At 43.8% G+C, this 60,905-nt stretch overlaps 2 protein-coding genes and 1 long non-coding RNA gene across 6 annotated transcripts; 2 read left to right on the top strand and 1 right to left on the bottom strand.

The window, feature by feature from the left end:
* Positions 1-8,653: 8,653 nt before the first annotated feature.
* LOC147916367 (uncharacterized) lies at positions 8,654-9,548 on the top strand. Its single transcript, XR_015553127.1, has 3 exons — positions 8,654-8,816; positions 9,057-9,134; positions 9,384-9,548. It is a non-coding gene; the product is annotated as an uncharacterized LOC147916367 (long non-coding RNA).
* Positions 9,549-14,011: 4,463 nt separating this feature from the next.
* Positions 14,012-16,013, top strand: FZD5 (frizzled class receptor 5). The gene has a single exon (XM_004426848.3). It carries the CDS (start codon positions 14,155-14,157, stop codon positions 15,889-15,891), a length of 1,737 nt encoding a protein of 578 aa, XP_004426905.1. The 5' UTR covers positions 14,012-14,154; the 3' UTR covers positions 15,892-16,013.
* Positions 16,014-24,822: 8,809 nt separating this feature from the next.
* On the bottom strand, positions 24,823-60,669 carry CCNYL1 (cyclin Y like 1). Of its 4 annotated transcripts, XR_015553271.1 has the most exons (11): positions 60,266-60,668; positions 50,921-50,995; positions 49,192-49,226; positions 43,541-43,641; positions 40,414-40,449; positions 37,879-37,930; positions 36,379-36,498; positions 32,455-32,621; positions 28,505-28,667; positions 26,427-26,837; positions 24,823-25,449 (listed from the first exon to the last, which is right to left on the bottom strand). XR_015553271.1 is itself a non-coding variant. In XM_087435710.1 (10 exons), the coding sequence occupies exons 1-10, from the start codon at positions 60,501-60,503 to the stop codon at positions 26,721-26,723; spliced, it is 1,104 nt and encodes a 367-aa protein (XP_087291836.1). In that variant the 5' UTR covers positions 60,504-60,668; the 3' UTR covers positions 24,823-26,720. The 4 variants fall into 4 exon arrangements, 3 of the variants coding, with proteins under 3 accessions (XP_087291836.1, XP_087291837.1, XP_087291838.1); XM_087435710.1 differs by having other exon boundaries at positions 24,823-26,837; XM_087435711.1 differs by lacking the exon at positions 60,266-60,668 and adding an exon at positions 52,862-59,876 and having other exon boundaries at positions 24,823-26,837.
* Positions 60,670-60,905: the final 236 nt, after the last annotated feature.

Below are 60,905 nucleotides of genomic sequence, written 5' to 3'. Positions count from 1 at the left end.
CACATTAACTTGCAAACACAAAGATCAAGGGCATGTGCTGGGAAACTGGCCACCACGTGCTGCCCCGTCCTCTGCATCTGAGCACTCCCTTTGGCGGGGCTAAGTCAACCCAGCTTTGCATGCCTTAAGACAAGACCATAATCTTCTCTGCACTTTCTGCTTACCTCCATCAAGATTCCAAGAATCCTAGACTCAAAAAAATCCTCCCTTACATGCTTCCTGAATCTTTGTTTTATTTCTACAATTGTACCTACCTTTCCTTATTCTCTTAATCTTTGGGGAAATGGAAAACAATCCTGCTCAACATAACTCCTTCATACACCTGAACATCAACAATATGCTCTTTCTTCTTTTCTCCTCCATTCTATATTTCAGCATTTCAGGAATCTTGGATGATTTCCCTGAACCCTGCTCATCTCCCTATATTCTTTTTATAAATTTGGCTCCTCAAAACTATAGTTCTCTTGGGCCAGCCCCGTGGCTTAGCAGTTAAGTGTGCGCGCTCCGCTGCTGGCGGCCCGGGTTTGGATCCCGGGCGCGCACCGGCGCACTGCTTCTCCGGCCATGCTGAGGCCGCGTCCCACATACAGCAACTAGAAGGCTGTGCAGCTATGACATACAACTATCTACTGGGGCTTTGGGGGAAAAAATAAATAAATAAAATTTTAAAAAATACTATAGTTCTCTTGAGCACTCAGTAAGTATTATTGGATAAAGACTTAACAAATTAACTCAACAAGCACTTACTGGGGCTTGCTTCACAGAAGATTTGTGCTGGGTCATGAACACACTGATTCCTGCCTTAAAGGAGCCCACGTCAAGGTAGATTTAAAAATAACATTAGCACAAGATGGGCTATCAGACGGTCTACAGTACAGTTACAAACAAACTAACCATGGCAGCGTGAGGTCGAGAAGATAAATTCTGTGAGTGACAATGACCAAACTTGCTTTATATAAAAGAGCTGGGTCTATAGTTGAACACAGGTGCCTGGGAAATTGCTGACCACCTAAATGTCCAAAAACTGTTCTAACTTGTTTTTGTATTATTCTTCCTTCAAAGGGAGAATAATTGACATCCTTACAAATGTCATTGCAATTTGAAGTTTCTTGCTTATGTTCAAGTCAAAGAACTTTTCTTAAAAAAACAACTTACCATCTTTCAAAAATAAACCAGAGTTGTTTGTCTCTGCTTCTGTGTTAGAAAGACTAGACTGGTTGAATAATTTTATTAGAAAGACATGAATACTTTGCTAGCCTCAGAAAAATCACTTATTTAATAAATCATCAAGGACTGACGAACATACAGTCACACGTTGATTAATGGTGGGATACGTTCCGAGAAATGTGTCATTAGGCGATTTCAGCATTGTGCGAACATCATAGAATATACGTACACATACCTAGATGGTGTAGTCTACTATACACCGGGGCTATGTGGTGCTCATCTATGGGACCACCATTGCGTATGCGGTCCATCGTGACTGAAACGTCGCCATGCAGCAAGTGCATGACTACATCCAAAAACTAAACCTAAATCTTTCCTTCTAGTAACATTCAAGCGTGCTACAGAAAGAGGTAGGTGTGGAGTCAGTACACGGCACTGCAGGAGAGTGGGCAGGGGGCTGGAGACGTTGGTGCTCCGGTTTGGACGGATGCAGAGCCAGCAGTCACCTTGAAAAGCTGGAAGGTCTGCTCATGATGTCTCTCCAAGATTTTCCAAGCTGCTTCCTGGGGTCCAATGATCTCTTCAGGGCTTGTTTCCTAGACATTTAACACTTTTTTGGATACAACACCAAAAGCATGATCCCTGAAAGAAAAATTGATAAGTTGTACTTCATTAAAATTAAAAAATTCTGCTCTGTGAAAGACACTGTTAAGAGAATGAAAAGACAAGCCATAGGCTGAGAGGAAATACTTGTGAAACACGCATGATAAAGGACTGGTATCCAAATATAAAAAGAATTCTTATAACTCAGCAATAAAAAAACAAACAACCCAATTAAAAAATGGTCAAGAAACCTAGACAGATACCTCACCAAAGAAGATATACAGATGGCAAATAAGCATATGAGAAGATGCTCCACATCGTATGTCATCAGGGAAATGCCAATTAAAACAACAATGAGATATCACTACGTACCTATTAGGATAGTCAAAATCCAGAACACTGACACCACCAAATGCTGGAAGGATGTGGAGCAACAGGAACTCTCATGCATGGCTGGTGGGAATGCAAACTGGTGCAGCCACTTTGGAAGATGGTCTGGCGGTTTCTTACAAAACTAAACATACTCTTACCATATGATCAGCTATCGTGCTTCTTGGTGTTTATCCAAAGGAGCTGAAAATTTATGTCTACACAAAAACCTCCATATGAATGTTTATAGCAGCTTTATTTATAACTGCCAAAGCTTGGAAGCAACCAAGATGTCCTTCAGTAAGTGAATGGATAACTAAACTGTGGTACATCTAGACAATAGAATACTATTGAGCGCCAAAAAAAATGATCTACCAAGCCATTAAAAGACATGGAGGAATCATAAAATGTATATTACTAAGTGAAAGAAGCCAACCTGAAAAGGCTGCATACCACATGACTCCAGCTACATGGCATTCTGGAAAAGGCAAAACTATGGAGACAGTAAAAGGACAAGTGGTTGCCAGGGATTATGGGGAAGGAAGAGATGAACAGGTGGGGCACAGAGGACTTTTAGGACAGTGAAACTACTCTGTATGATACTGTGATGGTGAATACATGTCATTACACATTTGTCAAAACCCATAGAATGTACAAGACCAAGAGTGAGCCCTAATGTAAACTGTGGACTTTGGGTGATGATGAGGTGTAGTGTAGGTTCACTTATAGTAACAAATGAACCATCTGGCGTGGGATGTTGATCATGGGGGACGCTGTGCGTGTGTGGGGGCAGGGAGTATGTGGGAACTCGCTGTACTTTCTACTAATTTTTACTGTAAGCCTAAAACTGTTCCAAAAAAATAAAGTATGTTAAAACAAAAAAGAAAAGAAATGAGCTATCAAGCCACAAAAAGACATGAAGAAACCTTAATTCCATATTGCTGAGTGAAAGAAGCCAGTCTGAAAGGCTACATACTGTATGATTCCAACCCTATGACGTTCTGGAAAAGGCACAACTATGGAGACAGTAAAAAGATCAGTGGTTGCCAGGGGGTGGGGTGGGGGGCGGGGAAGGGATGATTAGGTGATGCACAGGAGATTTTTAGGACAATAAAACTATTCTGCGTGATATTGTAATTGTGGATACACGACATTATTTGTCAAACCCATAGAATGTAAAACACAAAGAGTGAATCCTAATATAAACTATGGACTTTAGTTAATAATAACATATGAGTGTTAGTTCATCAATTATAACAAATGTACCACATTAATGCCAGATGTTAACAACAGGGGAAACTGGACGTGGGAGGAGGGCTATACGGGAACAGTCTGTACTATCTGCTCAATTTTCTGTAAACCTAAAACTGCTCTACAAAATAAAGTCTATTAATTTAAAAAAATGCAACTCATTGCTTGACCAGTTTTATGTATACCAGTTTTAAATATATATATTTAAACAGTAAATTATCTTAGCAGAGTGCCTTTGGGTACCAAGCAATAAGGCAGCCATAGCCCAGGTGGGCAGAACCTCCAGTCACCCCTGCTACAGAGTGAGTAGGGATGGAGGAAGGGGACAGAATGTGCTGTTTGGTACAGGGGCCCCACTTTTAGCTACAACCAAGGAGTCACTGAGCACATGAAGGCAGCCTAGCAGGGTAGCACCGCTCTGAGAAGCAAGCCACACTTGCGACTTGTTTTAACCAAATAACCTAAATAAGCAAATAATAACCAAGTAATTCGTCCTACATGATCTTCAGTTTTCCCATGGGTACATCTGAGAGTATTATTTGTTATAGATTTTGTGTGATGTTTTCCAGCCTTCCTTGAAAGCCTGAGCAAAAACATAAAAAAATTCCTGCATATTATGATGAGGATAAGGCAGTGGGTACGTGTGATCATACAGCACCTAGATAGGTGATTAAGGAAGGCGGGTGAGAATTCTTCTTGAAAAGTCATATTTTCAAAAAGCTCTTCTAGGTGCCAGAAGAACTGCTATTCCGTTACTACTTTCACTTCTGTTTCTCTCCTACCTCTTGACTGAAATGTTCTCTAGAACCTCAGGGGTTTTATTAACCTGCAAATAGGTTTCTGTCGAGCAGGACCTTGTTGTGCCACTTGCTGCTATTGGTCAAGTTTGTTAACCCGCCAGTGAAAAGCACTCCATCTTCCCCTGGTAGCCCTTCATTGCTGGTGATTCTGTAATGAGTTTTAAAATCAGAGACGAGAAGTATTTATTTCCCCCACTTGAGACTGGAAAGTGAAAATTCAGTAGGAGAAAATGGGATGCAGAGCTTAAGAAGAGGGTTACAGTCCACGATGTTCTAAGGATCACAACTGTTGAAGAAATATTTAGCAAACCAGAAAACAAGTGAAATGCATCCAGGCTGAGTGAGACTGAACGCTGCCCCTCGGCCCTGTGGAAGTGGCCAGTGGCAGTGGAAGAAATTTCAGATTGTTTGAGACTCACTTGAGTAGTCCCTCCCGCTCTGCTCACTGGGACAATATGCTCTCTCCTCCCCAAGTGGCCACATAGCAGGCGCCCCAGCCATTCATCCTCATCACTTGGCAGGAAGTGGTCCCAGCACCAACGCCCAGGTTGCAGCTGTGACAACCGAGGCTCATGGAAGCAGCCTGAAGGGGGCTCCAGGGTGCACCCCCAAACCAAAGGGCGTCATGCTCAAGGAGTGTCACATAGCCACACAAGAATGTATTTTTGGCCATTGAAGCCCAGTTTGGATTCTGTTTTTGGAAAAAGATAACATTTGTTTTCTAAAAACAAGAGGATTTTTTAGGGGAAGGGGTTGTCTCCAGCCCCACCTTTGGCTAAAAAGGCAAATGCTTTACAGCTTTTTCTTCCCATGAATTCACGTAGTAGATGTTTCAAAATGACTGGCAAATACATGGAATCACAGAATGTTAGAGTCAAAAGGTCACTACAAGACCCTGTGATTGAATCTCCTCATTCCGTAGTTGGGGAAAATGAGGCCCAGAGAGGTTAAGTGTTATGCCCGTGGGCACACAGCTGGCTCACAGGATCAAACTTGAATCCAGACTGTACCAGCCAATGCTCTTCCCACTATACCAGACTCCACTCACCAGCACCACAAGAAGATATCCACTGCCTCTTGCAGAATTTAGAGACTATTTTTTAAAAGCTTGGAACTAAACTTGTGACTAATTAGAATAGAGTGCTCCACCACCTTAGTCACCAGCTCAAACCCACTGCTCCATGTCACAGTGTGCCCGAGGCCTTCTGGGCAACCAGCTCAAAGAAAGATTATTGTCTCAACTCAGCTCTCTGTGTCGAGGTACCCACAAAATGGACATCATGTCACTTGGGGAAGAACAAGAGGACGAGATGAGATGAAAAGGAAGCATGTTTAAAATGGATAAAAGGAGGTACTTTTCTCCCCACTACACACAATTGACCCGAGGAACTCACTGCAGCGGGATATTAAGATCAATGGTGAAGATTTGTGTTTTAAGAGATGAGACATTTCCCATGCGCGTCATCAACAGCGAGACTCAACAGGATGAAAGCAATAGGGATGAAAGTTCTCCAGCTTCAGCGCATAAATTGATCACCAGCTGGGTCAGATAAAAAAAGTTGTCTACGCAGTCATCTAAGATTTCACAGGCAGGCAGATTTGGGGGTATTCCAGTCATCGCCACTCTGTGACAAACCACTCCAACTAGTGGTGTAAACTAACAGGCATTTTATGATGCTCATGGACACCGTGGGTCAGGAATCTGGAGAGAGCACACAGGGATGGCTGGTCTCTGCCTCACGAAATCTGGGGCCTCAGTTGGGAAGGCTTGAACAGCTGGGGGTGACTTGAGGCTGGGGGCTGGAATTATCTGGAAGCTTCTTTACTCATATGTCAGACACCTGGTCTGGGATGCCTTGAAGGCCTACTCAGCTGGGACTGTCGACTGGGGCACCTACACGTAGGTCCCAAGAAGAGCATCTCAAAAACATAGTGTCCCAAGGGAGCCGGGTGGAAGCTGCACGGCCCTTTATAGCCTGTCTGTGGAAGTCCTACAGCATCACTTCCACATATTCTATTGGTCAAAAACATCGTGCCACCGAGATTCAAGGGGAGGGGACTCAAGACCTCCTACTTCTCTCCCCCATGGGAAGGGCAAGGTCACATTGCAGAAGAACTATGGGATGGGAGAAGTTTCTGCAGCCACCTTTGGAAAATATAGTCTCCCAGGGAAGGGCTGGGGGACGTAAGATCGCAAGAACACACAATCTAGGGGGAAAAAGTTGATATATGAACAGATTATCACAGTACAATAAAATAATCTCAAGATAGTTATTTCCCCCGCTTTGAAATGCTGCCATAAGAATTCTTTTTTTCCCTTTGATAAGAGTCATCATGTTAAAGTCTTCATTCATCTTCTGTCTTGCCACTAGATTGGCACCTCCCTGCTATATCCCCTGTGGCTGAAGGATGACCACGCCCACCACAGGCACTCAGTTCATACTTGCTGAGAGAGTGGGTGGGTAAGGCTGTAATAGCGGAGTGGCAGAAGGGCAGTAGCAAGTAACTCAGCCTTGGCAAAAGTGAGATTTGAGTGGGTCTTGAATGCTTTTGAAGCAGGAATAATAGTTTTTCTGGTGAAAAAAGGAGAATAAGTTTTTGTCCTTAAATCTCCTCCAGAGACTTTCATTAGCCAAGTTTAAGTGGGCATATCCTCGCCTAAGTGTACAGACGGCAGGTAGTAGTTATGATGTTTTTGGCTGAAAACACTGACTCGGCTGGCTTAAAAAAGAAGCAACATGTTGTATCACATAAGAAGAGGTGTGGAGGCAGCAGACCGTCCATGCCATCCCTCCTCACAGCCTCGGCCTAGCTCTTTCGAGGTAGCAAGATGGCGCCCACAGAGGGAAGCATCACATGCAGACAGAACAATACCCAGCAGGAGAGGAGACTGTTTCTCCTTTGGGGTAGAATCTCTCCCATAAGCCCTGACAGACTTACCTCACACTGGCCCACACCCCTATGGGCCAGAACTGTGCCCCATGCACATGAGTCACCTGAATACTGAAGAGAAGGGAGAAGGGGAGCCGTTGGACCAACTACGTGTCACTGCCTGGGCCTTGCACAGGAGCTCTCTCGTCTCCTGACGCACGTGGCTGTGCAGACAAGGGCAGGTTCCCACACAAAACAAAACAAAACATGGGGATTCTGTTAGGAAGGAGAAAGGGGAGGAGACTGGGGAGGGAATCAACAGTGTTCACAGCACTGAACTTGAAGAAGGTTAAGGTGCTTTTTCTTTGTGAACGAACATCCCCCAGCACTTCTGTTTATTCTCCCTTCTGCTTTTTGCTCATTTCTTTCCTCTTTCTGTGTTAGTGGTCAGTTGAATAAATCAAGCACCAACTCAAGAGTGTTACACGTAGAGTGTTACACGTAGAGTGTTACACGTAGAGTGCACGTACGAATCTAACCAACTAAAGAAGACGTGGATTAGATACGAGTGCACTTGCAGATTCTCATGCTTCTGCTGCTCCCTGACAGCCTGCGCGTGCCCAGCTGTCCATGACTAGTCCCACGCTCTTTCATGCCTTATGCCATTCACCCATGCAGATTCCTCCGTCTGGGGAGTCCGTCTCAGTTCTCACCTGTAGTGGATGCTGAGGGTTGCCTCTCAGGGCCTCCCTTCAATCCTTTTTCTAGTAACCCAGTTGGAGAGACTGGAAACCTCGAACTACATTTCCCAGACTCCCTTGCAGCTAGAGTCTGGATCTGAACTAAGTTCAGTCAACCAGGTGGGCTCCTGTGAGGTTCGGCAGCAGACACAAGGAGGAGGCATCATTCTGCTGCTATTGCTGCTGGCGAGTAGGGTTGAGAGGTGATGTTAGGAGGCATTCAATGCTGTTGGACTCAGTGTCCTGTCTCAGTGTCTAGTTACCAGTTTCATGGGTGTGAGGAGCAGTTGCTGCAGCAGCACCATCCTGACTTCTGGAACATACCACCGTGGGGGGCCCTTGAACTCAATAGTCCAGGGGTAGCCCCCTGACCTCTGCCCCTCCAGGCCTTCCAACAATTTTGTAAGCCCCTGCTTGATTCTCAGTATTAAGTCTTTCTTTGCTTGGAATACCTAGAGTGGTTCCTATTTCCTGTACTAAACCCTGACTCACAGGTCGCCTAACTCATATTCAGCCTTCCAGACACTGCCTGGGTCTTCCGGAGCTGCCAGTGTGGGCTCCTCTGCGCTCCACCACGCCTGGCCTGGGAAGTCCATGCCTCACTGTCTTTGCACCCCGGGGCACCAGTGCTTGGCTCACAGCAGGCACAGTGTCAGTATTTACTGAACTGAAGCTTCCTTTGCCCAGACACCAGGAAGGTTCTGAAATCTCATCTAAGGTGCACCCCACCAGGCACCTGGTCTGCAAAGCCTGAAGAACAAGTTGGCTCTAGACTTGTACTGGATTCTAGACGAATCTAGAGCCCTGAGTTTTTCCACACTTTAGCCCCCACACAAGAGGCTCCACCAGAATTGAAGATTCGGCCTGGACCCCAGGAAAGGGATGCTAAGGAACAAGGGAAGTTGCTTATCCAGAGATTTACCATCTGGTTGTTCTCGGGACCCTCCACTGCCAGGCCAACAACAAGGCTGCAGTCGACTGCAGGCTTTGGAGTCGGGAAAACTCCAGCTGGAAGGTGTGTAACCTTGTGTAACAAGTTACTTGTCTGAGCCTTAGTTCTTCATCTATAAAATGGGGATAATAATATCAACCTTACAGGATTCCCGGGAGTAACAGATTATAGTGTAAAATGCTTGCACAGTATACGCACTGCAAATGCTCAGTACGCATCAGGTGCTGTCACTGTGGCCACCGCTGAGGTTTACTGTACCATCACTGAACCACAATTCTGTTATTTCCATAACGTTTCCTTTAGTGCAAACAGTCACATGCGGTTAGACGAGAATGCACTTCTCTCCACCTTCCCCAGAGGTGCTCCGTTTTACATACCGAGGTGAGTAACCCTTTCTGCAGAAGGTCCAGCTGGGGCCAAGCTTGCGGTTTACTAAGGAAATAAAAGAGACTAGTATTTCCATCGCCTCCGGGGGGAAAGAAAGAAGCTTCCACTTTTCTATAATTTCCACCACGCTGGGGGAGGGGAGAGGACTAAAGATTATAGCTGGATTATTCTACCTGTAATGTGAACCTGGGTAAATCACTCATCGTGTTAATCCTCTGGTTCCTGTCTTGGTTTCTTATCTAGAGGTGTCTGACCTGATGAAAAGGAGTGATCAGAAGTGCTCTAAGACAAGGAGCTGGTCTGGAAAGACCTGTGACACATCCACCTTGGCTTGCGGGTGTCTGTGCCAGCACTGCGCATGCTCACACGCTCACGGGCTGGCTGCTGATGTCAGCGCATGCACTTTGATTCGGGCGAGTGGAATGATCCCTCCTTCGGCATGAAACTGCTATCCAAATGCTAGAGATGGCTGGTGTCAGCCGGGAGTGTGCTCAAACATAAACCACATCTAAAAGATGTAACTATTTTTTTTCAGTTATTAAGGTAATATACAAAAGAAAATATAGAAGACTGGGAAAACTGAAAAATAGAATGAACCATAGTAGAAATGAATAATAACTAAGACCTATATAGACTTACCAGGTGTTAGACATGGTTCTAAGCCCTTTACCTTATAAATTCATTTATCCCTCACCACGACTCAACTCTTTGTAACTCCATCTTACAGATGAGGAAGGAGGACCTGGGGCTGTCAGGGGACTTGCCCGGGATGGCACAGCTGGTAGGGGCAGAGCCGAGGTCTGGACGTACACTGCACTTAACAGGCTGTGGTCAACCTCGGGATGGCGCTCACAAGGTTGCTAAGGTTTAAAAGTTCATCTCAGTTGCCATTCATTGGTCCATTTATTTCACAAATATGTATTGAACGTGTCTATTGTGCAGCATACTGTTCCAGGCTTGATTATCAAGGGATTGTAGAGTTTACGAAGGCTACCTGGCCATTCGTCCCTACAGCATTGAACAGTCACGTGTCTCAACAGAATAATGCATGTATAACCAACGCGATTTACACTTCACAACAATAGTATGATTCAAATGCTGCAGCTATTGCCTTATGACAAAATCCAAAACTAATATTTCAGGACTTTTGAATGTCACACACGTACTAGATGGAATGTTTAGCATTATCCTCTGTATTTCTATCAATTAATAAACACACCTTGGACAATAATTTAAGTTGGATTTCATGAATTTGGCTTTCAGAAATGTCTAATATGGCAGTAGTGTCTTCAGCTGAGAAATTTGATGTTTGTTGGACGGATGGATGGATGATGGAAGGATAGAGGAGTGAATTAATAGATGAGAATGCTTGGCAATGTTTCAGGTTCTTAAAAATTGCATCCTAAAAAAAATAACTTAGTGTTTTCTAGTTTGTTGAATACCAAGTTATGACTCAGGAGAAAATTGTGATTTCTGTCCTTTCCATGAACTAAATAAGTAACTTCAAGCAAGTCATTATGGTACCAGTTTCATCTGATTGTTGTGAGGATTAAATGAGCTAACGCAACAGAATTATTGAGCACCTTGCTTAATACGTGTTAAATAGCCAGCATATTTTAAACTGCCTTTAAATTGAAGTACTATATGTTAAAAAGCGAAAATTCAAATGATACAAAAAGCTATACAATACAAAATACGTCTCTTTTGGCAAAGTTTTCTGTTGTTATTACTACTATTATTCGAGATCTCCAAGCAAAAATAACATTTCACTGTTGATTAAGAAGAGAGAAGTTTACAAACCAGTAGATAAGATCGTTTGATTCAGAACCAAGTAAAATAACACAAGTATTCTGGCTAAATTCCAGCGTGAGTGATTAACATTCTCCAACTTCAAATACTTTTTATTATTAGCCAACACTTGTCCATCCCCGATAATACACATGTTGCATAAAGGGCACTGAAGGAGACAGCCCTCCCTTGGCATGCTGGCCACCACATTCTTTCCACTGCGGGCTTCCCTATCTTTTTTATTGCTATTCCATAGCTCTTCAACTCCCACGACTTTCAACCCAGAGTGCCAAGTATTTCCAAAAAATGAAAGGGATAAAATGTGAACACCTGTAGAATTCCAGCGAACGAAAGACCTAATGTACATTTGAAACATACTTATTAATAGTTCTGTTGTTGGCGAAGCTATCGATATTCTCTTTAACTTTGAGGCTGGGATTAATACACATATTCTTCATTATTTCCCACAAGCCTTATTTTTTTTTTTTTTTTTAAAGATTTTATTTATTTTATTTTTTCCCCCCAAAGCCCCAGTAGATAGTTGTATGTCATAGCTGCACATCCTTCTAGTTGTTGTATGTGGGACTCGGCCTCAGGATGGACGGAGAAGTGGTGCCTCGATGCGCACCCGGGATCCGAACCCAGGCCACCAGCATTGCAGCACGCGCACTTAACCACCAAGCCACAGGGCCGGCCCCCCACAAGCCTTATTGATGAGCAGAAGGGAGAGGGCTTTTCTGCCCTTTAGTCTCCCAGTCTGTGCGCATGGGATCCAGGACACAAATCGACAATACCGCGGGCTACCTCAGCCCTTTTCAAGTCCTCAGGCCCTCCTGCCTTTTTGCGCCTTCTTCCCAGTGGAAGGAACGGGTGGGGGAGCGGGAAACAATTCAAACCCTCTTTGTAAGCGTGTGAATGAATTTCAAGTATGCTAAAAACCTCGGTCTTCCAACCTAATTAGAACACGTAGAAAAGAGGCATTTTAGGACATTGGAAACCTGCAGCATAACAACCCATCTGGAGAGCGCCACAGCGCGCCCAGCCGTCGGGGCGCCCGGCAGGTCTTGCCGCTGGCCCGGTCCACGAGTACGGGTGCAGGTGCGCAGGTGTGCAGGTGCATGGGTGCGCGGGGGACACCCCGGGCGGGTGCGCGGTGCGCGAGTGCGCGGGTGCGCGGATGCATGGGTGCGCTGTGCACGGGTGTGAGGGGTACACCCCGGGGCGGGTGCGCGGTGCACGGGTGCGCGGGGGACACCCCGGGGCGGGTGCGCGGTGCACGGGTGTTCGGGGGCACCCCGGGGTGGGTGCATGGGTGCGCGGGGGCGGCTGGGCGGGGGACACCCCGGGGAGGGTGCACGGGTGTGCTGGGGACACCCCGGGGCGGGTGCGCGGGTTCACGGGTGCGCTGTGCACGGGTGTGTGGGGGACACCCCGGGGAGGGTTCACGGGTGCGCTGTGCACGGGTGTGTGGGGGACACCCCGGGGCGGGTGCGCGGGTTCACGGGTGCGCTGTGCACGGGTGTGTGGGGGACACCCCGGGGCGGGTGCGCGGGTTCATGGGTGCGCGGTGCACGGGTGTGCGGGGGACGCCCCGGGGGGCGCCCGGCCCACAGCAGAGCCGAGCGGCGTGGCTCCTCTCCGCGTGCGACTTAGGACCCTGGGTTGAAACCTCTCGGATAATGAACAGCTCTCGAGTCTTCCAAAGACAGAAAGCACTTTCTTGTCACCACAGTCTAATTTTGTTCACGAGATGCGAAAGCGAAGGTGAAGCTCGGGCGGTGCCGCTGGTGGGTGGGGGGTGGTTACAACTGGGGATGCGCGGCCCGACTCCCGGGGTCGAATCCTGCTTCGCCGCGGAGCGCCCACCACGCGGGGGCCCCGGACGCCGCGGGAGCCGACAGTCGGGCCGCGGCCGCCGGGAACGTGTCTGAGCTCGGCTGGCCAGGTGTCCTCGCCTGCGCTCACCCGTGCAGCCGCGTCGGATCGCGGACCGAGGGGCGGGGGTGGGCGGCGAGCGGCTGTCCGGATCAGCGCGCGGCCCGGGGGCCCCGCTCCTCCCACCGGGCTGACCCGGCAAGGGCGGCGCGGAGGGGACGGACGCCCGGGCTCACGGCTCGCCCACCGGCCGGGACCCCGCGGGAGTGACCGCCCCACCGCGGCGCCGCCCAGGACCCGCAGGGCGCCGGCAGCGCGGCCGGCGGGCTGGAGGCCTGATTAGCAGTCGCCCCGCCCCCCGCGTCCCGGCCCGCGATTGGCCCACGCTCCCGGCGGCGCGGGGCGGGCGGGGCCGCAGGGCGCGGGGGCGGGGCCGCAGGGCGCGGGGGCGGGGCCGCGCGGAGAGCGGGCGGGCCGGGCGGGGGCAGGGCCTCAGGGTGGGGGCGGGGCTCGGCCCGGAGGCAGGTGACCCGGCGGGCGGGCGCGAGAGGCCGGTCAGCCGGGCCCGGACGCCGCCGCCGCCGCCGCTCGGGCCGGAGGCGGGCGAGGAGGCGCGCGCGGGAGGAGCCGAGCGCGTGCGGAGGCCGCCCCGCCGGGACGCCGGGCGGCGGAGCCCTGGCGGGAGCGGGAGGGCCGGGCGGCTCATGCGGGGCCCTCGCCGGCCGTGACCGGCCCGCCGCCCTCAGCGCGCCCCTCCGCCCAGGTGCTGCCGGCGCGGCCGCGCGGTCATGCGGGCGGACCCGGAGGAGGCGACGGCGTGCGACCGGCCGGCGGCCCGCGCGCTCGGGGCGCGGCCCCCCGCCTGAGACGCCCACCTGCCGCCCGGGACCCGCGTCTCCAACTTCCCGGCCGGCCCGGCCCGCGGGCGTCCCGAGCGGAGCGTCCGCGACCCGGAGGTGAGAGCCGCGCCGCCCTCCGCTCGCGCCGGCCCCGCGCGGACCCGGCCGAGCGCGCGGACCGGGGCCAGGGGTCCGGATTTGGCTCCGGGAGGTGGCGGGAGGGGGGAGCTCGGGGTTTGGAGGCCGGGGGTCGGGGCCGCGGACGCCCCGCTAACGGCGTTGGGCGCACTTTGTCCCCCTCTTTGAAGGCGCCTCCCCGGAGCCGGAGCCCCGCCGCCCCGCGAGAGCGAGCGCCCGAGGCAGCGCCTCCCCGACACGCCGCGTCCCGCGCCGGAGTCTTGGAGATTTCAGAGAAAAGGAAACCAACAGGTTGCGGGCCCGGCGCCGCGCGCTCGGGGCGGAGGGCAGCCGGGGCCCCGCTTCCCCCGGGGCCCGCGCTCGGGGCGGGGGCCATGGCTCGGCCAGACCCGTCCGCGCCCCCGCTGTTGCTGCTGCTCCTGGCGCAGCTGGCCGGCCGGGCGGCGGCCGCCTCCAAGGCCCCGGTGTGCCAGGAGATCACGGTGCCCATGTGCCGCGGCATCGGCTACAACCTGACACACATGCCCAACCAGTTCAACCACGACACGCAGGACGAGGCGGGCCTGGAGGTGCACCAGTTCTGGCCGCTGGTGGAGATCCACTGCTCGCCGGACCTGCGCTTCTTCCTGTGCTCCATGTACACGCCCATCTGCCTGCCCGACTACCACAAGCCGCTGCCGCCCTGCCGCTCAGTGTGCGAGCGCGCCAAGGCCGGCTGCTCGCCGCTCATGCGCCAGTACGGCTTCGCCTGGCCCGAGCGCATGAGCTGCGACCGCCTCCCGGTGCTGGGCCGCGACGCCGAGGTCCTGTGCATGGATTACAACCGCAGCGAGGCCACCACGGCGCCCCCCAGGCCCTTCCCGGCCAAACCCACGCTCCCGGGCCCGCCGGGGGCGCCGTCCTTGGGGGCCGAGTGCGCCGCGGGCGGCCCGTCGGTGTGCAAGTGCCGCGAGCCCTTCGTGCCCATCGTGAAGGAGTCGCACCCGCTCTTCAACAAGGTGCGGACGGGCCAGGTCCCCAACTGCGCGGTGCCCTGCTACCAGCCGTCCTTCAGCCCCGACGAGCGCACGTTCGCCACCTTCTGGATCGGCCTGTGGTCTGTGCTGTGCTTCATCTCCACCTCCACCACCGTGGCCACCTTCCTCATCGACATGGAGCGCTTCCGCTACCCCGAGCGCCCCATCATCTTCCTGTCGGCCTGCTACCTGTGCGTGTCGCTGGGCTTCCTGGTGCGCCTGGTCGTGGGCCACGCCAGCGTTGCCTGCAGCCGCGAGCACAGCCACATTCACTACGAGACCACGGGCCCGGCGCTGTGCACCGTCGTCTTCCTGCTCGTCTACTTCTTCGGCATGGCCAGCTCCATCTGGTGGGTCATCCTGTCGCTCACCTGGTTCCTGGCGGCCGGCATGAAGTGGGGCAACGAGGCCATCGCGGGCTACGCGCAGTACTTCCACCTGGCCGCGTGGCTCATCCCCAGCGTCAAGTCCATCACGGCGCTGGCCCTGAGCTCCGTGGACGGGGACCCGGTGGCCGGCATCTGCTACGTGGGCAACCAGAACCTGAACTCGCTGCGTGGCTTCGTGCTGGGCCCGCTGGTGCTCTACCTGCTGGTGGGCACGCTCTTCCTGCTGGCGGGCTTCGTGTCCCTGTTCCGCATCCGCAGCGTCATCAAGCAGGGCGGCACCAAGACGGACAAGCTGGAGAAGCTCATGCTGCGCATCGGCGTCTTCACGCTGCTCTACACCGTGCCGGCCGGCGTGCTGGTGGCCTGCTACCTGTACGAGCAGCACCACCGCGAGAGCTGGGAGGCCGCGCTCACCTGCGCGTGTCCGGGCGCCGAGGCGGGCGCGCCGCGCGCCAAGCCCGAGTACTGGGTGCTCATGCTCAAGTACTTCATGTGCCTGGTGGTGGGCATCACGTCGGGCGTCTGGATCTGGTCCGGCAAGACGGTGGAGTCATGGCGGCGCTTCTCCGGCCGCTGCTGCCGCGCGCGGGGCCCCAAGGACGCGGGGGCGGCCGGGGAGCAGACGGAGGCGAGCGCGGCGCTCACGGGCAGGACCGGGCCGGGCCCCGCCGCCCACCACAAGCAGGTGTCCCTGTCGCACGTGTAGGGGGCGAGGCCGCGGAGGCCGGGGCTGAGGGAGGGCCGGGTGTGTGCGGCGGCTCTGCCGAGGTCACTTCCGTTTGCCTTCCTGGTGCTGCTGCCCTCCTGGGGCGACGTGGAGCGGGAAGGGGGCTGACAGGGAGCCCCTGGCCCAGGACCTCGGAGGGGCGCCGCCTGCGAGTACGACGCTGTTTGGCATTTCTTACTGCCTTCTTTAGGGGAACCCTGTTTTTAATTTATATGTGTTTGTCTCAATTTTTAACTTTGTTGCATTTTGGCAACAAAGTTTACCTTTGCTTTGAGGACTTTATAGTCCGAAGGTTGGCATTATAGTGAAGTTCCCCTGGGTCAGGGTTCTTTGAACTGTGTGCTTTAAATTGGGAAAATAGATTTCCTATAACTTGGGTTTTTTAAAAAGACGTGAGCAGTGGAAGTTCGGGTTGCTGTGGCCGGCACGCTGTGCTTTGTCAGAGTGTTTCTCTGTGCACTGCTGCCTCAAGTGTCCAAGACGCTCTCAGATGAGGTGCTTGTCCCTGTTCACGGAAACCCCCGGTCACACGGCGGGGGGAAGCAGAATAGGTTAGAGCCTCCCCAAAGCTACTTTGTGTTGTCCCAGCTTTGCGTAGCAAGCTTCCCTCTCTTCTCTGTAGTGCTTGTAATCATTCTGGTTCTCACCTGCAACAGCGTTGACACTGTTAGAGGTGGCACATCACAGAGCGTCTGGTGTGAATATTTGGAACCTAAGGGATGGGCATTGGGTGAGCTTGAATTCTAGACTGGTCAGAGAGCAGCTTTGTGCCAGAGAAGGAGTGAGTGGTTCTTCAGTGGTCCCAATTTTTAAAAAAAAAAAACTTGGGTTGCAATTTTAGTAAAAGTAAACTCACTTCCGTCTTCTGCAAGTACTTAGGGATAGTTGTTAAAGGGAGCTTCTTTTTAGATTTAAGGACTAAAACGGAAGTATCTCCAGTAATTTAGTAAATTTCCAACACTTGTCTTACCGGCTCCACCCCATCCCACCTCCTTTATCATGTTAAACAGTCTTTTTGCTTTTCTTATTCCTCCTCTCCTGGAGAGCAGTGATTAGAAACCACACCCGCCCCTGAATGAGGTGCATGAACCGGGAGGGAGGCTGGCTACCTGTGAACAAACACTGGCAGCAATGAGGGAAAATAAGTGTCCCTGGACTTTGGACTAGTTTATAGCCAGATATTCCAAAAGCAGCAAGACATTGCTCTCTGCAGTCTCTGGAAACAAGTGAGACCCAGGACACACTGGCGTGAGCTTGTAAAGGGGGTCAGTGCACTGCCACAGCAGGAGGAGAGCTGGCCCCCACCCCCACCTCCATCTATTTTCCTTTTCCTCCTCTTCTGAGAAAGCCTGTATATTGACGAGCACACGCTCGCGCACACACACACTCGCACACTTTGCTGTTAGAATTCTGTTTGCTTTCCTAATCTGTTTCACCATTCCTTCTTTCATAGAGGAAAGCCTATGTATTGATGAATACACACACACACTCACGCACGCACACACACACACGTTTCTTTACAATTAGAAAATTCTGTTTGCTTTCCTAATCTGTTTAACCGTTCATTCATGAAGAGTGTGAGGCCATTACTGGGGAAGGGGGTGACTGCATTGTCCAGCAAAATACCAATGACCAGGACTGAGTGGGGACTACATTTAAGAAGCCAAAATGGCAAAAGCAATTAAAATTTGAGAATGCCTCCCCAGGAAAACAAGAAGTCTAGGCCATTGTGCTTCATTTATACCAAAGTTGGAAAAGTAAGGTTTAAGCCCAGGTCAATTTTTACTTCATGGATATTAAGTAAAGAAACGCATAGTTCCCATAGAGAATTTAAACACGTTGCTGGTGGGGAGAAGCCTGGTTAATATTAGAGTTTTAAGGACTCTCAAAAGCTGTTCACATTAAAAAAAAGAATGCACTGCTCTTACACACTCACCCTCTGAATCATAGGTAAAATTTCAGTGGATTTGACAAAACCTAGTACACATAGCTACAGAACTTCTTGCACATCTTATTCCTCTACTTACTCAGAATCTGCTTCTTAGAACCTTGAAACAGATCCCTGAGGGATGATTCCTCTCCTGTTTTCAAATGAGGATCTTGCCCGATGCCCTTGACCTCTTCCCTCATTTACTGTGTCTCCCAGAAAGTCTGTAGATCGTTCTGCTGCCGCCAGTCATTGCGCCTAATTTGGGTTGTCCCCCTTCCTTCTTTTCTTTGTGGAGGAATCTGGAAATGATGCACAGTGTATCTAAAAGTTGTGGGATGAAAGTGATTTAATTCTTCATTTTAAAAAATTATTTTTTTCATTTTGGCAATGTGCCAAACCTAAAAAAGGTCAACCAATTTACTTTGAGAACTAAGACAGTTAAGACAAAGGTTACCAAGCCAAGGAGAGGCAATGTAGGTGATGCTTTTGGGGGTCTAGTTCCAGACCCACCTTCAGAGCCGCCTCTGTTTCAGTCTCTGTTCTCACCCCTGCTCTGCCTCTCTCTTCCCTCAAAGATAAAGGACATCTGCTTCCCTGTCTTACTAATATCAGCCACCCCACCCAGGGGAGAGGAGCCAGGTCTGTTTACGGCCACCCCCATTTCCAGCCCACGAACTATTTTCCCCTGATTTGCATTTTTATTGTGCAAACAACCCAAACTTCTGATAACAGTTATAAAGTGAGAGGTTGTGGGATGGTCTAGCAGCTTCCTTACAGCCGGCTTTGTGAAGTTGGAGAGGACCTAGGGCCCACTTTGGTCTCACCTGTGCAGCCTCCGGGCAGCAGTGTCTCACTTCATAGGCTCAGGGTGAAGATTTAGAAGGTTGTCTAAAGGAACTAACGTGACCTCTCAGTGAACCAGTTCACCAGACTTAAGAGAAGTCTTTTTAATTTATATTATTTCCCTCCTCACATTTTGAAGTTGTCTAAATTGGCTGAAAATAATTTTTCTTGGTGCCTTATTGGTTTATCCTTGCAAACCTTTGTCATATTTTCACATGACCGTTTCCAGTGACAGGTCTGTGTGTGTGTGTGGTGTGTAATTGTGCACATGTACCAGCTTAAATAATGTGCCGACAGCACTGTTTCCAAGTCGGTATTCATTAGGCTGTTTCCTCCTGGGCTGGGGCTGCGCTAATCCTGACACTGGCCGTCAGGAGAAAGCCTCGTGGATCCCACATGGAACCTTGATGACAGCATCTGTGACCTGCACTCTCAAGTACAGAATGGGAACCCCGGAGCTAGGAAATGTATTTTAATGAACTGCTACCCTGCTAGAGAGGCTTCTTTCCCTTTTGTGTTCTGCAGAAAGACCAAGGGGGGTAGGAGGGACAAAGCTTTGAATACCTGCTTTCTGTCACCGAATGTGGCAAACAGGACGGAGAACATCACAAATCTAGGCAGGTGTGAGGTACAGTGGCTGAGAATTGCCTGCTCCCTCTGTGTGCCCTTTCTTGCCTCCACAGTCCAATCAAGTGATCCTGGGAAAGAAAGATGCCTGGGTTGGGGAGAGTGGTTCTGAAAGAAAAAGCCACCAAGACATTAAGCAGGGCAATGTAAGTAACTAAGTAACCTGACTCGGAATCCTCAAATCTTCTAGCAGCTTGATGACAGTTACAGGATTTATTTCAGCCAGGATAATGTCTGTGGTACACCATTTTAATACAATATTACATCATGTTGTTACAAACTGTATGTATAGTGTGTCTGTGTTGTGGGTGTGTATATACATAATATATATTATATATCTGAGAGATTTAGTGACTTTTGATACGGGTTTGGTGCAGGTGAATTTATTACTGAGCCAAATGAGGCACATACCGAGTCAGTAGTTAGAGTCCAGGGCATTCAATATGTTTTATGATTTCCATTTGCGTATAGTGCCTACCCCACGCAGTATCGTCACTGTCATGTCAAATCCAGAACTTGCAAATCAGAGCCAGCAATATTTTATTTGTAGACAATCAACTTGAATCTATAAATTATTACTGGCAGATGATTATAATTCTGAATCCAAGACTAACAAAAGGAAACTCAGAGCATCTTGGTAAGAAATTTTTGTTTTGCTCCTGGAAGTCAGTAGAACAGCTATGTGTGTAGTTGTTAGTCTCGAGATACTTAATTTGCTGACCTTTTTATTTCAGGAAAATTTTGTATGTATTATATTTGTGGGAAGGTAAAATAATGGTTTGAGATTTTTATCAAATATGGAGAGTAGTTATTTATGAAAAACAAAAATGTCTATTTTTGTTTCTTTGTTCCTAATTCATGTAGATAAATTTTAAAGTACATTAAAGCAATGATGAAGAAAAGGCAAAGATGCTGTACGCTTCTTTTTCTCCTCACACATTTATGGAGAGATCCTGCTTTCTCAGAGTATCTGAGGAGATATGTGGATTCTAACTTCATAATCAAATTTCTCAGAGGTACTTAAAATATCAGTGGCAGTGTTTTTATTAATAAGAAAATCAAGCGAATTCCAGTCACCAGAAGCAGAACTAATGGAAACATTTTACTTGAGTAGACTTCATAGGCTTCTCCTTCCGATCCTGTGATTGTTTCATGACTCACCTGAAGAAATGAAGGGAAGCATGTAAGAGAGAGACACTGCCTGAGGCACGGTACCCCCCGTCTTTGCTCCGTACTGAACCTCCCTGAATGGAGGGGGTTCTGTTGATCTGTGTGTCTGTTTGGGGAGCAGGAACTCCCAAAACTGTTTCTCTTTCAGCAATTAGATCAACTTGGTGCTAAGCTGTAAATACAAGTCAGGGAGCCCAGATAAGAGAATATAAATGGATTGAGTTGGCACCTCCCTGATAATCTGGACAGATGCTCAGTAAACCTGAGATGTGTTGTCAGAGTCCTCTCTACTGGCTGCTGCTTTGGCAAAATGCAGATGGGCCACCAATCTACCAGTGTCACCTCATGGTGATGCCTGGTGTGTCATGCTCCAGCTATGTTCTGAGGCGTAAGTATGTGGGAGAAGTTGGGTAATTAGGAGCTTAAAATGTTGTTTGGGGAGGTGAGACAAACCCAGCAAGAGGTGAATAACAATGTGTAATTCAGTGTCAGAGTGAGTGCTATGGCCATGACGAGGCTGGTGCCTGAGTTAGGGCAGCTGCGAGAAGCAGCATAGGAAACCCAGCAGTGGAGCTGGATCCTGCCAGAAGAGCAGTGTGCCTCACACAGACTGGACTCTCGTCAGCACGCCTCCCTGATGGCTCACCCCAGTGGAACAGCTGGAGCAAAGGGACAGGAGCTGGAGACAGAGGTGGGCAGTGTCACTGCTGACAATGCATGCTTTAGAGATTTAGGGACAGAGCTCTTCCTTGTCCTGCGTGAAAACAGCACGGAGAGGCTGCAGAATGGTTATGCACGTAGACTTGGGAGCCAGACTGACTAGGGTTCAAACCCCAGCTTTACTGTTCATGGCTGTGTGATCCTGGACATGTCCCTTAATCTGTTAGTACTGCAGCTTTCTCATCTGTGAAAGGAGGGAAATAGCAGTTCCTGTATCTTACAGTTCAGAGGACCTAAAAGATTAAATCAGGGTAAGGCCAGGTTAAGGTGCAGAAAGTGAAGAGGAAGCAGCTGTTCAGGCATCCAATGCAAAGGGAATTGAAGAACTAGGTTTTCAAATTTGAGTCTGCATAAGAATCATTGGCAGTTCCTAATAAAAATGTAGATTCCCGGGCTTCTGCTTCAGGAATTGAGGTTCAGTAGGTCTGTAGCCCAAGAAGCTGCTACTTTTTAATTTTTTTGTAAACTTTATTCTAGAATTTTTAGGTTTATAGAAAAGTTGCAAAGATAATTCAGAATTCCTGAAGGCCCCTTACCCATTTTGCCGTAATGTTAACATAGTATCATAGTACGCTTGTTAAAATTAATGAGTCAACATTGGCACATTACTATTAACTCCAGACTTCATTTGGATCTCACTCAATTTTTCACTACTGTTCTTTGCTCCAGGATCCGATCCAGGATTCTGTTGCATTTAGACAAGCTTCCTTTTTCATAGGCACTTTCAGCTAATGAGAGGCAAGTGGTCTGGGGACCACATCTTGAGAAACACTAGGACAGTAAAGGACTGAGCAAAGTTGAATGTCGCTGTCCCCATGTTGGGGAGATGAATGCAGTTTTGAAACAGAAGTGAATAAATTGGTGGAGGGGGTGGAGCTAGGTGATTGACTTGAGAGATGGGATAGAATCCCCTCCAGCCTTAAGAAGCGAGGCTTCTATTCCTACTGCCAGATGAAATGAGTTTTGGAGTTTGGAATGTAGGGATGCTGCCTAGACTGAGGAGATACATTTAGGGTTGTGGGCAGGTCAGGGGGCCACCGAGCGCAGTAAGTTGGGAACAGCTGCTTTGGGGCACACAGGAGGGCTCAAATAGGTGATTAAAGGGGCTGACAAGGGGCCAGTTACCCTGGGAGCCATGTAAAACCTGTATTTCCTAGAACCTGGAGCTAATGTTTTGGAAATCAGGCACTGCCCCATTGGACACAAGCAGACGGTCAAGGGCGAAGGCTGAGACGATCTTGTTGAGGGAGGGCCCTCAACAGTAGCAGGAGGTAGACAAAACACTGAAGCTCTGCCTTTGGAAGAGTCAGTTCCCACAGGGGGGAGATAAAGGGGACACCATCTGGGGGCTAAAAGTAAAGCTGAGTGGAATTGAGAAGGTAAGATGAAGGACTAGATGTTTTAAGAAAAAGCTACCAGAATCACTTGTCTGAAGACTCCTGGTGTTTGCTTGCGGACCTTAGGTTCTGATACTATCCCTGAATCTCTAATCAGCTCCCTTCACAGCAGTTACAATAATCACCTAACCTATTCCTTTTTTAAAGAATGTTAACCTTTTTTCATTTGACTCTGGATTCCTCTTAATTTCTATACTATTTCACTTTCCCAGTTCTTGCTGCACCCTAGCGATCCTAACTACAAACTGGTGCTCTTAAAATTTATTTCACATTAAGTGCATGTTCTCCCATCTGCCAAACCCATTTAAAATAGTTCAGTAGAAATGCCTCAGAAACCAAGCAGGTTGTGCCTGTGTGCCAGGGGAGCAGGCTTTGCTGAGGGCTCCTAAGTCTTTGGTGTTGCTTCCTGGCACAGTCAGGCAGACCAGGTTGGTAAGTGGCTAACAGTTAAGACTTTAGGTAATCTAATCCTTAACTTGTTGATTGATAGATACTGGGTGTAATCTACAGATTCTGCATAGAAACTAGCACTTACCTGGGAGATTTCTCTGCTATCAAGTGGTTTTCCAAGTAGCTCCATACTCAAGAATGCAGCTTGTGGGTGAGGGAAGAGTGTAGTCACTTGAGACCTGGTCGGGGAAGGCTTGGGTGATTTTAGCTAACCTACACACTGTAGCTAAATGTTTCCAAAAACCCTGCATAACCTGAATACAGAGTGAATTGAAAAGTAGATATTGGCATGAGCATTTTTTTTTAAATCAAGGAATAGTGTATTTATAGACATAGTTTGAAAACTAAACCAAGAAATAAATGAACCTTGATTCAGTGCTGTTGAGTTTCAATAATGTATGGGCATACGGGCTACACGACAAGTAAAGGTGAGAGAAAGGGCCATGATGGAACTTGATACAGCATGGAGGAAATTTCTCTTTAACCAGAAATGTTGGGCCCTAAGCTGTCGTCTTAGGATGAGCCATAGGAAACTGCTGACAGCAACCATTTTTGACCTACAAAAATTGCAGTTGTTTCATTTGGTTCAAATATTTCAGACCTTTGTCTTTTCCTTGCGATGAAAACTTAGAAGTTCAGTTCACAACATACCAGAGTAAAAATTTCATTGAGGTCAGTATTCCAATAGAGGAAGGACTCACAATGAAGATAAATCTGAGTCGAGGCAGATAGTCTTTTATAGTATAACTATAGGGAGCAAGCCCTTCCCAGGTGTAACCCCCAGACAACTGCCATGCTTACCACCCTACTGGTAACCAGTTTCCAGGCCCCTTAACATTTGTCAGAGAACTTGCTTCCCATGTTTATAATCTTACCCTACAGTGACTCAACTTCCCAAATATCAAGATGGCTGTACTGCCTCCTAGAATTAAAGCCATTTTTAGTGATTCTACTTATTCCACCAACTTGTTCTTGAAACCAGTCATGTCCCATGTCCCTCCCCCAAACTTCAACATGTGACACCCCCCCATGTCAGCATGCTGCTTAGTAACTGGCAGATTAGGGTACAAACTATCAACAGTGATTTGTGATTGTTTCTTCTTCTAAACTAAAATCAGATCATTTATCCTAATCAGCAATTTATCAAAAAAAGTGATCATTAAAGAGCTGACCTCAATTAGTGAAAGAAGTGGCTGAAATACAGCAGTACTGTCAGGATTTACTGAGCATTACTCAAGCATGTGGCTAGGGTCTTAGTTTTAAAGAAACCTTAGAGATTTAGTATATTTCTAACTGAAATGTAAGTCTGAAAATAGCATTTTAAACTCAAATTATGTGGCTTGTTTAAAGTCACCCTCTTTACAGCAACAACCCTAGTTGCTGTTCCGTTTTCTTTCCTGACTGCCGGAGATCCTCAGGTGACACATTCTGAGTCTATAGTATTCCTGTCATTCCTTTCTCTCTGGTGTCTTTTACCTTCCAAAGTGCTTTTCTGTCTTGACACAATAATGAACTATTCAAAGATGCCATCTGATGCACCAAGCCACTGACTACTGTGGCCAGTGATTAAGTGTAATAAATTATCTTCAGGTTGAAAAGAGCATACCCAAAGAAATAAATGACCATCACAACTAGCAGCAGGGGTCAAACCAACCTATGAATGGTCAGTCTGGAATGCTTTAAGACACCACTAGCAGAGCTGACTGAAAACATTTAAGTTAGGCAGAGATGTAATGCTATGTGAATAGAGACAAATGTTACAAACACGCTAGCCATATTTTAATTAAAATAGAGTTTATTAGCTTTTAATATAAACATGAGAAGGAAAACCCACATTAAGTTGTAGCCTTCTTTTCAAAATAAAACTGCAATCAATACTTGAATCTCCAAGCTCCAAACTCCATAAACAATGTTTTTGAGGTGGTAGATTGTAGTATTTTATATTCCATTATTTACCATTTATCTCTCTGTCCTTTAAAAATGATGGAACCTGCAGAACTCAATATAATGTGAAGCCTTGCTATATTGAGAGAGGGTGTTCCTGGCCCAGAAGTGCTTTGTTTATAGGCAGTTCCTAGGATTACATTTGAGAAGGTAGGAGAAAGATTTCACAGGTTGAGAACACTAATCTTTTTTCAGTATTTCAAGTTTAGGTGACATTTTACCAATCTCCTAAAAGATTGATTACTTCACTCCCTGCCCTTTAAAGCCTGAGGTAAGGGTTCCTATGGTTTGTAAGTTTCCTCTTAAATAGCAGGACTTGAGATGGGACAGCTACAGCCAGGTTAACATGGAAAATGGAAAAGCCGTTTCCCATCATCTACTTTCATATCACTACTATTAAGGTCCAGTTCTGTCCAACTTATTACATGTGCTCTTCATAATCTTCCTTTCCCAAATCTAGAAAGAAGAAATTTAGGTGATCAAAGCAGGAAAACAGCACAAGCCCTGTTTAAAAGAGGAGGGCACATGAAGACACTAGGTATCTCTACAGTCTTAGTGCAGTTTTGAGCTTTGATACTTGCAGAGGTATAAATGCTACAAACTTACGAAACATCATTTGAAAGTTTAATTGAATTTCTTTTAAACCTATTTGGTTTTGTACATTTTAAATATTAAACCTTGAATTTTAATTTTGTTTCAGGCAATGTTTGCCAACTTCAAGAGACTGAAACAAAAACTTAAAAGCTTAATATTTAAAATTTACAAAACTAAGTTGAAAAGAAATTCAATTAAACTTTCATATGATGTTTTGTAAGTCTGTAGCATTTATACCTCTGCAGCAGTGCGCTGGAGGGCCCAAGCACGCTATAGTAAAGCTTAAAATTGCACTCAGACTTTTGGGACATCTTCTATTTCACTACCTGCTTGTTATCACTGGACCACCATGTTGGTTGGAATTATGAAAAGATCTTTTAATATATTTATTTAACAAAGAGGAAAATCATCAGAAAATGAGAAGCACCATTATAGTTCACAAGAAATGCAGCATGGCCCCAATAGAAGTAGATAATAACTGATACTTTCTCTGTTTATGATCCCAAACATGCTAAAATGCTAATAAGTAGTGCTTGCAAAGAATTTGACAAGTGTTATTCAGCAGCTTTTGGTTTAAATTGATTGCCAATAATGACTAGCAGCTTCAACGACACAGTAGGGAGGAAGAACCTTCAATACCTAACAAGGCCATCCCGTCTGTTCCTAAGTGGCTTTACGAGGTGTTAGGAGTCCCATGTTTCAATGGTAATACTGCATTGATTCTAAAAGGAATATGCAGCAATATGGGGGGGGGGGCAAGAAAAATAGAAAAACATAAAAGTTATATAGTTAGTGTCTTTAAAGTCTAAAAATTTAAACTATTAATTAAAAAACCTCACCTGGTTCACAGCCATCAGCCTACACAGTAAGCACATGTCTGTGTGTGGGCTGGTAGCTTTTGCTTTGGAGTGGTTTTTGTAACTGTTTACATTAAAAAGGACAGAAGAGTGTGTTGCACTGACACGGTCCCATTCTTTCCTATGAGCGTAATCCTTGCCGTCCACAAGTCTTGAATTTGATGTCTTTCTTTTAGGTGAAGATACTAACTTTGCTGGTTTTTGCGCAGGAGAGATGATATTTCTCCAGTCCTTGTAGATGAGGGGTTCATGATGTTACAAACTCTAGTTCCTCCCTTAAGAGAGGACGGCATTAGAGCGCTGAATACCAACAAAATTATCAGCGCTGAAAGACCTTCTCATAGCAGCTCTACACAAGTCTTTGTATTTGTCTTCACACAATCTGGAAATGGCCTAGGAAAGTCAGTCAAAGAGAATACAGGGACAGTTAAAAAGGGTTCTAACCTTAACAAAAAACCATCACCAATAAGCCACACATCCACACTCCTTTAGATAGTTCATGGTTACTGCTACTTTGCATAGCTGAGGTCTGTATTGCCAGGTTCTGGGGATGCTACTTCCTGCCAACTCACTAAGGTAAGATCCTTTAAGGGCTATGATGAGATTTCCAGAGTTATTTAAAAATTGAGTTCCCTAGGCCAGCCCGGTGGCGCAAGCAGTTAAATGCACGTGCTCCACTGCGGCGGCCCGGGGTTCACTGGTTCAGATCCCAGGCAAGCACTGACGCACCGCTTGGCAAGCCATGCTGTGGCGCGTCCCATATGAAGTGGAGGAAGATGAGGGCCGGCCCCGTGGCTTAGCAGTTAAGTGCACACGCTCTGCTGCTGGTGGCCCAGGTTCGGATCCCGGGTGCGCAGCAACGCACCACTTCCCTGGCCATGCTGAGGCCGTGTCCCACATACAGCAACTAGAAGGATGTGCAACTATGACACACAACTCTCTACTGGGGCTTTGGGGGAAAAATAAATAAATTAATTAAAAAAAAAATTTTTAAAGTGGAGGCAGATGGGCACAGATGTTAGCCCAGGGCCAGTCCTCCTCAGCAAAAAAAGAGGATGATTGGCAGATGTTAGCACAGGGCTGATCTTCCTCACAACAACAACAACAAAAAAAATTGAGTTCCCAAAGATGTCAAAGGTATCGTGACAGGCTCTTAACAGCAATATCATCTGTTACCTGTACACCTGGTTCCTTCATGAACATACACTTGGGCAAAATCAGTGTTTGCTCAGCTATTCAAATTCTATCCAATCTTCATTAGTTGTTATAAACTCTGAGCAAATTTTAACGAGGTAGGCTTATGCTGGACTTGATTAAAAGGTAGCAGAAGTCTATGACTGCAGCACCAAAAGGTGCTATTTCACTTGCACATTACAGGAGAAAAATGTCTTATTCTAAAGCATCACCAAGATGCCACAGAAAGTGTCAATTTTAAATGTGTCCACCTCAGTTGTGAATAAGTTTGTTGCATACTCACCAAAAGTCATCAGCCATAAATATTACTTTGTCCAATGTACGTTACCATTTCCACTAAAAAGCCATGTGCTTTCTACATCCAGTATTTGAAACACACATTATACATTCTAAGTATAGGTCTCTCCGGTTAGCCACTAATGCTTTGTCTAATAAACTCATGGGACTGAACACTGATATATATGGAAAACACGGACATGAATTTGCAAACTGAGTACAAGACAGTTAATAATGGTAAATAGATTGTATGTAGATATAATTAGGGATATAATTCTAAGAAATTATTCATGTATGGTTATCAGGAAGGGTAGAGGTTCAAATGGAAAACCATTAAGAACAGATTAAATTTGATTTAAGATATTGTGAATTATGATCACAGAAGAGATAATATCTATAATTTTTTTTAATGTGGGATCTGTGTATAAGCCATAAAAGACAGGAAATATGATGCCAAAGGGTTAATAAACTCCTCAATGTGTTAATTTAAAAATTTTCCATTTTCCTAATCACTGCTTAATATGACTTAGCCACTGACGTTGGCTTTGGTGGCTGACAGAAAACCGTGCTCAGTGATTTCATTGCCTTACCTCCAGGTTCCGTGCTCTTTCTGTGCTCAGAGGAGCAAACAGAAAATTCAGGTTGTTTTCATCTGCTAAGGAGCGAAGGTCAAAGTAGTATTTGGCATAAACACTGGTAGGAACATTAATATTAAACTGAAGTAGCTCCAAAAAATGCCTTTCCATCTCATTCCTGGGAGAGGAGACAACAAAACCAACACAGGACAATTTTAGTCAACTGGGCTATCTTCAAAAATATTCTGAGCTACTAGGAGGGCTCTAAATTCTGTTTTGAAATGAATAAAGGCTACCCAGCTGGAGTAATACACTAACATTCAAATAAGGTGCAGCTATTTGTGGTCCTTTCTGCACCCCAGCACTCTGAGCTGGGACAAGGGGAAGAGATTGCAGCCTTCTCACACACTCGTGCTGCCAACTGGGGGACTCACTCTTCAGAGCTCCATTAGTGCAGCTGGCGATTCACGCACCATGCTCACTCACAAGGCCCCACTACAGTGGTCAGATGAAAGACACGATGTCTGCTGTTGATGAGCTCTGAAGAACCTACAGACATTTTCACCAGGCCGATAGCAGGAAGGGGCTTATTGAAGTGGAGACGCGCCAACAAAAGGAGGAGGCGCGTCACCACGGCAACAAATGGATCCATGGAGAGCCACCGCTATTACCTCTGAGGGGAAAGGCGGGAGGCAACAAGGCTTCATCTCAAATAAATAAATAAGCTACATTTGATGGGCAAGGGAACCCCCTCCCCCGCCCCAGTGCATGGGGCTATGTCAAAGGGCATAACGCAGGTTTCTGCTCACCTTAATCTTACTAGGGTGAGCAACTGTCATTATGACAAGATGCACTTTTTCAACTCTGGAAGGCAGAAAGATTAAAGATCGATGTCTTGGCTCGACTAAACCCACTTTATGATACAACCTCTGTCTCATAGAGCACTGGACTCACTCAGACAGTGTCTCTCCCATGTGGGGGATGCGACCCCTAGAGGCTTGGCCTCCACCACTCCTGCCACAACAGAATGTGAACACACCTGCAGGGGCCTGTTCAATGAAGTGGAGGAGGAAAATGCTGGGAGCAGTCTTTTGCCACATGACCATATAGCCATCGCTTGCCAAATGTTTAATAAATATAAAATTAGAGTAAATCTTACCCTTTCACAGTAATCCATTTAGACAGTTAATTATATAAAAATGATAAATACCTGAACAAACACGAGGCTTATAATGTATTTGGTTTCTTGGTTTTAAAAGATTAATAATAACATTGACCACTGGATAGGTCAACATAGGCTTGATGCGCTCCTGTATGGATAGCAGTCAGAATACGAGCAGAGATGAGGTTTTCTCATTTGTTGAACTTGAAACCCAAGTGAACCTACTTCCATAATTAATTTTGTGTTCACAGGGCCATAAGTCTATAGAAATGTAAATCAGATAATGTTTTGATAATCAGCTAATCAGGACTTAATTTACTACAGAAGTAAATGCACTTCACTATCCTTTTTATATTTCCTCCACTAATACATTTTAATTGTGTAGAAATACAGTACTTCATAGGATTAACATGTCTATTAATAGAGGTTTAATCATTGAAGAAAAGCCTTATGCCTACAGAATATGCATCTTCGGGGGTTTTTGTTGTTTAAATGGCTGGATGGCTGAATAGCATACCATTTACAGGCACAGGAAATTTTCTGAGTAGCAGGTGCTCAGTTTAACTTTTTTGGAGGGAAATATATTCTAACAAGACACACAGATATTGGGAAGTTTTAAGAAAAACCTGATAGACACCAATTTTTCAATTTAGACTCAAAATGAGACCATTACAAATTGTAGTCAACAGCAGGGGACAAAACAAATGTATATGAAACACTTTACTGTAAGGCTTTCCAATTTCTAGAGGTCAAAACAAGAGCAGCCCCTGGTGTTTCTCTGTTCACACACACGAAGCACTGTCTCCAACAGTCTTCCTGCAGCTGGACACTGCACCACTGCTCCTGGAGCTCACAGCCAGGAAAACCCACACATTTCCCATGTTATGACTAGAACCAGAGCCCCAGTCAGCACAGTGGCAGGTTTTGAGAAAATTTCAGCTGCCATCATGGCAGGGCTGGTGTTCACGATGACAGATTTTCTTTCCTTCAAGGGACCAGTTTGAAGACTGATGACAGTGGTGATCAAAGTCACTTTAGCTTCTGCAACTTCCAAAAGTACTTCCATTCATTTCAAATTCGTTATTTGCCATCAGACTGCTTGCTAAGATGCTACCAGCAATATCACCATGACCACTCAGTTTACACATTATCGAAGTGGGCATTTTCACCAAAAGCCACTTTGACAGCTACCCACCATCACTGGTCCCTCCTCTTAGTCACAAGGACCCTCACTGCAGTTGTAAATAGGGACTCTGGGGACTCTGAACAACAGTCTTATCTACAGTGACAAATAAATGACAAGCAGTAGGATATACTGGAGAATATGAGGAAGCCATTTGGGTTAAAGCTACTTTGGCCTGACTCTGTTTGTCTAAGGGCCTGATGTGGCCTGCTGAGCATGCATTGTACATCTGCTTTAAACATTTACCATGTCCCAAAGACAAGAATCATGCCCCTAAAGATAGGGACGTATCTTCCCCCATATCAGGATTTCCTTTAGAATAAGCATCTCTCCCTAAACTAAGGATTAATTACTGACCTGCTGTGCTCACCTTGTGACCATCTACCTGCTGTGCCAGCAATCTCGTGGCTATTGTAAAAGGGATATTCCTATCACAAGTGATGTATGCTCTTTGTTCCAAGACAGTATATAACCACTCTGTGCACCCCAGTTCTTCCACGTCCTTCCTTCCTGGGGGAAGGCAGGCCCCAGGCTAGTCCTCAGATCTGGCTCATAATAAACTCACCCCAATTTTGACTTACAGATTGATTATGGATTATTTGCGTCGACAATCGTAATGGTCAGAGGAAACAAAACAAACTCTTACACTGCCTGCCATGATCTTGATCCTCCTGTGCTGTTCAGTATTTTCCTAAATGTCACCCACAAAGACATTTTCACCATTAAGTGGGGACTTTGAGATTCTGCTGGAAACACCTCTTTGGCTCATGCTGCCTACTGCCCTCAGGGCCGTTCGCAGTAGCCAGGGTGGCCAGAATGAAAGCCCTCAGGAGACGTCGTGTTTCACTCCCGTGTCAGCACGCCCTCTGTGAGGAGCACCCTCACAGCTGACCTACGGCCCCACAAAGTGCTGCTGCGGTTGCTGAGCGCCCCGGGAAACTCTCGAATGCAAGGGGCACTGGTGATGCCCAGCCATGCTTCTCAGACTGCCTAAGAGGCAGGAGCTTCCTAACTCATCAGACCTATTTTTAAACAAGTGCAATACTCCTAGTAGGGGAGGAGACAGGAGCACAGGGGCCTGAAACCTTTCTGTGTGGTACTTTTGTATCATCATTTCTCTAACAACAAAACTTGAGATAAAAAGGAGGGAAAGACCAGCAAAAGCAAATATACAATGTGTGACTCAGATTGAAGCTATAACCTTCTCAATAGTCTACAGGCCCTACAACCTTAACAGTGGTCACTTATTTCAAAGGCCAGACGTGTGCCCCTTAAAAATGGACTGAAACTGATAGACAGCTTTAAGAAAGCCATGAAGATATTTACTGTATTGTGTTGTTCTGGTAGTGAGCTTATAAAATGTTTGCCAAAAACCACCAGAAAAATACATTTCAATTTATCAAGCAATTATTACAACAACACATCAAGACCTACCAATTAATGATGGGAAATATAAATTGTTACACCACAGCTGGATAGAAAGGAGTATGTAATTTTACATCTATTTCAGTTCTCTGCACAATGTAACCTTTAAAAATATTTCTTAAAACGTCAACTTTATGGGAGCAAATGCGGTATTGGAAAATGGTTAGAAAGTTCACCAAAACCTTACAGACTCACATGTCCTCAACTGTAATGTCCTTGAGGATCTGGCAGTAGTCCACATTCCATACAGCCTGATCGTCCCAAACCTTGGAGGCAAGAAGAATGGCTCCCAAAACAATTCTTTTCCAGTTAGTGGGACAAATGTCGATCTCAGCATAAGTTAAAAGCCTTTCTAAGTAAACCTGCAAAAGTAGAGCACTGGTCTTTGATTTTAGTTCAGTTTAAATGCTATGATAAGAACTGTTAGGAATGACAGGGTTTTTTTATTCTTAGGTTCTACAGAGACTTTGCTTGGCCATCCAAAGCCAGAGGCTAGGTCACAGTCATAAGCCAAATTCTTGTTGCTTACTCTGCCCATGTGAATGTCTAGCCCAATTTTGGTCACAGGAATGAATGGCCATCTTAGCAAAGGGCAGCCTGCAGACACACACTGAGTTACTGCCTTCCCACAAGCAAAAGGCAACACAGCCCAGTGTAGATTCAAGTTGTTAACAAACACGTTGAGTGCCTACCGCGTGCAAGGAACCATCCCTGGCTGGTAGTTATGTGATGATTTTACCTAAGATTGGAAGATGTAAAACCCTAGTAGTGCTGAGCACATTTTTATCTTCTCCTTTTCACGGTAACTAGTCCTTTTGTGGCGCCAGCTGAAGATAAAAACCGGTGGTCAGGGGAGCCTCCCAGTGGCTGCTGGGTGGCGCAGCAAGACAGGCAGTGCAAGCAGGTGCACTTGAGGCCAGTCTTCACAACTGTCCAGCCCTCCCGTATTTAGCGCCTTTTTAAGGGACACACACGCACACACAGGACAGTCCTTCCCACATGCCCTGTTTGTCACATCTCCATGATCACTTCATGATCATCCCTTTCTGTCTTACGTAATCTGCAGCTTAGCCAATTGTGCTGGTTTGAACGTGGTAACAGAGCTGCAGGTCTCAGCCTCCCTAGGACTGCTCTAAACTGCCGGGCCATTTGTGAGGTTTCATGATTTCTTTTACACGTATCAAATGTCTAGTGTACAAAGAACCGGGAAAAGTGAACAGCTGAGTAAAGATTATAGAGGTGAGCTGTGATTCGTTGTTACCTCAAAGTGCGCTTTGCAGAAGAGTATAAGTGCCATTTGACAAAAAGAAAAAAGTACAATTTTAAAGAGTATGTTTATTGTCTGAAGGTTATCAGATTGACAGCTCAGATTTGCCAGTGTTCTCCAAACTCAACTGTGTTTTCAAAAGCAAATGGTTACAGAACATTATATGCTATTCGTGAAATGCTGCTCCCACTCCCCAAAACTCAGTGCTCTCAGGTATCCTAAGAATGAGCCTCCCTACAAGGTTGAACTCTCCACTTTATGGGAATAATTGGAAGCACTTATACAATACTGGCAACCTCTCAGCCTCCTGTCCCCTTTCCTGGCAAACTTGTCATGTGCTGACACTCATGCATTTACACCACTTGCCCTGTGTCAGGGGAACTGAGATTTCTCTTTCTTCTCACTGAAGCTGAATCTTATATTAGTGACGTCGATCCCATCCCACTTCTGCAGAACACTGTTCCCACGCTTCTCTCTTTTTGAAGAATGTCTCCCTCTTGCCAGAGATGCTCCCCAATATGTCCCCTCCCACCCCCACAACCCCTAGAGTGCTTCCTCTCATTCTGCTCACAGTAAATGCCCTGCTGCTGGCTTCTCACCTCCCATCCTCTCCACAGCCCACTTTAGTCTGCCTTCTGCCACTCTCACTCACTGAAACTACTCTTGCCAAGGTCATGGGTGCCTTCACACATGCAAACCAGAGCTTTCCATCACCACTCTCCACCCCCAGCCTTCCCTAACAACATAAAGGGCACTGCCATGCCTGCAGTTGCTGAGGCTAAATAACTCCACTGGAGTTAGCCTGCTCTGATCTGTTTGCAATTCTTGTCCTCGCTGCCTTCACTGGTCATCTGAGTGCTTCCTCTTCTATTGTCACTTCTCACATGTATCAGCCACTGCCTCCTGACTTCTCAGCCTCCACCCTGACTCCCAACTACAGTCTACTCTCCCCAAGACAGCTGGGGTAGCCTCTTAAATTAAGAGCACTTCACTCTCTGCTCAAGATCTGCCAAACATTTTCTATTAAACGAATAAAAATTTAACATCTTCCCTGGCCTGCAACCTAGCAGGGCCTATAACATAGGGCATTGCCCTTCTTTGACCTTACCGATGCCGTTTCCCTCATTCCTCACCCTGACCACACTGACCACTTTACTGTTCCTTCAACACACAAAACATGTTCCCATCTTAGAGTCTCGCACTTGTCCTCTCTGCCTGTAATGCCAGAGCTCCTCATCCTCAGCAGTTCAGTCAGGTCCCGGTTCAAATGGGAGCCCCTGGAGGAGGCTCTTCCTGATCATTGTCTCTAAAATAGAAAGCCCCTCTAATCACTTTATCCCTTCACCCTGCTTCATCTTCTTGGTATTTACTACTACCTGAAATACTCATCTTTTTAAAAACACTCATTTACGGCTGGCCCCGTGGCTTAGCGGTTAAGTGCGCGCGCTCCGCTACTGGCAGCCCGGGTTCGGATCCCGGGTGCGCACCGACGCACCGCTTCTCCGGCCATGCTGAGGCCGCGTCCCACATACAGCAACTAGAAGGATGTGCAACTATGACATACAACTATCTACTGGGGCTTTGGGGGGGAAAAAAAAAAAGGAGGATTGACAATAGATGTTAGCTCAGAGCCGGCCTTCCTCAGCAAAAAGAGGAGGATTAGCATGGATGTTAGCTCAGGGCTGATCTTCCTCACACACACAAAAAATAAAAGAATAAAAACCCTCATTTAAAAAAATACTTATGTCTTCCTCACTAGAATGTGAGCTGCATAAAGGCAAGAGCTTTATTCAACTTGTTTTAGTTTTATCCTCTCTCCCCAGCACCTAGAATGTGACACAGAGGAGGTAGCCAGTGGGTATTTGTGGAATGTGCAACTTCTTGGCAGCATTTAGCATTTTGACCACACTTTCCTTGAACCTCTCTCATCTTGGTGTCCCTTTACTACCTTCTCCTGGTTTTCCTTCCACTGTAGCCACTCCTCTGGGACTTATCCCTGAAGTGCTGACAGTCCTTACAGATCTATCTTCTATCCACTTTTTATTCTACACGCTCTATTCAAAAGCACAAGCCTCCTCTCCTAAATTCTAACTGGATACTAAAGGAGTAGGCACTGATCTAAGTATTCTCTCCCTCCCCGTGCAGCTGACTGTCTCCTATAGGCTTGCTGTAGGGAGGAGTAAAACAATCCCAACCACCACTCACTAGAATAGGACTTATTCAAAATGATAAAATCTTACCATGGGAATTCTGTATGGATGACACAAAGATCGTTACACAGCTGTAGCTTAGCAGGCTAACTAGCAAAGCCTTTCCAAGTCCTATTGGCACTCTAATCCTGAGCAACTGCACAGGCAGGCACAAGAATACAGCCGGGATGGAGAACATCCATCATCCAAGGAAGAGAGCACTTACGGCAGTAGTGCTCAGTCAGGACACATCTCAGAATTGCTGGAGAATATAGCCTGGGACTCAGCTTAGACCTGCATGGAATCAGCCTCTGCCTGTGGACCAGATGGTTCTGTTATTGCCTCCCTCTCACCTACCAGCACACCTGGTGTGTGTGTACCTGTGCACTGTGTGTGCATGTGTGTCCTTAGGCGTGGAGGGAGAAACCAGAAATCTCTCCTGCTGCCTTTAATAGCAATTGTTTTGTGATGAGAAAAGCAACGGTAACATTTTAAATCATAATGATTATTAAGCTCGAATGTATTTTACTTTCCTTTGATAGGTTTCTTAATCAAGTTCTGATGATCATTTCAGGAACCTACTTTTATTTGAAAAACAGAACCATACCCTGTGTACAAGACAGAAATTTCTAAAGAGGCTTGATGAAAGAAGAAATATCTTACCAAAGTTACTATTGCACATTCAGCTGTTAGCTGTGCGGCACTAAAAAGAGTACGAACAAATCTGTAAATAAATTTGTGTTCAGGATCATGCTCGAAGTACTCCTCTGGAATCTTTTCTCGCTGGAAGAAAAAATGAAAAAAAGTGTTCACTGAAGAAAAATACTTAAGTACTCTTACAACAGCAGTCTTTTACTTTTGCCCCCGTGCTCCTTAAAATAATTTTGACTGGGTGACATGTCTTTTAATCTTTTATATATAAACAATGAGATCTTAAAATACCACAGTGATTCAATATTCAGCACCGTTCACTAAAGAAAAATACAGGTACAATCTCAGAAAATTTATACAGTCATGCGTGGCTTGACAGAGACACATTCTGAGAAATGCATTGTTAGGCGATTGCATCATTGTGCGGACATGACAGAGTGCACTTACACAAAGCTAGATGGTACAGCTTACTACACACCTAGGCTATATGGTGCTAATCTTACAGCACCATGGTCCTATATGCAGTCCATCGTTGACCAAAACATCATTATGCAGTGCATGACTGTGTGTATTCCTTTCCACCTTATCTCCACAGAATTCTATCTAAATGTAAACTATTTTTAGGCTCAAAAGTCTTGTTGATCACCATATATCACACTTCTCTGCAAACACCTTTGAAAAAACATTTTCAGTTTCTTGTAATCACCAGGCTCTAAGGCTGTGCTATTTTACACAGTAGTCACCAGCCACACGTGGCTGCAGAGCATCTGAGGAGGTGAATTTTAAAATTTTTGTCATTTTTGGGCTGGCCCCGTGGCTTAGCGGTTAAGTGTGTGTGCTCCACTACTGGCGGCCTGGGTTCGGGTCCCGGGCACGCACCGACGCACTGCTTCTCTGGCCATGCTGAGGCCACGTCCCACATACAGCAACTAGAAGGATGTGCAACTATGACATACAACTATCTACTGGGGCTTTGGGGAAAAAAAGGCGGAGGATTGGCAATAGATGTTAGCTCAGAGCCGGTCTTCTTCAGCAAAAAGAGGAGAATTAGCATGGATGTTAGCTCAGGGCTGATCTTGCTCACAAAATAAAATAAAATAAAATAAAATATAAAATTTTTGTCATTTTAACTGACTTAAAATTTAAATAGTTTTCTAATTTTCTTCATAGAGATCTTAACATATTTGTTAGGTTTATTTACAAATATTTATATTGTTTGATGCTATTTAAAAAGATACATTTTCTATTATTTGGGTACATTTACTCACCTTAGTTCACTAATTATACAAAGTTGCAATTCAGTTCTTACTCTGTCATATCCCTTATACAACATTCCTTTTGTAAAATGATTAGATACAACATGGGGTGGGGAACAAGACTTAAAGAAAGATGATTTTGACTTCAAGCTAGAGGGAATAATTTTCTTCTAGTAATTAATTTCAAAGCAAATCAGCATGAAATAAACATGACTGTAAGAGAGAAAAATACAGCTTCAATAAAAGTGACACTTACTGTGAGTGGATGTGATCTCTCATCAAAAATATCCAAGGATCGATTTGCATCTCTATAAAATAAGGATGTACATTTAAAAAACTAATTCAGGAATTGTTAATATCTTAGCAAAATATCTGCTGGGAGTAGAGAGGGGAGAGGGAAAAGCTTAACCTTCAACAAAGCAGTTTTACAAACTCTTCTCCTGGATTCTGTGAGTGAGTTTCCTGACCTCTTTTTACTTAGCACATCAAATTCTGTGAACTATTTCCACAATGACCAGCCAGAGTTGCCTTTATAGGCACTAACCCACCCTAACAGGTAATGCAAGTAAACCAAATGTATTTCCACCCCTCTAACCTCACAGTGGAACACACGAAAACATTTTATAAAGCAGCAGTGGTGGGCAAGAGTCTTTAGAAAATTAATGAACGTGAGAGAGATTCATGTTTTTTCCCTGTTTTTTCTCTCTTTAGTTTCTTATATAATATATAAGAATATATTATATTTTTATCATTTATTTTTTTTTCTCTTTTAAATAGTTTGAGTTAAAAACTTAATTGTCTTTTTATTTAAAAGAGACCAGTCTTTTCATTTAAAAGTTCACCACACTGTTGAAATGTGCTCATTTCAACAGCAGTTCTCCAAGTGTGGTCTGCAGGCCTCTGGGGTTCCCCTAGACCTTTTTCAGGAGGCCCATGAGGTTGAAACTGTTTTGATAGGCATATTAAGATATTACCTCTTGCACGGTTTGACATTTGCAATGATTGCTTAAAAGCAAAAGTGGGTAAAACTACTGGTTTCTGAGCACAAATCAGGGCAGTGATACCAAACTGCACTGGTAGTCATTCCGTTCTTTACTGCCACTTGCAGTTGAAAAAAAAATCTGCTTGGGGCCAGCCCCGTGGCGTAGCAGTTAAGTGCTCGCGCTCCCTGGCGGCCCGGGTTCGGATCCCTGGCGCACACCGACACACCGCTTGTTGGGCCATGCTGTGGTGGCGTCCCATATACAGTGGAGGAAGATGTGCATGGATGTTAGCTCAGGGCCAGTCTTGCTCAGCAAAAAGAGGAGGATTGGCATGGATGTTAGCTCAGATGATCTTCCACACACACACACACACACACACACACACACACACACTAAATAAATAAATTTAAAAAAAAGAAAATTCTTAAGAACATCCTTGACAAAGCAGTAAAAATTAACAGTGTTATTAAACTTTGATCCTTCTTTGTAACATCTGAATGAATATTCAGAAAATATGGAGAGTATACATTAAGCACATCTGCATACTGAAATATGGTTGTGTTAAGGAAAAGCATTTGTGACTTAGTTGTGAGCTGAACAAGCCCCTTTTTTCACAGAATACCATCTTTATTTGATAGTACAACTGACTGTCATTCTCTCAAAAATGAATAGTGAGCCTGTCACTTCAAGGAAAATAAGTTATTTGTTGCCAATGATAAAATTCAAGTTAAAAATCAGGAACTGGGAAAACGTGTACCTTCCGTTGCAAGCTTGACAGCTTCTCAATACTTATATAGACTTTTCTAATAAGATTGGTGGTGAGACTAAAACAATTCAATTTTTGACACTGTATAAAAGAAATGTCAACCAATACTTTCCAAATGATTAATTCATAATATTATAAAACCACCTACTGGTAAAAGATCCATTCAACATGCAAGACAGATCAATAGGTATTAATGTAACAGTGCCTACTACAAGTTCATCGATATGATTTAAAATACCACTGTAACTAATTTAAGAAATATTCTCTGGTATAGTATCAAAGAATATCCACAATTATTTCAAGGCTTTAAAAATACACCTTTTTTCAACTATATATCTACATGAGGTTGGGGCTTCTTCATATTGTTTCTTCAAAACAAATGACTGTAATGATTGAAGTGATCGCAAATGACTGAAGACAGAGTAGATATGAGAATTAGCTGTCTTCTATTAAGCCAAACATTAAAGAGATTTGCAAAGACGTAAATCAATGACACACTTTTCACTCAACTTTTTCATTGTGGAAAATAGTTATTTTCATAAAAAAAATATTATTTATGTTAACACTGTGGTTCCCAATTAGCAGTGATTTTGTCCCCTGGCGACATCTGGCCATGGCTGGAGAAATTTTTGGTTGTCACAATGCAGAGGAGAGGAGAGGGTGCTGCTGGCATCTAGCGAGTAGAGGCCAGGGATGCTGCTAAATATCCTACAATGCACAGGACAGCCCCCCACAACAAAGAATTATCTAGCTCAAATTTCAACAGTACCATGAAAATCCTGTTTTAACATACAATGGATTTAATTTTTAAATTCTCAATTTTAATTTCTAGTACAATAAATATCAATATAACCCACACAAATACTCAATAATGTAAGTGTTAAGAGTCCTAAGACCAAAAACAAATGATTCACTTCAATATTGTAAAAAAAAGCACTCTACAGCTTACTCTAATAATGTCTATACTTATTACCTAACACTAAACTTAGTATCTTGCAAATTCATTAGCTGGAATGACAACACAGGTTTTAAAAGAGCTCACCTGTTCTTTATGTGGTAATATATTGCTAAGGTCACACTGTGGAGGGAAAAAAAAAATTTTAACAATTGATATTTATCATGTTAGGCCTGAAGATATTTTTTAAAAGGGCAGGGGTGGGGGGAGGGAAGACCTTCCCAGCTGCCCAGTGGCCCTGAAATCCTCTAATTCAGAATGGGCACCATAAGGGCACTTTCTGCCTTGTTTTAGTTCTTTAGCTTTTAGCAAAAATAGGGGAACCAAAATGCTAGGTAATATGCTGTCAGAAAACACGTTTTGGTTGATTATTATAATACAGAAATTATTACACGTTTCCCCTGTCATTTGCCCTTCTACCCAAAGAACGTTTCATCCTGTACATCTATTTGTACACATGCTTAAATTTAAGCCGTCCAGTTTTTGGTTTTTTTTAAAGTTGTTAGGCCCTAGATTCCAGTTGATTTAGTTCACTATGCACCTACCCACCCATTTTCCATTACTTCTCTAAAAGTAAATAATGAAAGTATTCTAAATTAAATAAAATCATTTTAAATCACTTACACATAATTATCAGAAAATTCAATAACAAATATAAGTACCCACAAAACTGATGATAAGTCTAGATATCCTGAAATAAGCAGCGCTTATTTAAGTGCTTATTATAAGCAGCTTAATACTACACAGTATAATATTAATGACAGGTATTTCCAAATTAGCTTAAATGAAATATTAATGAACCAGGTATAAGTCCTCAGACCCTCTTCAAGTTACTGAGCTACTCACAGAGACTGTGCACTAGGCAACAAAGGGGTTCTCTTGGTTAAGTTAGATGCTTCTCTTTGCCCTCAGTGTCTAAAATGAAGCTCAAAGTAATTTAGGGAAGGCAAATCTGAATTTTATAACTAGGTCTATAGAATACTGGCACTTGTAAAAAGGCCTATCACACTGTTAGCATCAAAGATGGATACTTCTATAGTGCTTCAAACAGTTTCATCTTCAAACTGATTTTAAAATCACAAAATTCCACGTTATATGCTGAAAAGGACCACTGAACCTTAGATGACATTTAATTCAATAACCTATTTTACAGATAAGGGAACCAAGGCTTAAAGCTGACTTGCCCAAGGTCCCACCACCAGTCAGAAGCAGTTCTTCTCCTCCTCCACTCCAACCAGGCAGTGGTTCCCAAGCTTGGCTGCACACTGGGATCACCTGAGGAGCTTTATAAACTGCCTAGCTTCCACCTCTAGATGTTCTGATTTACTGGCATTGGGCATGACTTGGGCATCAGGATTGTTTTTAAAGCTCCCCAGGTGATTGCAACATGCAGCAAAGCTTGGGAACAAATGAGTTAGGGTTAAGATCAGACTCACCTGGGATGCTTTTGGCCATAATCATGCCTCATACCCTTCCTCAGCGTATCAAAAGGTGTGGGAAGGGGAGGGGTGGGGTGGAGAATGCATGTGTTTGCATAAGTGATTCTAATAAGACTCACCTAGCCCACTGAGAATAATGTACTACTACCCCATGATAAGCATTTTTCAAAATCATTCCTAAAAGCCAACTTGCCCTATTAATTTTCTCAGTAAGCCTTTATTTCACCAATAGTTAATGTACCGAATGATCATTTTTAAAACTTAATGAGAGCAAATTAAAACTTACTGAACTTCCAAAAATTAAGCTGGGGGAAAAAGCATGAAACATACTTGTCTGAACAAGGTTAATCTTTAAAACTACTTTTGAATTATATACTGACATATCAGAATCTTTTGAATTCAAAAGAAGCTGTGGACTCTAGCCAAAGTAGAGTAGCTTTTACCCATGAATTTAGTGTCTTGGCTGAATAAAAACATTTAGTGATTATTCAATAGGTGCCAAAGCTCAGGACTTTAGAGAGAGATGGTGCTCAGCTTCTGCTGAAATACAATTTGATCTCAACTATTGTTATAAGTGAGAGAGGAAAGTTACATTATTATGACTGTGAACTTGCTGTTTTCAACTAAAGTAGAAGTTACTGATAGTTTAATTAGCTTACAAAGCTGGTACATTAGAACCAAAATTAAGTTTATAAGCTAATTATGTTTTTAAGACTGAAAAATAAAATTAGGGATAAGGATATTAATATTTTCAAGTAGCATTTCCCAAACTATGTTCTGGAAAATCAACACTCATATCCCAAGGAGACGTTAATAATCTTAGACAATCCCAAAGGAGTCAGGAAGCTCTGGATCCTATATATATATATATATATATATATATATATATATATATATATATATATATTTTCTTCCCTCAAATAAGCCTGAAAGGTCCATCTTAGGGTGTTCTGAAAGTGCATCTCCAATTGTGGACTATGAGGTGCTCCTGGAAACCACCACACTTTTCATGTGTGCTTAAGTATAAACCTAACCATAGCTGTGTTTCCAAAACTTCATCATTGTCAATGTTCTCTGCTGTGATTTTCTTATATACGGATTGATATGATGATATATTTATACACATATATAAAATTAAATTAAATGTGTCTATTAAATTAAAACCTCAAACAAATTTTATCCATAAAGAAATTAAGCTTGAGAAGTTGTTCCTTAAGACTGGTTCGATATAATTTCCCCCTCTTTGGGGGATAAGAAGGAGAAGTGAATTTTCACACAGAAATAGTGCAGGAAAAAAAATGCATGATGGGCAAAATCTGACAAAATCCAATTAAATTTAAATGCAGATACACTCTGGTGCCAGTAGGGGACAAGCTGTTCCTTCTTCCAAGAGTAGCTTCCAAAGCAGTATACATTGTTTTAGGCCCATATCTCATAAAGAAATAATGTTTTCTAGAAACATCCAATAAAAAGACCCTCTCCTTTTCATTATGTTCAACAACGTCTTAACAACAGAAATGCATCAAATAAAGATGTATATACGTTTTCTGAGATTTCTTATTTGCTAACTGGCTTTTCCTTCCACCATGCACTCTAAGATTAAAATGGAAATTGAAAATTCATATTTAGGTCCTTGAAATCAATAGATAATTGACACCAGTTTCTTAACCTGATCACTGAAAAGGACACTCAAGTGACTGAAATGGCATGTGGCTAGGATGCTTTTAGCATAAGGGGGTCTGTCACTCAGCCCTTGATAACCTAGATGTACTCACCATTTTATTGTGGTTCTAAGATTAGGCTGGCTGACTGTGCTGTCATCTAGAAATATTGTTGAGCATGAGCTATACTTTTTAGTAAGCTGCCCTGGAGATACCTGAAGGGGAAGGGAAATAGAAGAAAACGTCACAGTAAGTTAAACCTATAGAAGTGTGTTTTTTCCTTGGTTAAAATGTCAAACGATTAAGCATCAAGACTTTTCTTACACTCCATGAACTGCTTGAGTGTGACTATCGTGTGCAGCTCCATGGGAAACCCAGTGGATACTCTAACTTCCACAGACGAGATGTGAGGAAGGGGTTATAAAATGCTGCCCTTGACATAGTACCTATAATCAAACCTGCCAAGCACCTATTATAAACTCCCTTTATAATAACGTAAAAAATTCAGGATAAGATTTCAGTGTTTTTTTCCTAAGCAATGAAAAGCAGCTGAGATTTTCTATTTTTACTATTCATTCACTACAATAAAATGTGATGCCTTACACAATACTGAAGCAAGAGCATTTTATTGCAGTAAATGAATGCCAACAGTAAATGTATTAGTTCAGGAGACAGCGTGACAAAACATTTTCGAGACAGAGCCTCGTGCACCAGGGCACCGTCATCACTACCAACATGCTAGGGGCCACAGGTCTCTCTGGGCCTCAGCTGCCTTATCTGGAGGATAAAAGAGTACTGTTTTAAGATTCTCTCACATCCAAAAAACAGGTAAAATAACTTTGAGAATTTAATTTTCACTTCATGTTTAGATAAGACTGTCATTACATTACTCAAGTGAGAACCTTAGAGAATACTTTCCACTCATTTCAAAATTATATTAATTCTATTCTATAAGTTATTTGACACTCATCACACTTTCCTGCCTCACTCATGCTCTCTCCGTCCACACTGCTTTTTTCTTCCTCCTTGTCTCTCAGCAAGCTTGAAACCATCTAGCTCCAGGATATGTTTGCCAACAGCCACACCACAAAAAGTGTCCCTTTCTGCTCGCTCACACATCTGGTTTACCACGTGTTACATGACATCAATTGCTTGCAGGGTATTCCCTGCATAAGAAAGTAACCTTCTCCAGGGAAGAGAGGACTCTTTCCTCTCTCCTACCTGCAGGTGCTGAGCACAGAATCTGGGACAAATCAGGATTCCCACAAGTGTTTGACAAATTATTTAAAATCAATTATAATTGGAAGGTAAGTCTTTCTACAGATACAAATTAGTGAGAATTTATCTGCAGTGGTATTGGAGAGGTGACAATGAACTTTTTGAGACCTTCTAGAGAACAAACTATCTTTAAAACACTTTAGAAGTATCCATTTATTTGTGAAGAGCCCAAGAACACAGCAATAGTAAAATACTGAAATCGCCTCAACTATGTGAGGACAATTCTCTTCCTTAAACTGAGGCCAATAACCAAATCACAGTCATGGTAAGCAGTTGACAGTAACAGTAGCATTCTTTAATACCACAGAATATCAACAATTTTAATACTTTGTTTAATTCAGATGAGCCTTCCTTCCTTCTATTGATATAAAACAGTTTTCACCATGCTGTCACACTCTCCCAACAGTGTCCCCCACAAATACACAAAAGATGAGGCAGAGAAAAAATCTAGTTGATGCTTTTTAAAATACAAAGCATTTAAAAACTGCCAGTAGCCAATAATCATAAATATCTATATGGTACATAAAACACCATTTTTCTTGTTTCAGATGTTTTACTACACTTATTAACAAAAAGTTCCAGACATTATATTTTTGAAAAGTATCACATTTGGAGTACTAAACTCAAGGTAGAAATGTTTTGGGCCGGCCCCGTGGCTTAGTGGTTAAGTGCGTGCGCTCTGCTGCCGGCGGCCCGGGTTCGGATCCCGGTTGCGCACCGAGGCACCACTCCTCCAGCCATGCTGAGGCCACGTCCCACATGCAGCAACTAGAAGGATGTGCAGCTATGACAGACAAATATGTACTGGGGCTTTGGGGAAAAATAAATAAATAAAATCTTAAAAAAAAAAAAAAAAAAAGGTAGAAATGTTTTAACTATACCTAAAACTCTGATATGTTCCTTAAGCTATTCAGTTAATATGTAATTTAGTTTCAGAATCTCAAAAAACAAATACAGCATGAAAATGAAAATTCATTAATTCAAATACTTTTATTCTGAATGGAAGATTATCTTTTAAGGTCACTACTATTAGGGTGTAATATGACATACACTACACCATAAGGAAAGTCAATTCTGACCAAACAGCTATATATGGGAGGAATAAAAAGAATAGGAAGGAAATGCACCAAAATATAGATGAGTTGGTAGAGCTGTGGGTGATACTTGTACCCATTTTCCTCTACCTAAATTTTTTTTTCTATTATGAATGTATATTGGTTTGTCTTTGAAAATATTAGTGCTAAAACATTTGAAAATTTTAATTAGATGTGGTCCTTCAGCCCTATGGGGGCTCATTTAGTGAATTAGCAACTTACAGTCTACTGGCTAGATCCAACCAAAGAAATACTGAACAATTCCCCATCCATCCAGGCTTACTCCCAACTACTCAAACTTTTCAGTATCAAGTATCTAATACTTACTAGAGAGTGGCAGAGTTAAGCCTCTGAGCAAAGCCAGCGTGTATTAACTGCCACAGCAGGTTACTTTCCCTTCATCTTGCTTGAAAATTTAAGACAATTGTCTTTATGGTTAAAGCCTTACTATTGCTGGCTCACAACTTCAATAAACTACACTGACAAACGTAGGATATAAAATGCAAATACTAAAAAAAAATCAAACAGCAGAAAACACTAGTGACAGTTCAGTGTTCACAGTTATTATCTCAGTTGGTCACTAGCACAGACAAGGACAAAGAACAGTATTTATCTCAGTCATTCAGCACCAATGACAGAACAGAGGGACTTTCACAATCTTTAAGAAAGGGAAGGTGTCACTTAGAAGACTTAAGGTTCAATGGCAAAGACTAGAATGTAGTCATGCCTAGACGTCTAGTAAGCTACACCCCAAACCTCACCATCAAAGGCCAAGTGCCTACTGAAATCCTGCCCCAGCCACTGACTCTTCCCACTGTGCCTCCCGTCTCATCTCAACCCATTACAAAATAAAGTGAAGTTCACTCTTTTCTCTCCCCTTTCTCACAAGTTTTAGATATGTTTATTAAGAATTAATTTTAATTCTTTAAAACTTTTAATTGACTTAAAAATTTCTAACACTTTATGCATTAATGAAAACTACTCCATCTACGTTACACATTAACAGGACAATACGGCAGGGTGCCTGGTTTAAACAGAACTCTTAATCAAGGCCTTAGCAGAAAAGTGTAATATGCTAATTATCGGTACAACCAAAAATACTGTCTGAATTAATATCATTAATTATATTGAATTAAAAGTTAAACTTCAATTTACACTTTAAAGATAGGTTCTAAGTTTGAGTTAAACATGGTGGACTGACCACAAGTCTGTTTCCTCTCCCCTGCCTTTCAGAGATATCTCATTAGAAATAAAGGCATAAAAAAAATGTTATACCATATACAGAATAAACAGCAGATGGTTTTTAATGTTTGGAAAATGAAAAGACTAGATAAAGGAGTGATAAGGGACACGGCAGAACAGACGAAGCACAACCTTGGTGCCTTCAGACAGTGACTGGGACAGGAACAAGAAAGCCAATTTGTCTTAGAGAACCCAGGGCAGGCTCAGAATGCAGAGGTTGGCCCCCAAATCCTTGCAGTGAAGCCCATCATGTAACAGAAGTCTTGCTCACTCATGGTGCTTCCATTTAGATCTGAAGAGACAGCCAGGGACCACCACACATTTGAGGGAAGCCCCCAACAAGTAAGAGAGACCAAAATAGGAAAAAGGAATTGATGGGAGTGATAAAATTCAGGAGCAAATGAAAACTTAAAACAAATACTCAAACACTCTCAGAGAGATGAGAAATTGCATTGATGAAAGAACCAAATGCTATTTTAAAAAAAAAGAATGGCAGAATATAAAAGAACTCTATCAATTAAAAATAAGATAGACAAAACAAAGTATTCAATGAAAGGATTAGAGCATAAAGTCAAGTAAATCTCCAGGAAGTAGAATAAAAAGACAAAATGGAAAACAGGAAGGGAAAAAAATCAGAGATCCATGCAGGAATATTGGTCTAAGAGTTCCAACATCTGAATAATAGGAATACTAGGAAAAAGAAGGAACAGAGGAAAATATCAAAGAAACAAAAAAATTCACTAGGAGAGACAGTCTGCAGACTTAATAGCCCCAATAAAATGAAAAGGTCCATACCAAACCATATTATGCAATTTCAGAATCCCAGGGATAGAGAAGGGATTAAAAGCTTCCGGAGGAGGGGGGAAAATGACAAATTGGTAACATACAATGTATCATACAATGTCATCAGCTTTAAGAGCAACACTGCAAATGAGAAGATAACAGAAATGTCTTTAGAACTGCAAAACTTAGTTTCCACCTAGAATTCTATACTTTATCAAAGAGAAGTTTCTGAGAAGCTAGATTTCTACAAACTTCTGCCCATGTGCTCTTCCCAGGGAAATGTGCTCCAGTAAAACAAGGGAGTATACCAAGACAGAGGGAACCAGAGAATCTAGGATGTACGGGATTCAACACAAGAGAGCAGTCATGTGAGACCCTAGATGACTCCAAAGAGATATCCCAGGAAAACAGGCACAGAGCAGGCCCAGGGAAAACCAGTCCATAATGGAGTAGGGTGACAAGGGGCCGGGGAAGGTTGTCTCCAAGAAAAAAGTGGAACAGATGTGTTTAGTAGATGGAAAATATTTCTGATAGGCATGTGACAAATGTTACAACATTTGGGGAAAATAATAGCTGTTAGAAAAGAGGCAAGTCAATATAGTCAGGAAATTAATTCCACAATAAAAATGAAGAATTATTAATTAAGTTAATGCAGCACAAATGTATTTCTGTCTGATCATTCTCTGCCAAATTACCAGATTGTTAGGTAGGGAAAAAAAAAAAAGAATGTGAAAGCAGGAAGACCGGCCAGGGAGCTCCTTATTGCATTTGGCTGCATGAGATCACGCTGGCCAGGAAGAGGGGGATTGGATTTTCCTGGAGAAGTGCAGAAGCAGTCAGATTTCAGTAACATTTAAGAAAAAGAATGAAGGGTGTACAAGGAGGTGGCACAGTCAGAGAACTATACAGCTCAGCGCTGAAGTATATGCACAGCCATTGCATTGATTCTGATTTAATAAAAACCAGGATATATGTTGAAGAAACAGAAGGAGGAAGCCAAGCTTTCCTGCTATGACAGGAAGTCAATAGATAGTGCTAAAAATTAACTTAGCAATTATACTTTTGTTACTTTCATGAAAAATTAAGATTAAAAAATTAGGGCAAAAAAATTTACGGCAGATCTTTCTACCACAACCATGATATTGATCTTTAACTTAAGTGTCAGAACTCTTAAAGAATGGGCACTACTAAGCCAAGGACTTTCCTGAATATATTTGATAATTAGGAAAACAGAAGAGAGTTAGAAAATCTACAAACAGAGGTCCATGCTAGTAGTACTGGGTCCACTGCACTTCTTAGGAGCCACGGCAGACAGACTTTTAACTCACACCATTCGCTTCTTACTTCACTGTTCAACCGTTTACTTACATGGTTTACATGGCTGCTCTTCCTCTTTTCTCGCACTAAGAACAAAAAGAATTAACCGATCAATTCTAATACCAATGCCACAGAAAAATAAAAGTAGTTGCTAATTTTCTGACGGATTACCAACATATAAAGTGAGATAAAATTCCATTCTGTTATTTTTAATATTTCCAACAAAATTTATAATTTAAATCACCTGGCAAGATGAGTCCCACAAAGCAAAATCTAAAAACTTAGTTTTACTTTTGGACCTAACAGATATTCTACATTAGGTGCAAGTGAAAAGACTCTCTAGATACAAAAGAAAAGGGCAAAGCAGATTAGGCCAGGTGAGCAATTTAGCTAATAAAAACGTTTACCTGTTGCATAGCTGAACCACTACCCAGTAATAGTTTCTAAGTCTACATTTACACACAGGTTGCTTTAATTACCAGGATCTAACAGCTGACGGCTCTAAGAACCAGTTTCTGAACAGGCACTAATCTCGAGATGCACCAGTACCCCTGGAAGCATGCTGAACCACTTACTGGTAATCAACTAAAATATTTTATTAAAAAAATAAATGGGTCTTTACACAACTGGAAAGTTAACATGTCTTAAATTTAAATTTTAAAATGAGTGTGCTAACCCAGTTGAACACATATCTACAGCACACCAAGTCATTTTGCTCTACCAAAGACCAGAAGAACAAAGCTCCAAAGAGGTCTTGGGCCGCACTTTGTCCCCACACTGCCTCCTTTACTGCATCATGGGCACGCACTACATATGATGGAGGAGAGAGGGACATGATAGTTTTTCTTTCACTGTCTCCACTCTCTCTCTACATGTGAGCAGCCCATGGCTCTGGAACAAACTGAGAAACACCAAAATCCTAAGCAGAAATGATCAGCTCAAGACAGGCAAAGTATACACACTATGAAAACACAGGTTAAAAACCTCCATTTTTATTGTGCTGCATTACATCAAATACTATGGAACCCTCACTTCTTGTATTCCTGCTGTCATAATCAACTGAAAAACCTGGTTATGTATGGCTTTTTAGCAAATAAACTGGATTTAACATCACATTAAGGAAAATAAGCCGGCAAGCAGGAGCACTACCATCCTGCAGTTCTGATTCTCATCCTAAAACAAGCAGAACACAGGAAACTGCACTAGTTTCACACACTGAGGCTAACCTGGGACACGCCATAGGGCATGGCTGCTCTGATGTACCTGGCACAGCATTATGTCAGGATGAGAAAGTTCTGAATAGCTTAAAAGTTCTGAGTAGCATACATCTGGATGTGAGAGAGGCTCATTTGGTTGAGCACTGTGAAAAATGGGACCAAAATCACAGATTCAATCCCTATAAATAAACAACTGGTTCTTTTGATTTGCTCAAATGAAAACCTGTGACCTAAATCCTATCATTCATCTTTAAAACGTGTGCTCTTTGGAGCAAAGGGAAAAGGACAAAGTAGTATGGAAAAACAGATCCCATCTAAACCATGTGGCCAACTGACTGTGTTGATCAAGAGGCAGCAACAAGTGTAAACAGATAGTCTCGTGTTCTCCTCACTAAAACAGTGGCAACTAAAGGAAAGTGTATCATCACATATTAAAATAAGACAAGTGAATATATGAAAAAGTAAAACATTTAAACCAATGTATGAGTTCTTCTAAATACTTTCTATAATACACAAAAGCAGTTTCAATTCTTTTCTCAGGGGAAAAAAAAATATTCTCTTACCATCTGTTTGAGATTTGCTCAGGAAAATTGTGCTTGCCCTTGGATGGTCAGAAGGGTTTGATTCCAAAGCTAAGTCTGTACAGGAAGAAGAGAAAAAGGTGTGATCATTTAGTTGTAGAGAAATACATGATTTTTAAAATAGCTACACATCAATTTTAACTACTTTTAACAATCGTGGGAAGAGTTTTAAGTAATGATAAAAAGCCAATTTTTGTAAAGGTAACAATATAAAAGTTCTACTGGGAAACTGCAAAATTATAGAATCTATCCATACCTGTGGAATAAAACCAGGCTTTGTTAGACTTTTTTTTTTAACTTGCACCTAAATCATCTATGCAACTTTTAGATGAATCATATATGTGCCTTCCCCCTCCTACTTATCAATTAGAAATATGCTGATATTACTTTATACTGATATTACTAGCACATTCCAGAAACATCTCAAAAATCAAGTTATATGCTGTGGCCAATTACTGTCAGATACCAGCTAATACATACGTCAAAACCAAGTGATTGTTTTTTGTTTTTTTTTTGGCAAATGTTCTTTAGACAATCAAATGGCAAATTCTAACTCCATTCAACAAATGAACTCATTTAGTCAGCTGTGATTTATTTGGGAGCTATTCAACATGACAGATGTAAGAGGACTGCATAAAAGTTCAATGTTCTAATCTTTAGGAACACTTTCATGATAGAAAGTGATTTTTAACTTTTGGTCTCAATTTCCAAAGCTAATTCTCATTTCTTCCTTCCATGCCATATGATTAATTTGGGGCTTCAATAAGAGTCCTTTCTGGAGCAGATCATGGGGTTGCTTGCAAAAACTTTTAGTTGTACCTACATAAAGATAGGTCTGCCCGCAGTCCACCTTGTACCAATGTGGGACAGTCTTCTATTTAGGCAAGAATACAAAACAGGAACTTGAATTTTCACAAAAGAAAATTTGCCACCGTATGGGATAATAAGGTTGCCATTAAAAAAAAAACCAACAAATCTATGACACTCCTCGGCAATATCCATCTCAAACCATATAACCAATCTTGTAAGAAATTGGACCAAGATCCTGATAGAGTAATGGTTAAGGCAATACTTCACAAACCACATAATAATTGTTGTTTTTAAAAAGGGAGTTTGGCAGTCAAATAGAAATACACTAAATCCCTGGCTCTTAGAGAATCAAAATGCACATTGATAAATTAAAAACATCAGTCTAGTAGTGAATACTGTCTAATTCAGCATTTCACAGATTTATCTACCTAGAATCCTTTTTTTCCTCCAAGTAATAGTTAGAATCTTGCACAAACATAATTTGCGACTTCCTGGTTTAACAGGAATCTGAACCATCCACTTTAACGGTACTGCCAGCACTAGAAATTTACATAGCTAAACCAATTGCTTTGTTCTTCAAGGAAATTCACTCTTTGAATTTGAAGTTTATTGAACTGCTTTTGGAGAAACTATTCAACATTTTTATGTAAAAGACCCATAAAATTATTGTCAAGTTTTTTTTCCCCACATATTTGAAAAATACATTAATTCAGTTGTGCACAAAGTGACAGGCAGAGACTTTCACAGCTGCCTCTAACCTAAGACTTCTGAAAGGATTCATGACTACTTCCTACCAAAAAGAAAGCAAATATACTGCATTTGAACCTAAAAAGCAAGCAGAAATGTTTGCATTAGTAGCCACATTATGTATCAGTGCCTATGGCACAATCAAAGTTTTCAATGGGAAGTCCAGGAAAAGCAAGTACCAGAATCAAACGAGGAGCAGGCTTAAAAACACACACCACACACACAAAACACTCCCCCAAACCAAGATGTGCTACTATGGATTTAAACACAAAAATCAAGAGTTGGGGTAAAAGAAAGGACCACACGCAGAAAAAAAGCAAAATTAGTCCAGTGACAGGAAACAAGCTGGCACTCCCACTACCCTACCTAGGCTTCTAGGATGGGCACATGCCCCATGGCTGCCCATCACTCACAGCTGCCCTGGGACCTCCAAGAACCAGAGGAGAAAGGCGGAGCTGGACTCCAGGAGCCTTAGCTAGTCTGGAGCTGCTGGACACTCCCTTTCAGGAGAGAGGAACAAAGAAGAGCAGAACTGAGACAGGTTCTGAGAAGATCATTTAATTCCTGGGTCAAGTAGTACCCAATTTACTCCGTGAACTCTGGTTACACAAGTCAATATATTCTTTTAAATTTAAGCTATTTTGAGACAGATTTTCTTTAACTTGCAACTGAAAGAGACCGGGTTAAATCAGCAGTACTGATGATCCCACTAAGGATGGGGATAGGTAAACGTCACCTGCTCATTCCTTCAACAAATAGCTTATCACGAACAGAAATCTGCAAGAGCCAAAATAACGCTTTGTTTAAAAACTACCCATAAACTCACAATTACTTTTAGTAACTTTTCATGTCTTTTTAAAACAAATAGCTCTAACCAGCGTACAATTCATGCCCTATTTGTTACTGAGAAGCGATCTCCACCCCACTGCAGCATATTTACGGCTCGTTGATACATAATGGCCCATCAAGTGTACTTAGCCAATCCTCTGTTGTTGGGGTTTAGGTGCTCACAAAGTTCTGTTCTTATATTATGAGGAAACTCTTCAGGCAGTTTTTTTAAATAATTTTTTTTATCTCATTAGGAAAGATCTTCAAAATGAGATGACTAGACCAAAAGGCCAGATCATTTTCATGGCTCAAGGTATAACACTAAATTGCTTTCTATATTATTGTATAATGCAACCAATCATACCAGTTTTAGCTCCTTTTTAAAGTATCCACCCCAGCTTTGGATATTTTAAAAAAATTTCCTACTAATGTGAATGAGGAACCTCACAGTCTTTCATTTGCATTTCTTTGATTACACAGTTTGACCATTTTCCCATAGTTAATAGCGCTATTTCCACTTTGGTGAGTTGCCTATTATTTGTATGTACCGTATGTGTTGTACCCACCAGGGCCCGAATGTCAATTTGCATGAGGTTATCAGAAAATATTAATCTTCTGTCTATAGCCTACAACAATTTTCTACCCACATACAAAATAGAGGAAGACTGACAACAGATGTTAGCTCAAGGCCAGTCTTTCTCACCAAAAAAAAAAAAAAGAAAAAAATATTTTCTTTATAATTTGCACTTTTTGCTAGTGACAGATACCACAACACTATACTATAAAATGGATATTTAAGCCATTAGACAGTAAACATACACAAGCACTCCATTTCTGCACTGTCCATTAACTGTTTTCCCAAGAGCCCAAGGAGACTATGATAAACCAGACTACACTATTTTCACTAGCACAAAGGTAAGACTGCCAACTATTAAGCAAAGCATTACCACCCCCTCCCCAACATGCACACATGCATGCATGTGTACAGTGATTTAGAGAGATGTCAGGAAAATACTGTGCATCTTATACATGAATCTTTCCAAAAATTATTTCTTTAGAAACCTCTAAGAATGTTTTAACCTAGGAGAAATATTCTTGAGCTCATGACTAGGGGTTATGACTAAAATTGTATTTTAAGACCCACCACTTTTGCATTATCAATTTAAATTGCAACTTAAATTGACAGCATGATAGGTTGATGTAGGAAAAGTATGACTTCAAAAAAAAAAAATTAAACTCCAGTCTTAATGTAAATATTCCTCGGAGGAAGAAATCTGTAAAACACTGACATCAAATATTGCTTTTCCTCAATCTAAGATTCTATCAGTTGTAAGATTCATCTCAATTGCACAGATGTTAAAAATGTGAAAATACAGGCAACTTAGAATAAATGAAATGCATTACTAAAAGGTTAAAAGTGTTAAAATTATGTAATCGTAAACTGTCAAAAATAATTCTTCCTTGTCAAAATATCAGAGGGACAGAGTAGTGACCAAGAAAATATTTGATAGAAGCAGCCTATTTCAGAAAGATTGATTTCAACATATTCCAATTAAATAGAAATGTCAGCAGTTTCTGGGCCACCTGCTGGGTACCTGTTTACTTAAGGCTTCCTGCATTTACTGAACTGCTTTGTCACCCCTACAGTGTACACTGTATTAGTTTTATGGCCCACAATACAAACATTTCGAGTCCTACAATTACATATACACGGATGATTTTATCTCTTTGAGTCCACACTTTCCACCCCAGTCAGGTACTTCCTACCCGGTAGTCTTGAGCTGGCTTGCCTCACCAGAGGGCACACAGCACGCTCGTGCGTCCCAAAGTCGACTGCTTACTTGAGCCTTGCTAACTCTGGCTTCCAAACCACTTCTGTACTTGCCTCTACTTTGGTTCTCAGTCTTGCCTTGTTTTAATCCTCAATTCACGTGCGTGACCATGACTGAGATGCGACATTTCACATAGTGAAGTATATATTTTTTCCTTTATATATTTCTAAAGAATGCTTTGCTCAATTTCTTGGACTTTTAAGAACATTTTTGGCTTCGAAGTTACCTCCATTTCATTTCACGTTATGCAATGTTACTGTTTTAACCCTAAAGCTTAATTACTTTAATACGCTAAAAAAGGGGGGCAAGAAAAAAGGTAGCACCCAAAGCAGCCGACTTAATGCGTCATCCTATATATTCTGTTCCTGTATGCCACAGATCTGGAGTTTACATTCCTCTTCTATCAAGTCTCACTTTTAAAACTATGGACACCTCAACTTGTACCTCTCAGAGCCTGTCTTCTCCTATGTAAAAGATATAATTCTTGTACTACCTAACTCGAAACATTGTTTGTGACAATCAAATGAAATGCAAGAGCAATCTATATACTATATTAAGCACAATAACTGACAAAACAAAACTTTCACAAATTACTTCAAAAGCAAAAAGTGAACATTTGGCATTTCATTGGAAAGTGTATGCAATGTCCACTCATAACCCATACCCAACTATCATCTTAAGCAAACGAGTGCTTTGGCTACTCACTAAAGGGAAAGGGACGATGGTCACAATCAGCAAGAATTTTTCCCAGTTTTTGTCTTTTTTTTTAATAAGCAAATACATATTTCCCCTGCTCTGTGCTGTAGATCAGTGTGTCCTCTCCTTGCTTTTTTCAGGTGATCACTTCATAGCAGTAAAGAGATCTTACTCTTTCTTTCAGCTCCATGTTCTCCATTGTGTGAATGTACCAGTCCCTTACTAGACATTTGAGTTATTTCCAAAATTTTGCTTTTTAGAATAATGCAACAAAAACTTTGTGAATGTGTGGTTTCATATTTGTGGGTTATGTCTTCAGAATAAATTCCTGAATTTAGGATTTCTGGATTAAATGCATCTGCAATGTTGTGAGATTGCACCAACTTTGCCTTCATGGGATAGAACCATTTTGCATTTCCATCAGTAATTTAAGAATGTAACTGTTTCTTCACAGCCTCACCAAAGAATGCCGTGCCAAGTTTACGGATTTTCTCCCAATAGGAGAGAAACTATAGTATAGTTTTATTTTGCATTTCTCTTATATGTGAAGATAAGTTTAAGGATCATCTGCATTTCTTCTTCTGTGACTTGTCCATCCGTATTTTTTTTAACCTTTTAGATTCACTTAAATTTCTTTAAGTCAGCCTATTTTAGGCCCTTATAGCTTTTTGTTCCTCTCACCTGAACTACGGTACCACCCTTGCCTGCGTTACAGTCTATTCTCACAGTAGCTGATCTGTTTTTTGTTTTGTTTTGCTAAGAATTAACATGTTTCCCCTGTATATAATCCTCCAGTGGTTTCCCATTACAACTGGACTAAAATCTCTATTTTTTGTCAAGGGCCACTAGGCATACAAGATCTTAATCCACCTCTCCCTCCTGGCATCCCTTTCACTCTGCTGCAGCCACCCCCACGTCCTTCTGTCCCTTGCCTGCACCAAGCGTATTCCCACCTGAGGAACTCTGCATGGAAGCCTCTTCTCCCACATCCTCACATGGCTCCTGCTCACTTTTAGGACTGCTCATGTGTCACTGAAGGAGAGCAGCTGTCTTTAACCACCCCAGGTAAAAACTGCCCCCTCCTCAGTGCACTACCCTCCTTTATTTTCTTCCCAGCACCTCACTGCCTGACATTCTTGATTATTCATATGTTGTCCGTTCCTAGGGCCCTCTAGAATGCAAGGACCTGAGTTAGGGTAAGGGCTTTGTCTTGTATACCACTGTTCGTCCTGCATCTGGAACGTGCCCAATAAACAACTCACTGTTTCAGTGTACCCAGTACCCGTTATGTTTCTCCCAATTTTCCCACATCTTCAAAGATTTCTTCTAATGCTGTCATCTGATTTGTCATCTAAGACCAGCATTACTTTTAGATCTCTTAGAGTAGTAGTTATTCAGAACTACAAACACGAACAGGCTACCAAGAACCACAAAAACCTAAAAGAGGAATTCTAAGGTGCAGTGAAAAATCAATGATAATTTTAATTTGGGATAAGAACATTTAATGTTAAAATACCTTAACTATAAAATGACTCATTCTATGTATTTAATTGTCATAAGACAAAGTATATCATCTGAACCCTACAGGGAGGTACAATGCATCAGTTTTTACCTGCACCCCCAGAATGAAGAATTATAACGGGATTGTGTGCTATTTTAGTATAAAAGAGGCCCAACCATAAAGGGTGGGGAAATGAATGGTGCTCCAAACGTTCAATGGTACACTAAACAGTTACCAAGAGGTGTGTAGCAGAGCTACATGTAGTTGCATGGAAGTACATCCTGGAGCACTCTCCAGGTGTCAAGCACACTTCCAGGAGCTTTATATCATTACTTCTCTTCATAACAAAAAGTTACAAAGCAGCACATAAAGAGTGATCTCATTTTTGTAAAATAAAATGTTATGTTTATACACATACAAAAGGTTCAGGAAGAATCAACACCAAAATATTTATAAAAGTTCTGGACGTTCTGAGTATGAGTGAATGACTTTTCTGTATTTTCTAAATCTTAAAAAGCAAAAAAAAAAAGGTTTAAAATAGCTACCGGAAAGAGGAAAGATCCATTGCTCAGAGGTTTTTCCACATCATATTGCCAATTCCTTCCCTACTCACTCAGTGGGAGGGGGAGGAAGGGGTCACTTGAGAGAGCACCTTTAGCCAGCAAATTAGCAAAGCTCCTGAGGTCAAAACACAAAGGTCTGCATGAACAGTTGGTGAGCAATAATAAAATTAGGTAAGAGGAACCTCACGTCTTATTTTGTTATTGATACTACCACGGGTTATACTGGATACACTGTTAGATAAAGGCGAGGTAGCAGAAAAACTCTTGTGAGTCCATCTGGAACCTACGCTAGGTTCACAGAAACAGCTCTTCGAAATGGCTCAAAGAAGTTATGTTCTTCTGAAATGTTTCAGAAGAACAAGGCAGAGTATCATTTATGTATGATTTCGTCTAAGTAACCAAATAACTCAATTCTTCATTGTACAAGAGCCAAAATGTTTTACATCTAAATAGGTATTTCTCAGTTTCCAGGGAAACTGATATAAAACTGTCTGAAATAAAGACATTAAAAGCAAACTTTCAGTGTGTCTGTACTTTATTTTTGGTGGTCTGACCTTGTTTCCATGGAAACTTAACAGGCAAACGCTGAAACTGAGGTTTCTCTTATCACTTGATTGAATGCCAAAAAAAGGTTTTTTAAAAGACAAATTGAAATGAAATTTTAACTATCATCTTAAACATAAAAAAGTAAATTCTGTACTCATGAACTATATTTTTTCAATTTTTCTGATTTAACACTCCTTATCATAGTCCTATGCTTAATGCTTGGCACCTTATCTGCCCTCTTACCAGCTTCTCCTAATGTCCCTCTGTCCAGGGGATTCTTAGCTTCAATTCGAGGTCACCAGAACAAACTCTAAAATATATCCACTTGTTTACCTGACTGGTAAATTTAGGCTAGTTCATGATTTCTACTTTTATTCTTATCCATTGTAATGAATTTATAGACATAGGATGGAGAGGTGACTGTGGCTTCTGAGTTGTGCACAATGAACCTTGAATGGAAATAAGCCTGGAGTAAGACAGGCCTACCTTATGGATGTTATAAAATATAACATGCATTCTAAAGAGAACTGAATCTGGCATGTCTACCACCTCCATGTCATTCTCTTCTTCTCAGGAGCTGTGTTATACAGACTTTTCAGACCTCTAAGTCTCAGTTTTCTCATCAGCTGTATACAGAGAACACACGCAGGCCTTATTTGTAGCTGGAGGAGCCAAATGAGATATACACACGAAAACGTGTCATAAATCTTAAAGGACTATATAAAGGTCCTCTTTTGGTCTCTCATCCAAGACTAGCCATCTACTAACTGGTCTGTAAACACCACTCAGAGGCTTACCTTACAGACCCAGGCAGAGCAGAAGTTTTCACAGGTCCTTACAGGCTTTGTGATTTAAGGTACAATTAACTAATTCACGTAATTTGCTCATTCTTTCACAATATCTGAATATCTGAAAAGGGAGTATTTCCCAGTTACAAAGCCACGACCATCACATAGGTGAACTCACAGGCTTAATTATTCTTACTTTTGAAGAAATTAAGAGCCCAACTAAAGTTGAAACAGAGGAGGAGCTATACGACTTTTCCTCTATGAAATAATGAAATAATCTCTGGCATTAAAAAAACAAACGGACCCACGGGCTTTAACAGCTTTACGATCCGATGTTTCCTATTTCAAAGAACACAGTATTCATCCAAGAGCCACGCTGTCATCCAGAATTATTTTTACCTAGACTCATCTCTTTCCAAAATTCTAGACGCAAAAGTCGAAACACCCTCCCCGCCCCCGGCCGCTCCGTCGGCAGAACTTTCTCGTCAGCGCTCTTCAAGCTGCCCGGGACTCTGCGGGCAGGAGCAGCCCGCGCAGGGCCCGGCGCCCCGACTCCCAGACCTCTCCGCCACCCAGAAAGCGGGAGGCCGCTCTCCGGAAACTCGGAGCGGCGGTGTCGGGGCCGCGCTCCCGGCTCACAGAGGGGCCGGCCCGCGTCCGCGCGGCCCCGGCGGGCCCTCCACGGGGGCCGGCCGCGCTCCCCGCTCACAGAGGGGCCGGCCCCGGCCGCGCTGAGCCCGCTCTCCCCGTGCTCCTTCCTTCCGTGTTCTGACGGCAGTCGGGAAGAGCGACGCGCCTCTGGGGCGACGACCACCCAGGTCCCCGCCCTCTCCGCGGCCCCTCCACCGAACCTGCGCGCCGAGGACCCCGGGGCGGGGCGGACACGCCCGGGTCGGGACCTCAGGGTCCGGGTCCGGGGCGAAGGCCCCGCGGGTCTTCACACGGCGGCCACCCGCGGGCGGGCCGTGGGGCGGGCGGTGGAGGGCGCGGTGGACGCGGGGCCGGCCGCCGCCTACCTTCGGGCATCTCGCGGTCGCTGATGTGCTGCAGGTGGTGGCCCTCGCCCGCCCCGAGGTCCGCCTCGCCCGGCTCCACCGCAGCCGGCGCCGCCGCCACCACCGCCGCCGCCGCCGCCGCGTCCCCGGCCGCCGCCTCGTAGCCCTCGGGCCCGCAGTCCCGCGCCGCCGGCCCCGCGCGCCGGCCCGGCTTGGGGCTGGCATTGGGGGACACGCAACAGGTCAGCGTGTTGCCCATGGGCCGCCCGCGCCTCGCCGCGCCCCCTCCCCCACAATGGCGCGGCCGCCTGGCCCCGGCGACGCCCGCCGCCCGCCGCCCGCCACGCGCCGGTCGGGCAGGGCTGAGCCCGCCGCCCCGCGCCGCCGCCCCGCAACGACCAGAGCGGAGGGCGGCGACCGGCCGGCTCAGCGAAAAGGGGTGGGGACCCGACCGGCGCTGGAGGCGCAGCCACTGCCGGGAGAGAGCGCGGCCGCAGCTCCTCCTCCTTCCGCCGCCGCCTCCCGACTGAGGCCGCTCGCCCGGCGGCTGCCAACCGCGGCGCGCCCCGCGGTCACCAGGCTACGGCCGACCAATCATGCCCGAGCTCCCGGCACGCGCCCGCCTCCCAGCCGGGCACGTGACCGCCGCGCCCCGCCCCTC

Source organism: Ceratotherium simum, chromosome 9 (genome assembly GCF_057802395.1).
Source record: "Ceratotherium simum simum isolate JZ-2026a chromosome 9, ASM5780239v1, whole genome shotgun sequence".
In the NCBI taxonomy this organism is placed as follows: Eukaryota; Metazoa; Chordata; class Mammalia; order Perissodactyla; family Rhinocerotidae; genus Ceratotherium; species Ceratotherium simum.
The sequence above is the reverse complement of the archived record's forward strand: the minus strand, read 5'-3'. Positions and strand labels throughout refer to the sequence as shown.

What these genes read in the sequence shown, in the direction of transcription:
- FZD5 (XM_004426848.3), top strand. Translation starts at nt 14,155, where the DNA reads ATGGCTCGGCCAGACCCGTCCGCGCCCCCGCTGTTGCTGCTGCTCCTG.
- CCNYL1 (XM_087435710.1), bottom strand. Translation starts at nt 60,503, where the DNA reads ATGGGCAACACGCTGACCTGTTGCGTGTCCCCCAATGCCAGCCCCAAG. An exon ending in CGACCGCGAGATGCCCGAAG is followed by an intron (nt 50,996 to 60,265) that starts GTAGGCGGCGGC and finishes CTTCCTGTACAG; the next exon opens with ACTTAGCTTTGGAATCAAAC. An exon ending in GAGCAAATCTCAAACAGATG is followed by an intron (nt 49,227 to 50,920) that starts GTAAGAGAATAT and finishes TTTTGTTCTTAG; the next exon opens with TGCGAGAAAAGAGGAAGAGC.